This window comes from Anabrus simplex, chromosome 7 (genome assembly GCF_040414725.1).
Source record: "Anabrus simplex isolate iqAnaSimp1 chromosome 7, ASM4041472v1, whole genome shotgun sequence".
In the NCBI taxonomy this organism is placed as follows: Eukaryota; Metazoa; Arthropoda; class Insecta; order Orthoptera; family Tettigoniidae; genus Anabrus; species Anabrus simplex.
The window spans coordinates 195,702,609-195,774,697 of record NC_090271.1 but is presented as its reverse complement, the minus strand read 5'-3'; the positions used below and the strand labels follow the sequence as shown (position 1 = coordinate 195,774,697).

General features: G+C 40.5%; 1 non-coding gene across 1 annotated transcript; it reads right to left on the bottom strand.

Annotated features, from left to right (window-relative positions):
• Positions 1–41,143: 41,143 nt before the first annotated feature.
• Positions 41,144–41,215, bottom strand: TRNAC-GCA (transfer RNA cysteine (anticodon GCA)). Its single transcript has one exon. It is a non-coding gene; the product is annotated as a tRNA-Cys (tRNA).
• Positions 41,216–72,089: the final 30,874 nt, after the last annotated feature.

Sequence of the window (72,089 nt, the reverse complement as noted above, 5' to 3'; positions counted from 1 at the left end):
ATTAATCGATGTTAAGTCAATTTGGACTTTTCACATGCATAATTCATACTTTCAATTACTTATATCAAATACAGAATCATCAAACTCTTCACGAAAATTGGCCCACCCAGTAGCCATATATGAGCCAAATGCTATGTATGTAGCTGTCACATAATTATCCGAAAAGTAATGTAATGTGAGATAATCTTACAAACCCTTTATCCTGTTCCACGTTTCTAACTCAATCTGACCCAAGAATAAATGACATATCATAGGACCAGCCATTTAGGCCACTAAATCCGGCGTGTCTTATGGTATAATCCTTTGTCGATATGACGTACGTTTAGTAGCAGTGATCTGTAAATGAAGGTCTTCAATATTGTAAACACGCATATACTTTCGAATGCCGATCTATATATATTCACTGATGTCGATTTTTAGCGATCGAGAAAGGGTGGGTCTGCTATTGTAATCAGTACTCCCCACACCGACTTTGACTGGCAGTACGAAAGGGTTCCTTCTCCAACTCCTGTTTAACTGTCATTAGTAAGGAAGGCCTACAATTGTAATGAATAGTTCCCTTCTCGATTTGACTTGCAGAAGGCAAGTGAACATGCAGTTTTGTTTAAAACTCCCCTACCCGATTGTGTTTGGCAGTAGGCAAGGGTGCCCGCCATTATAAAGAAATGTCCTCATCTAAAATGTGACTGTCATTAGGCATAGTGGCCTGCTATTTTGATGGAAACTCACCAGTTTGGTGTGACTGGCAGTAAGCTGGCTGGCAGTAGGAAAATGGGCCTGGCATTATAATGATAACTGCACAACTCAATTTCGAGTGATAGTAGGGTAATTGCCTGCCATTATAATAGAAACTCCTCAACTGTAATCCATCTGGAAGTAGGAAAGGGGGGCTGCCATTTTAACGAAAATCCACAAATCGATTCTGTCCGCGTAGTAGGCAATGGGGCCTGCAATTATTATGTAAACTTCCCAACTCGATTGTGAATGCCAGTAGGCAAGTGAGCCTGCCGTTATATCACAAATCCGTAACAAACACTTTACATTGGAAACAACGTACGGGGACCTCCCCATGCTCTTTCTCGGATAACGCTAAGAGACATGCAATTTTAAAACAATCTTATTTACTGCATGTACACTATTTACTTCGATATTCGAATACAATGTAGAATACCGTAGCGAAGCACGGGTACATTCGCTAGTATATTATATTTTTTTCAACATCCATTTTGTAGAATTCCCGGCAGGGTCGGGAATTTTAACAATCATTGGTTAATTTCTCTGGCACGGGGGCTGGGTGTAGGCCTATGTGCCGTCATCATCATTTCATCCTCATCACGACGGGCAGATCGCCTACGGGTGTCGTATCAAAAGATGTACACCTGGTGAGCCGAACATGTCCTCGGACACTCCCGGCATTAAAAGCCATGCGCCATTTCATTTCGTAGAATCTTCAAAATCCTATGGGTAGACAATCAATGAGGAAATCATGTGAAGTATTAACCAAACAAAACCCCATGACGATACAGCCCTGATGGACTATATGGGTTCGAGTAGACCGTAGGGTGTGCGACTCAACGCCGAATATTGGGCAAAGGTAAATAATCCACAATCAGAAGGGGTCAACAGATTCAGTGTGAGAAGTCTCTTTATTGGGTGACGATCCTCCAGGGTAGGAAATACCACTGAAATCCAGCAGGCAATGTGTGTTCTCCAGGATAGGCCCGGCTGCAAATGGCGTCACTTCTCTAGGTTAAGGGTGGACTCATTTAAACCTGACAGTTAGGCATAAAATGCCTTTGAGTTTGGAGAAAGTGCACCGCAATCTATATATATAAAACTAGCAAGATACCCGTGCTTCGCTACGGTATTATACTGAAATTTACAATTGAATGCTTATTGTTTTAGATATATAATCCGCCGCAATTCGCGATCTGACTCGTTTTCTAATAGATTGCGGTATGTTTCCTCCCATTTTTCAATCTTTGTTTCCAGCAATCGATTTCGTACTTCCCGGGCTAGGTCCAGATATTCCACCCGGTCAGGTGGGTCCCTAAATCTTTGCCATCTTTTCCTATAAGCTTTTTTAATATGGATCAAATCCTTCAGGAGATCCGGCGTGGTGTCGTCTTGGGTGCCTTGGCGGTACTGAACCCGCGGCCGGACTGCATTCTTAGTCATTACCCTTCCAGGACCCGTTTCCAGGGTGGTCCGCACATTTGACAACGGTCCAGAACATTATTATTATTATTATTATTATTATTATTATTATTATTATTATTATTATTATTATTATTATTATTATTATTATTATTATTATTATTAAAAGATGTTCTGGACCCCACAGCAAGATGCAAGACCGCTACTTGGCGGTAAATTACATTTTGCTGCCAGTGTCATTGTTACAATGTGACCAGCACCATCGTCGCGCGTAGGCAAGTGTGCGGGATTTCTGACGATACCATTGACATACTTCCGTGCATTATTGACCTTATTATAGAGGTGAACAATTTGACGGTCCATATCATTCCTATCGTTTATTTCAAATGTGTTTAAATTTTTATTTATATGCCAGGAGAATCTACTGTAATCTAAGAACGTTCTCCGAATAAAAAGATGGCTGTTGAAAACGAACCCAGGAATGATTAAAAATGATCGGTTAATGAACAGAATAAGTACATCGAAACTATATAGCCTGTTTCCAGTCATTCGACAGGGTCAGGCATGGAATGAATAAAGCTCACCTCCTTTTACACCCCACCGCCGGTAACTTTATTTACCCCCCTCCCCCCAAAAAATTAATAGATGGCGTGTTTCTTTACGTTTAAAGGAGATTCCAAACACCAATGTTCACTCTGTTACCTTCAGTTTTGAGATATAAGTATCCCCATAAAAATAAATAACTTTCACTTCATTCCCCCCCCCCCCGTAAGTGATTTTTCCGGCTAAAAATACTTGTTTCTTTAATAGTAAAGGATCTTCTAAATAGCAATTATCCCGACTCTAACTTCTTCAGTTTTTTATTTATGTGTCTTCATGAAGGGAATTCAACTCCTTTTCACTCCCGCTCCCCAAGATGGTTCCCCGCCAAACAAATTTAGATTTTATTAGATGTATGTATTCTCATGCAATTAAGTCAATTAATTTTTCAATTCTTCCCCCCCCCCTCATTCATTGGATTTTCCAAGAATACGTGTGTCTTTACTTTTAAAGCAGATTCCAAATGTCTAATTTCACGTCTGTAATATCTTCATTTTTGAGATATCAGTAGCCTAATTAAAAGAATCCAACACCATTTTCAGTCACTTTTACCCCCCCCCCCACTTCCATCCAAATGGTATTTCCGAAAGCTAAAAATACACGTTTCTTTATAATAGAGATAAAAAATACCCTTGTTCACTTTTGTAACGTGTTAAGTTTTTGAGATATACTGTAGAAATTCTGTTTTTAAAATTTCACCCCTTTTTAGTTCCCCTTAAGTGGAGTTTCCAAAAACAAATCACCTATGTTTCTTTACATTTACAGGAGATTCCAAATACCCACTTTTTACGTCTGTAACATTTTACGTTTCTCAGATATTCTGTCGATATAGTCTTTCAAAAAATTCACCCCAGTTTGTCACTCCTGTTTAACCGCTATTAATTGGATTTTCCAAAAACAATAAATACGTGTTTCTTTATTTCTAAAGGAGCTCCCATATACAAATTTTCAGTTCTATAATATCTTCAGTTTCTGAGATATATGTATCCTCATTAAAGGCCTTCAACCCATTATTCACCCTCTTACACCCCTCCTATTGGGATTTAAAGAAGGCAAAAAATACGTGTTCTTGTATTTTTAAAGGAGATTCTAAATACCAATTTTTTGCATCTGTAAACCTTTAAAATTTTAAGATGTAGACACACTCATTTTAAAAATTCACTCCCCTTTTCACCCCCTATTATTTGGATTTTCCAAAAACGAAAAAATACGTGTTTATTTTTAAAGTAGATCCGAAATACCAATTTTCAGGTCTGTAATATCTTCAGGTTCTAAAATATAAGTAGCCTCATTAAAGGCATTCAACCGCTTTTTCGCCCTTTTCCACCCTTCCTATAGGGATCTTCCGAAAACAAAAAATACGTGTTTCTTTGTTTTAATGAAGATTCTATGTACCAATTTTTACATCTGTAAACTTTAAAAGTATTGAGATATAGATGCACTCATTTTAAAAATTCACCCCATTTTCACCCTCTCATTAATTGGATTTACCAAAAACAAAAAATACGACGTGTTTCTTTATTTTTAAAAGAGATCAAAAGTACCAATTTTCATGTCTGTAATATCTTCAGTTTCTGAGATATAAGTACCGGTATCTGATTAAAGGCATTCAACCCCTTTTTCACACTTTTTCGCCCCTCCTATTGGGATTTTCTGAAAACAAAAAAAATACGTGTTTCTTTATTTTTAAAGAAGATTCTAAATACCAATTTTTACATTTGTAAACTTTAAAAGTTTTGAGTTATAGATAACTCATTTTAGAATTTCACCCCCCTTTTCAGCACCTTAGGGACGGAATATCCAAAAATCCTCTCTTAGCGAGCGCTTACATCTTAGTATGAATATATCCCCAAAATTTCATTTCTTTATGTCCAGTAGTTTTGGCTCTGCGATGATGAATCAGTCAGTCAGTCAGTCAGTCAGTCAGTCAGTCAGTCAGTCAGTCAGTCAGTCAGTCAGGACAAGTTATCTATATATATATAAAATAACTTGTCCTGACTGACTGACTGATTCATCATCGCCGAGCCAAAACTACTGGACATAAAGAAATGAAACTTTGGGGATACATTTATATTAAGAAATAGGTGCTCGCTAAGAGAGGATTTTTGGATATTCGGTCGCTAAGGGGGTGAAAAAGGGGGGTGAAATTGTAAAATGAGTGTATCTATATCTCAAAACTTTAAAAGTTTACAGATGTAAAAATTGGTATTTAGAATCTTCCTTAAAAATAAGGAAACACGTATTTTTTTGTTTTCGGAAAATACCAATAGGAGGGGTGAAAATGGGTGAAAAAGTGGTTGAATGCCTTTAATCAGGATACCGGTACGTATATCTCAGAAACTGAAGATATTACAGACCTGAAAATTGGTACTTTCGATCTCTCTTAAAAATAAAGAAACACGTATTTTTTGTTTTTGGAAAATCCAATTAATGGGAGGGTAAAAAGGGGGGTGAATTTTTAAAATGAGTTTATCTATATCTCAAAACTTTTAAAGTTTACAGATATAAAAATTGGTATTTAGAATCTTCATTAATAATAAAAAATCACGTATTTTTTATTTTCGGAAAATCCCAATAGGAGGGGTGAAAAGGGGTGAAAATGGGTTGAATGCCTTTAATGAGGATACTTATATCTCAGAAACTGAATATATTACAGACGTGAATTTTAGTGTTTGGGATCTCCTTCAAAAATAAGGAAACACGTATTTTTTGTTTTTGGAAAATCCAATTAATGGGGGGGGGATGAAAAGGGGGTGAATTTTTAAAATGAGTGTATCTATATCTCAAAACTTTTAAAGTTTATAGGTGTAAAATATGGTATTTAGAATCTCCTTTAAAAATAAAGAAACACGTATTTTTTATTTTCGGAAATCCCGATAGGAAGGGTGGAAAAAGGGTGAAAAAAGGGTTGAATGCCTTTAATGTGGCTACTTATATTTCAGAACCTGAAGATATTTCAGACCCGAGAATTGGTATTGGGGATCCACTTTAAAAATAAGGAAACAAGTATTTTTTCGTTTCTGGAAAATCCAAATAATGGGGGTGAAAAGTGGGGTGAATTTTTAAAATGAGTGTGTCTATATCTTAAGACTTTAAAAGTTTACAGATGTAAAAATTGGTATTTAGAATCTGCTTTAAAAAGAAAGGAACAGTTTATTTTTTGTTTTCGGAAAATCCCAATAGGAGGGGTGAAACAGGGGTTGAATGCCTTTAATGAGGATACTTAAATCTCAGAAACTGAATATATTACAGACCTGAAAATTGGTATTTGAGATCTCCTTTCAAAATAAACAAACTTTTTTTTTGCTTTTGGAAAATCCAATTAATGGGGGATGACAAGGGGGGGGGGTTAATTTTTATACAGTATATCTCAAAAACTTAACATGTTACAGAAGTGAAAATGGTATTTTTATCTCTGTTAAAAATAAAGAAACGTGTATTTTTAGTTTTCGGAAATACCACTTGGGTGTAGACTGAAAATGGTGTTGAATTATTTTAATTAGGCTACTGTTATCTCAAAAATGAAGTTGTTACAGACGTGAAATTTGATATTTGGAATCTGCTTTAAAAGTAAAGAAACAGCTATTGTCGTAAAATCAATTAATGCGGGGGGGAGGGGAGATGAAAGAATTTAAAATTAATTGACTTAATTGTATGAGAATACTTACATCTAATAAAAACTAAAGTTGTTAGGGCCTACAGACGTGAAAATTGGTATTTGGTTCTCCTTTAAAAACGAAGAAAAACCCGTTTAGGGGGGGGGAATCATCTTGGGGAGCGGGAGTGAAAAGGAATTGAATTCCTTTCATGAGGACACATAAATCAAAAACTGAAGAAGTTAGAGTCGTGATAATTGGTATTTAGACGATCCTTTTCTATTAGAGAAACAAGTAATTTTGCCGGAAAATTCGCTTGGGGGGAGGGAGGAGTGTGTAAGTGAAAAAAGTGAATTATTTTTATCTCAAAACTAAAGGTAATAGACGTGAACATTGGTGTTTGGAATCTTCTTTAAACACAAAGAAACACGCCTTCTTTTAGTTTTTTTTGGGGGGGGGGGGGTGTGTAAATCAACTTAACGGCGGTGGGGTTTAAACTGAGGTGAGACCAATTGATTTTACTGTTCATAATGTATTTATAAGGAGCCTCCGTTGCTCAGGCGGCATCGCGCCGGCCTCTCACAGCTGGGTTCCGTGGTTGAAATCCTGGTCTCTACATGTGACATTCGTGCTGGACAAAACGGAGGCAGGACAGGTTTCTCCTGTCACCATTCATTCCAGCAACACTGTCCCATATCATTTCATTTTATTTGTCATTCATTAATCATTGCCCCAGAGGAGTGCGACAGGTTTCGGCAGCCGGCACAATTCCTGTTGTCGCCGCTAGATGGGGGCTTTATTCATTCCATTCCTGACCCTGTGGAATGACTGGAAACAGGCTGTAGATTTTCGATGTACTTATTCTGATCATAAACCGATCATTTTTAATCTTTCCTGGGTTCGTTTTCAAGAGCCATCTTTTCCTTCGGAGAACGTTCTTAGATTACAGTAGATTCTCCTGGCATATAAATAAAAATTTTAACACATTTGAAATAACCGATAGGAATGCGATTGACCGTCCTATTGTTCACCTCTATAATAAGATCAATAATGCACGGAAGTATGCCATTCGTATCGCCAGAAATCCCGCACACTTGCCTACGCGCGACAATGGTGCTGCTCATATTCTCAACAATGACAATGGCAGCACATGTAATTTACCGCCAAGTAGCGGTCTTGCATCTTGCTGTGGGGTCCAGAACATAATAATAATAATGATGATAATAATAATAATAATAATAATAATAATAATAATAATAATAATAATAATAATAATAATAATAATAATAATAATAATAATAATAATAATAATAATAATAATAATAATAATGTTCTGGACCGTCGTCAAATGTGCGGACCGCGCTGGAAACGGGTCCTGGACGGGTAATGACTAAGAATGCAGTCCGACCGCGGGTTCAGTACCGCCAATGCACCCAAGACGACACCACGCCGGATCTCCTGAAGGATTTGATATATATCAAAAATGCTTTTAGGAAAAGATAGCAAAGATTTAGGGACCCAACTGGCCGGGTGGATTATCTGGACTTAGACCGAGAAGTACGAAATCGATTGCTGGAAAGAAAGATTGAAGGATGGGAGGAAACTTGCCGTAATCTATTAGAAAACGAGTCAGATCGCGAATTTTGGCGGATTCCCTCAGAGAACGAGTCAGATCGCGAATTTCAGCGGATTATATATAAAACAATAAGCATTCAATTATAAATTTCAGTATAATACCGTAGCGAAGCACGGGTATCTTGCTAGTTTTATATATATAGATAACTTATCCTGACTGACTGATTCATCATCGCCGAGCCAAAACTACTGGACATAATGAAATTAAAGTTTGGGAATACATTCATATCAAGATGTAGGTGCTCGCTAAGAGAGGATTTTTTGATATTCGATCGCTAAGGGGGTAAACAGGGGGGGGGGTGAAATTTTAAAATGATTGTATCTATATCTCAAAACTTTAATAGTTTACAGATGTAAAAATTAGTATTTAGAATCGTCTTTAAAAATAAGGAAACACGTATTTTTTGTTTTCATAAAATAGCAATAGGAGGGGTGAAAAAGGGTGATAAAGTGGTTGAATGCCTTTAATCAGGATACCGGTACTTATATCTCAGAAACTGAACATACTACAGACCTGAAAATTTGTACTTTTGATCCCTTCTAAAAATAAAGAAACACGTATTTTTTATTTTTGGAAAATCCAATTAATGGGAGGGTGAAAAGGGGGGTGAATTTTTGAAATGAGTGTATCTATATCTTAAAACTTTGAAAGTTTACAGATGTAAACATTGGTATTTAGAATCTTAATAAAAAATAAAGAAACACGTATTTTGTTGTTTTCGGAAAATCCCATTAACAGGGGTGAAAACGGGGGAAAAACGGGTTGAATGCCTTTCAAGAGGATACTCATATCTCAGAAACTTAAGATATTACAGACCTGAAAATTGGTGTTTGGGATCTCCTTTAAAAATAAAGAAACACGTATTTTTTGGTTATGGGAAAATACAATTAATGGGGGGGGGGTGAAAAGGGGGTAAATTTTTAAAATGAGTGTATCTATATCTCAAAACGTTTGAAGATTATAGATGTAAAAATTGGTATTTAGAATCTCCCTCAGAAATAAAGATGCACGTACTTTTTTGTTTTCGGAAAATCCTTATACAGTAATAAGAGCGGAAAAGGGTAAAAAATGGGTTGAATGCCATTAATGAGGATACATATTGAACCCTTTGGTCCATATTGAGGGATACCTACCTTTCTTACCTATCAGCAAAGTTCATGAGATCTGTCTCTTGGGTCGTATCGGGTTCTTCGTCACTTGCTGAGGTAAAGGTAGGGTTCAGTAATTCTAATTTATCTACTGGAATGAAAGGTCTGTTTAAAAGATTCCTATTTATTCAGGAAATTCTGAAGCAATCTGATATGTCAACGGTATCATAGAAGTCAATTGTGTCCACTGGACACCACAATCATTTTTACATAAAGGTCAGAACACTGGTGTGAGACTTTAACGTAACTGCCTGATGGGCATTCTTACTAGAAACCATTGTCTCAATTATGAATTATTTAAGAAAGGAAAGTCTGAAAATCCTTAAATTCGGCTTCCATGTGAGACCACATGTACCATCATAGTGATTCGTTATGGTCCAGCCCTCGTAACACGAACTCTGGACTCTGGGTATAATTAAGGCCGTCCAATCGGTGTGTGCCACACAGTGGTTCTACGGCATGGACCCTTAATTGAATCGATGTGACCTGCGTCTATGTCATGGACCGGCATCTACTCTTCTAAGTTACTTTAAAGTCATTGTGGATGATGACCGCAAGGAAATGGAGCTACAATGGCATATGGCCCTAATCTAAGTCACTGAGGTTGATGACCCCCTGACCATCCAAGTTTCTAGGCTGAAGGCTAAACACAATTAAGTTACATTGGTTAATGACCAAAGTTTCCACTTTACTATCCCCAGCACATTCACTGCTTAATCAATCAAAGTTCAATAATTACAACAATAGCAATGCTCACAAACTGTGTGGCAGTAAAATCCATTTTTTTCGGATATGTCCCCTTAATCGTTACTTTACATTTAAATATTCCCCAGAAAACAAACTAAAATTTCCAGAATGCATCTCCAAGTTATTCGCTTGATTAAAGTTATTTCAAAATGCGGTTTCACTGAATTTAATAATTAAATAAATTTAAATGATTTAACGAAATGTTAAAGAACAGTAAATTTTATCTCCGCGGACTCTGGTTTCTTTACAAATTCCTACGCAGCTGTGATGTGAATTCAATCTTGTGATATTTATCTGGCTGGAAAAGAATTGTTACATAATTCATGTCCAGTTATATATCTTGTCTCATGATCTCACACTTTAAAACCTAATCTAGTCCTAACCGTTATTAACACTTGGATATCCTAATAATCTAAGTACAAACCAAACAACTCGCCATATAATTACGATATCATATCTCGTCATACCATTTATGAATTTTGCACACCCCTCACAGACAAACCAATCATCACAACCATCGCTCTATATTTTGGACAACCCTGAATTTGGTTACTCTGTTCCTTCCTTATACTCGAAGTTCATGGTTTCAAATGTTCATTACGTCCCCAATTAAACAAATTTTACAGTATTCCACTTTGCTCAGATTATTACCGGCTATGAATTTCAACTAAATCCAGCATTTTAACGTTCTCCCCGGAATTGAGAATACAATCTCAATTCCACGCCTGTCCCGTTATCACATGGTGTTCTCAACTGAGGCCTCTCGTCCCCAAGTTCGCTTGGCAGTAACATGAAACACCTGGTTTGTTCCAGTTGACTGGCTTCTCAAAATGCTCACCTTTAAACTCTGCCGACATAATTAAACAAATACGATACTCTAACCAGCAAAAATGCACAGATTATGCTTCAAGATGCCCACACTAATTATACGCGTCGCCAATTAATACCGCTATGGATTTCTATGTATTTCTTTCCATTCTTAACATTATAAAATATTCCTCGGGCTCTCATGTCCCGGCTTCAATGGCTGATTCACACATCTCATCTCAACAAAACTAACCTCTGCTTCCCAGCTTCACAATTATCATCGACAAAGAACTGGAATAAAATCCTTACTAGAAATCTCGACGTCTAATATCGCACAATGCATTAATCATGAATAACTTCGCATGAAGGATATCGTATTTAATAACTTGATTTTTACGAAAAATGACTGAAACATTCTACTAGATCTTTTTATTGTCAGTCAGACACAGTTTAAAATGGGCCTAGAAAAACGTTTCTCTCCGTGGCCAAATTCATCACCCTAGATTCTCACCCTACAGCGCGCTTCCACTCGATTGAAAATGAGTAACCATGGATTCCTACATTATTAACGTCAAATTGCAGACAGAAAAATTTTACGTCGAATGAACATCTTAATTTGACATCACAAAATATAGGCAGTACACTCACACGGATGACGATCTATATTGGACGTGATATCACTTCGAAACCCTATTCAATAACTTTTACAACATTATACGGCACTCGCAAGACTTCAAAATTTTTATCCAAGTGGAAAATAGAACAAATGACTCTTTTAGTCGTATTCTCACATTTACAAAACTTAGTAGGGGTGACCACTGCGTCGTATATCCCCATTCAAATACACTTTTACAGATCATGAAACAAGATATAATAGGTAGTAAGATGGAAAGTCACATTACCTTATGTAGTCACCCCATTGTTCGTCATAGGGCTCACCTGCGACCCTGGCATTTTATTTAGCCATTTTTACATTCATGGCTTTCCATATTATTATATTTCTTCAGGTTTCCTGGAATAAAGCATTACAAAAAGAAAATACCCTTCACTTGTTTGCTGAGCGCACACGATGGACTATAATTATTTCCGCACACGAATTACTTAATCAGATTAGAATTTATTCAGTACTTTGACCGTCCTATCTGGTACAATTATTTCACTCCTCATGGAGTCAAGACCTAGCCACAATGGCTAAAATCTGCAGTTGAACTCAGTCTACTTTTGTTGTTTGATTTCGCAGAGCAGCTCAACCATTTTTCGTCCGCTTTGTATCACAAATGCCGGAGAAGGAGACTTCGTCATGGCGTCCCTTCATATTTATAGCAGTTACCCCCTCTCTTCGGATATCTCCCTTTGCCGCCAAGAAAATTTCTATAAATTTTCTGACTTAACTAAACTGTAATTTCAAGAGTTTTGAAAGTGACTACATGCTTGCTACATTTCTGGTGGTAGTGTTCATGGACATTTAAAATTTTTACGGGTTCGATTTGTGAGATGATTGACCCCCTTTGATAGGCACTATATTTTTTTGACTTGGCTTGGGTCACGCCATGTACACGCGCTTTGAAATAGTTCACAAAAATGACTTGACATTCTTCCGCCGTCGACACGTGTGGCTGACGTCATGTACCCAGAGCGTGGGACCGAAGGTAATCACCCCTTCGTCACGTGTCAAATCCATGCTATCAAGAATCGAACTTCTAAGATTTGTCAATTTATGCATAATGTTCTTAGGGCACAAAGGTCATGGGTTCAATATATCTCAGAAACTGAAGATATTACAGAACTGAATATTTGTACATGGGATCTCCTTTAAAAATAAAGTAACACGTATTTTTTTGTTTTTGGAAAATTCAATTACTGGCGGTTAAACAGGAGTGACAAATTGGGGGTAAATTTTTGAAAGACTATATCTACAGAATACCTGAGAAACGTAAAATGTTACAGACGTAAAAAGTGGTATTTGGAATCTCCTGTAAATGTAAAGAAACATAGGCGATTTGTTTTTGGAAACTCCATTTAAGGGGAACTAAAAACGGGGTGAAATTTTAAAATGAGAATTTCTACAGTATATCTCAAAAACTTAACATGTTACAAGTCATGAAACGTGTATTTTTAGTTTTCCGAAATACCACTTGGCTGGAGGGGGGGGGTAAATTGACTGAAAATGGTGTTGAATTATTTTAATTAAGCTACTGATATCTCAAAAATGAAGATGTTACAGACGTGAAATTTGATATGTGGATTCTGCTTTAAAGTGAAGAAACACGTATTCTCGAAAAATCCAATGAAAAAGGGGGGGGGTGAAAGAAATGAAAAATTAATTGACTTAATTGTATAAGAATACTTACGTCTAATAAAAGGTAAAGTTGTTACAGACGTGAAAATTGGTATTTGGATCTCCTTTAGAAACAAAGAAAAACGCGTTTTTTTGGGGGGGGGGAATCATCAGGGGGGGCGGAATTGAAAAGGAGTTGAATTCCTTTCATAAGGTCACACAAATCAAAAACTGAGGAAGTTAGAGTCGTGATAATTGGTATTTGGAAGATCCTTTACTATTAAAGAAACAAGTTTTTTGTCAGAAAAATGGGGGGGCGGAGAGGATTGTGAAAGGAAGTGAAAAAAAGTGAATTATTTTTATGGGGATACTTATATCTCAAAACTGAAGGTAACAGACGTGAACATTGATGTTTGGAATCTCCTTTAAACAGAAAGAAATATGGCTTTCTGTTATTTTTTGTGAGGGTGGGTAAATAAACTTGGGGGTACGGAATGCCCTATGCCCCCAATGATAAAATCGGCTGTTTATATTGTACCTTTTCTCTGAAACCACTGGAGGTAGACACTTCATTTTTTGCAGCTTATAGTTGAATATCTTGGTCTTCTACGGAAATAAGCATAATTTTTATAACGACCTACTTAAGGAAGATATTATTTTTTATTTTGAAACTAGATATTTTTGGTATTTTTGCTAATAAAATTTCTAATATTCAGACAAATTAAAAACTGTTGTTTCAGCAATTGAAAGAGGTATTTGCAAGTATGTCCTACAAATTTCAAGTTCATATATTCAAAACTGGCTGAGAAAATGCACCTTAAATATTAAAAAAGTAAACTTGCGGGAAGCGGGCTTCAAAGTTAACACATCAATGCATGCCAGGTCCATAGCTTGGATTATCTTTATCTTCTTCTAATTCCACTTGTAGTCTCTTCTTGGCACCTCTCCTGTCCTTTTTGTCTTGAAAAGCTTTTCTTTTAAAGGACATTTTCATCAGACCTTAGCCTTACCAGGTCTTTATGCAACATTGCATCAACAGTACGACACCCAACATTCAACCCTAACACTTTCAGAACTTTGCAACTTGTGATGTTTCCCTGGTTAAAACTTGAAACAGCATCATATACACCAAAATGAAGAGTGCTGATACCCACAAACACTGTTTTGGGTAGGCGGTTCCAGATGACACTATTGACACATTCCTTTGGCTTTTGTGTCCTGCCGTGCAGGCATTATTTCAGGAGAATTTTTGTCAAAAAGATCCCTGAAAATTGGTTTGATTTCATCCATAATGGCTGGTGGCAAACTATGAGGATGGTTATATTTCTCCTCTGTTACTTTGCTCCTGTTATATTTGCACCAGCTGTCTGTCCCTGATAGACACAAGCCATGTACAGGATTTTCATTACTGGAATAAATGTTGAAATATGATGCCCAGACAGCTTTCCTCATTGCTTCCACATTATCAGTATGTTTCCTGATGGTCAGACCACAGTAATTATGGAGAGTATCAATGACTGAATTAGTCAATCTGTTCTTACCCTCTAATATTCTACCATCACTAAGTTTCTTTCCCTTTATGCTTGATTTTAGTCTTCTCAATCTTGTCCCCATACGTTTCCGAACGTGACCAACACATTCCAGTTTGGTTATATTTACATCATTTCCATAGGGCTTAGAATGCTGAACAACTTTGAAAGCCTTAGAGTCATCATCCCGTAAGTAATACAAATACCTAGCATTGTACCACTGAATAGAATGTTGGCCAAGTGACTTGCAAGAGACCGTCCTGTCTACTCACAGCAGAAATCTAGCGTGCATCATCATATAAATTATTTTAAAAAGCACACTTGTAGTTATCATATAATCATAATTCATACACCATTTTAAAGAGGGCATTTGACATATTAAGAAATAACAATAATATAAAAATGACAAATTTTTGGCAAAATACCCATTCCGTATCCCCGTAACGGCGGTGGGGTGTAACAGGAGGTGAGAATAGTTGATTTTACTGTTCATAATGTACTTATAAGGAGCCTCCGTTGCTCAGGTGGCAGCGCGCCTGCCTCTCACAGCTGGGTTATGTGGTTCAAATCCCGGTCACTCCATGAGACATTCGTGCTGGACAAAACGGAGGCGGGACAGGGTTTTCTCCGGGTACTCCGGTTTTCCCTGTCATCATTCATTCCAGCAACACTGTCCAATATCATATCATTTCATTTGTCATTCATTATCCATTGCCCCAGAGGAGTGCGACAGGCTTCGGCACCCGGCACAATTCCTATGGCCGCCGCCAGATGGGAGCTTTATTCATTCCATTCCTGACCCTGTCGAATGACTGGAAACAGGCTGTAGATTTCCGATGTACTTATTCTGATCATAAACCGATCATTTTTTTATCTTTCCTGGATTCAAGAGCCATCCTCTTCTTCGGAGAACGTTCTTAGATTACAGTACATTCTCAGGCATATAAATAAAAATTTAAACACCTTTGAAATAAGAGATAGGAATGAGAGTGACCGTCCAATTGTTCACCTCTATAATAAGGTCAACAATGCACGGCGCGCGTAGAGGCGCGCGGCTGTGAGCTTGCATCCGGGAGATAGTAGGTTCGAATCCCACTATCGGCAGCCCTGAAGATGGTTTTCCGTGGTTTCCCATTTTCACACCAGGCAAATGCTGGGGTTGTACCTTAATTAAGGCCACGGCCGCTTCCTTCCAACTCCTAGGCCTTTCCTATCCTATCGTCGCCATAAGACCTATCTGTGTCGGTGCGATGTAAAGCCCCAAGCAAAAAAAAAATGCACGGAATATGTCATTCGTATCACCAGAAATCCCGTACACTTGGCTACGCGCGACAATGGTGCTGGTCACATTGTTAGCAATGACAGTGGCAGCAGATGTAATTTACCGCCAAGTAGCGGTCTTGCATCTTGCTATGGGGTCCAGAACATCTATAATAATAATAATAATAATAATAATAATAATAATAATAATAATAATAATAATAATAATAATAATAATAATAATAATCTAAATCCAACTGATATCACCCACCCTAATAATAATAATAATAATAATAATAATAATAATAATAATAATAATAATAATAATAATAATAATAATAATAATAATGTTCCGGACCGTCGTCAAATGTGCAGACCGCGCTGGAATCTGGCCCTGGACGGGTAATGACTAAGAATGCAGTCCAGCCGCGGGTTCAGTACCGCCAAGGCACCCAAGAGGACACCACGTCGGATCTCCTCAAGGATATGATCCATATTAAAAATTCTTATAGGAAGAATGGCAAAGATTTAGGGACCCAACTGACCGGGTGGAATACCTGGACCTAGCCCTGGAAGTACGAAATCGATTGCTGGAAAGAAAGATTGAAAAATGGGAGGAAACTTGCCGTAATCTATTAGAAAACGAGTCAGATCGCGAATTTTGGCGGTTTCTCTCAGGTAACCAGTCAGATTGCGAATTTCGGCGGATTATATATAAAACAATAAGCATTAAATTATAAATTTCAGTACAATACCGTAGCGAAGCACGGGTATCTTGCTAGTAATAGCATATATGAAGCGCCGAAGTGAATCAGGACAAAGAGCAAAGGATTACTCCACAAGCGACGCGCATGACTTGTGTCTGCAGAGAGGTGCGAGAAGCAAATGGAGTTCAAGGTCCCACTACTCGAACCAGGAGCTTCCTGGATAAGTGTGGCGGAAGGAGAGGAAGACACATAATACTAACGGAGAGTTCTGGCATTTCCTGTTTTGAGCCTCTTAATATCGCTTCAGTGCAATGTACATACTACGCCCTTCCTGCGTCCAGGTTGGTCAACGTAAAAGATTCCCAGCTGGTTTCACAGGACTTACCGCATATTCATCTTTTAGTTTAACTTGGGATCCGAAAAAGATTACGGAGCATCGATACGTTGTTACACATTTTCAACCTTCCTGATGGACGTATCCATCCGACGCATCAATAAAGTGACATTCCAACTTAAAAGAAATGCAGTAACTTATCTGATATTCCTTACTCTACTATTAAATCCATAAGTAAGTTCTCAAGTAATTCTTTTGAACTACAATTATTTATTGATAGAATAAAAGTAATGTAGAAAAAAAGAAGAAATGGAAGAGAAAAATAATAATATTTGCACAATGACTATCAAATTGATTTTTTGCTGCCGAACAGCTGAACTCTTACATTCCTATGATATCATCCTGTTTCGCTGTCATTTTTGATCATTATCAATTGAAATAGGCTAACCTTTATCTCCATACATTTTCACAAAATGAAAATCTTTAACTGCGACCTACATTTGAAAAGACATTTTTAACTGAAAATGGACTTAAAATGAATTAAAACATTCAAAATTTCAATCTCGTTCTCTTAAGTGAATTACTTTCTTCAATTGACCTAATTTTTTAAATGTTCTTTCGTTGATCTGTGTTTCATCATGGGTTTCGATATCTGCTTAAGCTTTAGAATACTAAATACGTTTCTTTTATTAGGCACCTAATATTCGCTGTCATTAACCTACTGTTCATGTCTAAAATTCACATGTCCAATTCATATAATACACTAGCAAAGTCAAACATGGCATGCATAGCTCATATTTTACGTGTGTGCCAGTAAACATAGTGAAAACGTCTATTGCCTGAAAATATACTACTACATAAAATCAATTATTCTCTCGATTGCCATTGTAATGACTTGTTTTATAGCTTCAATCCTGACTTGATTTGGTATGAAGACTGTAGCTCTGTATGTGCCGATTAACCTTGTAATAGATTTATTTATTTATTTATTTATTTATTTATTTATTTATTTATTTATTTATTTATTTATTTATTTATTTATTTATTTATTTATTTATTTATTTATTTATTGAACATTGAACATTACAGGCTGTTCGCCCCGATACATGTTCACAGTGCTATAATACAAGAAACAGAAAGAACCATAAAATAAACTAAACTAAACAATTAAAACAGTTCTATAAGCACACTAACTAATCTACTGAGCTGCAATCCTGTCAACTAACTTGGTGGTCCCTCACACGAGCGGTATACCAGTCTCCATGTAAGGCACCACCCTAGACTAATTCTACTAATTTGCCCCTACTAATAACAAAAGGAACAAATAAAATAAACAAAAAAGAAAAAACAGTATAAGCATAACTATACCAACTAAATCTACTGACGGCCTCTTACATGGGCGGATGACCATACCACATGAAAGTGCCAACCTTGTAACCATAAAAACTAATCTAAAGTAAAACAAGAGCCAAAATTAAGCATCTACCCCTACTGCCCGGCCGTGTCATCACCCCTGGTGAGAAGAAGCCGCCCTCCCTATGATGACACGACCGGCCCTATCTACTAGGCCCTAATAAGGGCCCCCACAACTTACCAGATGACCGTGTGTCCCTCTCACCATTCCATTACGGCCTGCCGCGTAAAGCTGAAGCCGCTCTCTTTCCTACCAACTAAACTACTGGGTGGACCCCCACATTGGCGGATGACCAGTCCACATGTGAGGGCCCACCCTACTTCCCTATACTCTTACAACATACTTGGTGGCCCCCCGCACGAGCGGGATACCAGTCTCCGTGCAGGGTACCACGCCCAGTCTAACTCTACTAAGTTGGCACTTACATCCTTCAGGTGGGCCCGTTCCACTCCTTTTTAACGGTTATATCCTGAGTCCCCTTTCCCCTCATTCCTATCTTAGTACCTCTAATTATTAACTAATACCATTCTTCCTACTATCTCCTGCTCAATATGATTCCTGGTTTAAATATAATCCAATATACATAGGAATGTATATTAAGAATAAAACCTAACTACACTCTATAGGGGTACATATCTTCCCTCATAATTAGTGTCAGCAACACTTGTCCATGATCTATTTTGTTGCACACACATGGCAGATCGTTAAGTCTTATACTAACTACTTCTAACTCTAATACTCCTAAACCCTAAGAGCAGCATTGACCCGATCCTTCTTCTGTTTTACTCACACATAATTTTTTTGCCGCACATAAGAATTTATTTAAATTACCAGCTCTTAACCATTCTTTCACTACCCAATTAATAATTTTATGATCATCCCCCTGCTTAAATATGGTTTGCTCTTCTTGATTCAACAGTTTATTTCTCACTTTATCTAGAGCAGGGATGGCGAACCTTTTCCAACAAGTGTGCCATTTTAAGTCTGGTTTATTATTCTCAACTGTTGACTGTGTCACTTGCTATTTTCCTAAGAGTGGCTACAGTCTACAACACCCCCTCGCCCCCCCCCGACTTCCTTCCCAAATTCCCAATTAAGTTTCATAATATATTATTTATGTAATTTATTTACTGATTTATTTATTTATAAGATATATATCTTGTAAATTCATTTGGTTGTATGTTCCGTGGTTGTATTTTGTAAGTACTGCAAAAAATACATTTTTAAATATGTAAGTTTTGAGAATACATATTATTATTTGTAACACACTTCGTCATCGAATATTATTACCGGGTGAGTTGGCTACGCGGTCAGGGGCGCGCTGCTGTGAGCTTGCATCCGGGAGATAGTGGGTTTGAGCCCCACAATCGGCAGCCCCGAAGATGGTTTTCCGTGGTTTCCCATTATCACACCAGGCAAATGCTTGGACTGTATCTCAATTAAGGCCACGGCGGTTTCCTTCCCACTCGTAAGCCTTTCCTCTCACATCGTCGCCATGGGACCTATACCTGTGTCGGTGGGACGTAAAAGAAATTGTAAAATTATAAATATTATTAGATATAAAATCAGGAGTACTAATATTGCCAATGGACTTCACTTCCTCCATTTCCTTCATTATCTTCACATGTTGTCGTAGTTCGCATGCTCAACAATTTAACTCATTTCTACCTCATCACATTTCCGCAAGGAAATTAAAAAATACAGCTATCCTTGCTTGTAAGGTCACATCCATGCTTTCATTAAAACATACTGCATACATCTGGGAGTTATCCAAATTAGTTTTCAATTGCTCCGAAACTTCTTCACTCATTCTTATTATTCTATCCTTGACAGCATTCCTTTCATTCTTTTAATTATTTGTTGTTTGTTAGGGAAGTTTCCAAATAATGTGTCGGGCATCAATAAGGAAGTTTATTTCAAGAACTCGCCGTCAGAAAGCGGTTTCAGATGCATGCTGTACTATGCAGTGAGGCAGGTGGAAACAGCCGCACTGATATTATTCCTTGGCCGGAAAGATGATAAAAAGAAATACTGTAGGTTGCTTTGTGTAATGTTCGATATTTTGTGACACGAATTCCCTTCTTTCTTCATTGGGCATAGAACAAACATTTGAATGATCAGTATCGAAATGGCGCTTTACATTAAATGTGAGGGATACAATTGTTTTTGAACACACGCAACACATCTTTCTATCAGTCCGAATTCCCTTGTCCACTGTTCTTGAAAATTCCTGTCACTACCTTTGTTAAGTTTCTGTTCTCTTCGGCACCGAAAACAACTTTGTGATGTCCGAATACAAAACTTCCAGAAAACGACACTGTTATCTCACTTGACGTTCCGACCTATCAGTGTACTAGTGTTGTCATATTGCACGTCCGAATGGACCTAGTATTTAGATTTTCGATATTTATTACTTACACGTGAAATACTATGTGTATTGTCTGTGGTACAAGACATACATTAAAGCGTTATTATGTTCATGTGGCGTGCCACCGAAATCGTCTTTGCGTGTCACCTAGTGACACGCGTGGCATAGGTTCGCCATCCCTGATCTAGAGCAACACATTCTTTCACCAAGTGCAGATCATTTTCCACTTTTTCACATAATATACACCGTGACTTGTCCCGCTCTTCTTATCCATCCCCTATTTTTATGCAGCCCCAATAATCACCATACCATTCCTCTTCTCTCTGCTCTGTTTACCTTGGTGATGCTTATTCTTGTTACTTCGGCGATTTCATAATACAAGCTAAGGGAACACTTCTCCCTACCTTCCTCTATCAAGCGCTGTCTTTAACTCTCTCTACTATCTCACTCAGTCTACAGCTCTCTTTCCCGTGCCAGACTGTCCTCCAGATATACCCCATACCAATCCTATTCATATACTCTTTAACTCTCGTCAACCAACACTCCTTATATATATGTTTCAACTGTTGGATATATCCTGATTGTAGGACTGCACCCCCTTCTCCTAGTTTAAGTCTCATCCAATATTTTAGTACTCTTTTCACACAATCAGCTACAATACACTCCCCACACATAAGTAGTGCCCCGGCATTAGCCGTGCATTGTGGTAATTGCATTATTATTTTACTGAACCTGGATATAATCTGTTTCAACATGTCTTTTTTGTCCTCTAAACCCCATAGCTCCACCCCGTACAGAGCTCTGCCCAGCACCAGCGTTTTCAAAACCATTCTCTGTAGACTGTAATTTACACCAGGGAATGTGCCGATTAACCAAATCATAACCTAGTGGTTATCCGGTGACTATAATCCATTATCATGGGTCTTACTTCAGATTGAGTACACTGCAATTACGGTGGTATACATATTATTGAAGACAAAAACATTGCTATCGAATAACTGACAAGAATGTTCCTACCTTGTATCAATTATTATATAAAATAGTCCATTTTTTCTTATACTCGATGACGGATACACTTCCATATATTTCATATTTAATCTTACTCTGAAATGAACTATCTATATCACAATCACTGCACTTCACTGTTCATATCTTCTCAATATCTACAATTCAGCATCAGACTAACTTTTCTCGATGTAACATTGCTTCTATTCTTGCATCTAATTAACATAGGGTCCTTTTCTTCTTTCATACTTTCATAGCCTTCGTCCTGTCTAATAACGTTGCTCTTCCATAACCAAGCTTAATAATACACAGCGTACAACCTCTTCAATATTCTTTGAATGACATCTACATTAACCCTAATTACGATTTAGGACCTATACATATTCTCGTAACACTCTCATGTATAGCATAAAATCCGTTGGAAGAGTGAGATTCATTCATACCTAGGCCACTTCCTACTCCAAAAGCAGTAGATAGGCACATTATTTATTCGCGAGATCTTGCCGTATAAAAGAAGTTAATTTCTACGATTATATCGGGTACAACGTTTATATTTCACTTGCAGGTAACCTACAAAATTATTTTCTATCAAACTATCTAAACATTTTAAAAGAAACGAGAAACTTATCTCGATTCCTCCGCCTTTTGGGATGGTTTGGTCTGCTCAGCTACTGCCTGCGAATCTTGTGGCTAGCAGGGGATTCTGCTGTCGTCAGCTTTAATCTCGGTTGATCATTTTGGGCTGGATCGGGTCGTTCTGGGTAGTCCGTTCCCTCATCTTCTTAGAAGTATTTCATGGCGTCCAGCTAGTTCATGCAAGGATAACATATCATTTGTGTTTTGTTCTACAATTATTTCCTCAAATATATCTGCAGTTCAATGAAATTGATGTAGATTAGTTTTATTTTATGGGCTATTGTGAAGTTAATGCGTGGATCGTTTCTTCCTCTTCTTTGAGTGGGTTGATTGCATCTGCGTATAACGCCCTAGTTTTCTACCAATCTTAATTTGCAATTTTCATGAAGTGAACGTGTAATTTCTCTTCTCATTTTTCACCAGATATCGTTAACTTGACAGACTACTATTATTGATATCCTCCTGGATCAATTTTCTTCTTCTCTTGCGAAGTTTTATCAGAGTATTTTATCCTCTTGGCTCAAGTACGTCTGTATATTGGAATTGCCGATCAAACAGCCATTCATTTTTCTCTAGTGTTGTCTTGTTACAATAATCCAGATCCCATCTCTTTGTCTTTTTACACGGCCATCGTGATTCTGCGTATTATTATACACTGACTGACAGAGCAAATGCAACACCAAGAAGGAGTGGTCAGAACTTTATGCCAATTGCAGGGTAGACTGACGTCACTGAGGTATGCTCATGATGTGAAATGCGCCGCTGTGCTGCGCACGTAGCGAACGATAAATGGGACACGGCGTTGGCGAATGGCCCACTTCGCACCGTGATTTCTCAGCCGACAGTCATTGTAGAACGTGTTGTCGTGTGCCACAGGACACGTGTATAGCTAAGAATGCCAGGCCGCCGTCAACGGAGGCATTTCCAGCAGAGAGACGACTTTACGAGGGGTATGGTGATCGGGCTGAGAAGGGCAGGTTGGTCGCTTCGTCAAATCGCAGCCGATACCCATAGGGATGTGTCCACGGTGCAGCGCCTGTGGCGAAGATGGTTGGCGCAGGGACATGTGGCACGTGCGAGGGGTCCAGGCGCAGCCCGAGGGACGTCAGCACGCGAGGATCGGCGCACCCGCCGCCAAGCGGTGGCAGCCCCGCACGCCACGTTAACCGCTATTCTTCAGCATGTGCAAGACATCCTGGCTGTTCCAATATCGACCAGAACAATTTCCTGTCGATTGGTTGAAGGAGGCCTGCACTCCCGGCGTCCGCTCAGAAGACTACCATTGACTCCACAGCATAGACGTGCACGCCTGGCATGGTGCCGGGCTAGAGCGACTTGGATGAGGGAATGGCGGAACGTCGTGTTCTCCGATGAGTCACGCTTCTGTTCTGTCAGTGATAGTCACCGCAGACGAGTGTGGCGTCGGCGTGGAGAAAGGTCAAATCCGGCCGTAACTGTGGAGCGCCCTACCGCTAGACAACGCGGCATCATGGTTTGGGGCGCTATTGCGTATGATTCCACGTTACCTCTAGTGCGTATTCAAGGCACGTTAAATGCCCACCGCTACGTGCAGCATGTGCTGCGGCCGGTTGCACTCCGGTACCTCCAGGGGCTTCCCAATGCTCTGTTTCAGCAGGATAATGCCCGCCCACACACTGCTCGCATCTCCCAACAGGCTCTACGAGGTGTACAGATGCTTCCGTGGCCAGCGTACTCTCCGGATCTCTCACCAATCGAACACGTGTGGGATCTCATTGGACGCCGTTTGCAAACTCTGCCCCAGCCTCGTACGGACGACCAAGTGTGGCAAATGGTTGACAGAGAATGGAGAACCATCCCTCAGGACACCATCCGCACTCTTATTGACTCTGTACCTCGACGTGTTTCTGCGTGCATCGCCGCTCGCGGTGGTCCTACATCCTACTGAGTCGATGCCGTGCGCAGTGTGTAACCTGCATATCGGTTTGAAATAAACATCAATTATTCGTCCGTGCCGTCTCTGTTTTTTCCCCAACTTTCATCCCTTTCGAACCACTCCTTCTTGGTGTTGCATTTGCTCTGTCAGTCGGTGTATTATTACATGTTATAATTCTCATGTTTTGGTCCGTATTGAAAAATGAAGTCAAATAAATAATAAAATGTATTTATTCCACCTATTCAATACATAAATAGAGATATTAACTAAGAAATTAAATCGTGAATAAAATTAAGGGACATGTTTCGCCCTTTAATTAAAGGCATCTTCAACCTTCATCTCAATCTGAAAGGTAATTAATCAGGTACCTGATTATATTAAATTTACATACGAAAGTGAGCATGATGTTGGAAATGTGCTTCAAATGGTGAGCAAATGGTTAACAATAGTTGTGATATTCTTAAAATGAAGCCTTAATAAAGTCTTAAAAAACAAATAGTCGTAAATTTATACACTTTCTTGAATGTCCTTGTTTAAAAATTGGTAACTTTCATATGTAACTTTGATACAATCAGGTACCTGATTAATTACCTTTCAGATTGAGATTAAGGCTGAAGATGCCCTTAATTAAAGGGCGAAACATGTCCCTATAATTTTATTCAAGATTTAATTTCTTAATTAAAATCTCTATTTATGTATTGAATAGGTGGAATAAATAAATTTTAATATTTATTTGACTTCTTCTATTATGTCAATCTTGATTTCTGTGACAAATTATAAGTTCATTTATTCTGTTCAACGTCGCTGCTGGTAATCGCATTTCTCTCTTTCTTAGCATTAATCCCTACTTGCAGGGTCTGCTGCTTTGCTACATCTCCTCCATTTCTGTCTGTCGTTGACATCTTCTGGTGTTAAGCCAACACTGTGCATGTCTGCCCTGATGTTGTCAGTCCATCTCTTTGCCGGATAGTGTAATGGTACAATACTAGCCTTATGTAAATAAAACAACAACGCCTGTCTCTCCTTTTGATTTTTGCGTCAATTTCGGTTGTTTACACCTTTCAGACCTTTTTTAAATTGATCGGTGAAATAAATTGCTGTCTAAATGTACGTCTGTCTATTTGTTCAAACATAGAGCCAGAACCTCTGATCTTGGTATTTAGACTAAGGTAGGCCAGGATTAAAGTTTAGGGAACCTTTTGTTCTGAAACTCAAATTAGAATATTAATTATCAGGAAACGCGAAATACAAACTTCGAATTATTTCCCTTAATATTGGATTTATGAAGAAATATTGAAGGAGAAGAACGCTTTAGAAATTAATTTGCAGTAACTTTGTCAAATGAAAATTTCGATAGGGTGAAATTTTTCGAAATCCCCGTCACCTACCTCCGATTGTCTGGCAGTGATAACAGCTTAGATGCAATCACCCCACGGGGACCAACTCGCCAGAACACATTTACATTACGGCTTACGAAGTTTCCGCAGATGAACTTACTGTGCCTATGAGTGTTGCAAGAGCTCAAACTTCATTGTCTACTCCGAAGGTAGCCGAGACCGTAGTGGAGACAAGGCAATAAACAGATCCTACCGGTCTATATGCCTCCACGCCTGTTCACCTGTGATCAACCCAGATGCATTCACCCTTTCCAGTTTAAAAACCTGCAATTTCGAGTAAGCGTCCAATTCCCATTGACTATCAACAAATTACAACTACAGATTCTTCTGGTTACAGGCAATGATCTGCTCTCGAGCTGTTTCTCTCATGGGCAGTTCTATGTCGTCTGTTGCTGGGTCACCTCTCATTTGCGCACCACAGTGTACGACAAAATATTTTCTACCCGCAAATCTATTGATTGTGTTTAGCGTCGACGATTGTTCTGTCCCATCGGTGCGGCGAATTGTGTGTTCAAGTGAGGGTTCGGTTCGAACCCAAGATGTTTGATCCTTTTACAGATTGTATAGATTTATGTTCAGTTATTCCGATGGAAAACAATTTTTGTTCTAGAGTAGGCATCACTCAGACTTGTCGCATTGAGTGTAGAATTTATTTGCCCAGTAATATGGGATAGCTTCAGTGTTTATGATAAATGTTTTTCCGTACATGTTAAGTCATGGCATATTGCATCACGATGGGTTACTACTCGGTCCTATCCCTCAACACCAGATTCTTTTAAATAATTCACAACAAATGTAGAATCGGTTATGTACCATCAGGATTTAGTAAACCCATTTGATTTAATTTAAACTTTAAAGGAATATGTTCTCATTCTAGTTTGGTTATGCCGCCCGTCTTCTCCTACCCCGTATGCCACTAAGTTATTTTATGTTATACGCCCACTTAATTTTAACCCGATAGCGACCCTGTAGACCTATCGCCGGAGCCCATAGGGTAGGGGCGGGTGCAGTACATCGCTGTCCCATCTTTTCCAAGATAGTAGGTTCAAATCGAGTTAAACCGAGCTCGATAGCTGCAGTCGCTTAAGTGCGGCCAGTATCCAGTAATCGGGAGATCGTGGGTTCGAGCCCCACTGTCGGCAGCCCTGAAGATGGTTTTCCGTGGTTTCCCATTTTCACACCAGGCAAATGCCGGGGCTGTACCTTAATGAAAGCCACGGCCGCTTCCTTCCAATTCCTAGACATTTCCTATCCCATCGTCGTTGTAAGACATATCTGTGTCGGTGCGACGTAAAGCAAATAGCAAAAAAAAAAAAAAAAAAAAAAAAAATCGAGTCAAGGCCGTATGTTCAAAATTTTAAAAAAATCATTAGATTCCCTCACGTTAAAACTAATCTGCAGACAAAAAGTCGACACTTTGCTGTCACTTAAAATATTAGTATTAATTGGAGGGACGTCAAACATATATCATTTTCTTCATATTATTAATATTATTATTGGGAGGGATTTAGTTTGATGGAAATGTAGTAGATATTGATAGTGCACTGTTCAAGAAGTGACTTTTTTTAATAGTAACTGCGAGCTCACTCCATTAGCCTTGTTACAGGTAAGGTAAGGGTTGTTCTGCCCGAAGGCAGGTCCGAACCTCCGCAGAGGTGTTCGTGAGCCGGAGTTTACGTGCGGTAGGGTGGCCAGTTCCTTTCCGCTCCTCCATTCCCTTACCTCCCACCAACAGCGCGTGGCAACCCATCCAACTCCTGACCACGCCCAACGTTGCTTAACTTCGGAGATCTCACGGGATCCGGTGTTTCAACACGGCTACGGCCGTTGGCAGCCTTGTTACACCATGATTTAATTTTACATATTATAGGCTACCATCTTGGAAGCATTCACATCCTAAATACTTGAAATATTTCACCTGTTTCAGCCCCGTATCCATTCAATCATTTAAATCACCAGTTCGGATGACAGAGGTTAGGAGTTCTTTTACCTCTTGAAGTATAAAACCTGTTATATTTCCCTTTTTATACTTGCTTGGAAACGTTTCTTCAAGTTGGTACACTCAACAAAGGCATCGTTAGTGGGCTTGTTTTACTCGAGCGCCTACCTGAAACAATATCCGGGCAGCGACTCCACAGTGCATGCGGAAATAAACTAGCGAAACAGTGTATCTATGTATAGCAGCGTGTACCTCAAACGGAACAATAACAAGCCAATTACAGGAAATGAGCTTCCACTCTGCAGAATGCTGCTGCTGCTGCTGCAAATGTGACTGATTCGTGAGTGCTGAAACAGTCAAGAGAATACAACACTAATGTACACGCACTGCCCTTCGATAACTAAGCAATTTTCTTTCGGAAACGACTTTATTATAATTTTATTATCTGAATCGTGCTTTGAGAGGTTATCTCTCATTAAAAAATGTTAAATAAAAGATAAGGTCCGCGGTCTATGTATTTATTGTTTCAGCAAAACTTCCTGATGATTATCCGTTTCATCTGAATGTCTTTTACCATTGGTGACCATCTGTAGTTTGTGTTTCCAAAACTGGAAATTTGCCTCACATATATCAATCAAACACCTTATTTAGAATGTACTCATTCGAATAATAATGTTATAGGATTTCATGTCCTACTAACTGCGGTTTTCGGAGTCATCAAGATGCCGAAATTTAGTCCCGCTGGTGTAATAAATCTACCGACATGAGGCTGACATATTTGAGCACCTACAAATACCACCGGACATTATCAGGTGCATATGACGTCAAGATTACCGCCTAGAGAAGGGATTTACAAAAATATCGTAAAGCTTATTCTTTATCTCCGATAACATAAAAGTCTATATGACAAAAACGTAGAAAGTTCAATTTTCGATCTTTCATCTCATATACATATTAATACGACGGTTCATAACAGGGATATTTGCGATATTTGATGATTGTTGTTGTTTAAAGGGGACTAACATCTAGGACATCGGCCCAAAAACCAAAGATATTTACAGATTTTCATTTTATATCAGCGTTCTGTAGGATACTCGGTTCAGGTCACTTAGGGACATTTCAAGGTGGGTTCAGAGGAAGAAAAAGTAATTATTTGTAACTTTTTTGATAGAGCTGATAATAAGAGAGAAGTTATCATCAATGGGTACCGTGAGATTTTACTCCCAGTGCCATTTCAGCTATCAAAAGAGCTACAGTACAAGAATGAAAAGCAGGAGCATTTTCGCATAACCTTGGATCAGGAACTGTACCGTACTATACATTTGGAAATCTTCCTCATTCTGTCTTAATGTTATTCAGCTTTATCGCACTTTACTTTACTGCCAACGAGCAGTGACTGCGCGGTTTGGCTCAGGTAGCTGTCAGCTTGCATTCGGGAGTTACGGGGTTCGAACCCAACTGTCAGCAACCCTGAAAACGATTTTCCGTAGTTTTCCATTTTCACGCCAGATATATGCTATTGATGTATCTTAACTAAGAACACGGTTGTGTTCTTCCCACTTCTTACCCTCTCCTATCCCATCGTCACCATAAGACCTTTGTTGGTGCGACGTAATAAGACTAACAAAAAAAAAAAAGAAACCACTACCGACAGATGCCTCCAGAGAAAATGTCAGTTTAACATGCCGTATGAATATGCGTATAATTTGGCATGAATTCATGGATGAGAAAGATTGTTAGTTATAACATAGTACCGACTGGCTTTTGTTGTTAGCTGAGGTGTGCTTTGTGGGGCTACTTTTCTCCGCTAGGCAGTAATACAGTTGCACAAAACTAATCCGTCAACACAGAAGCTAGATTTTAATTTTAAATGTTAACGAAGAAGAAAATTAGATCCCTATAAATTATTTCATCATAATTTGTTTTAGTGAGTTTTATACAATGGCGAACGCAAATTTACAAATACTCACTCAATATATGCTACTACAGTATATAAAGGATTTTCCTGGAATATGGCTGGTATGTAATTACATTATTACTGAGAGTTGTTTATAATAATACAACAACAACTACTACTACTACTGCTAATAATAATAATAATAATAATAATAATAATAATATTTTACGTCTCACTAACTATTTTCTACGGTTTTAGGAGACGCCGAGGTGCCAGAAGTTTGGCCCACAGGAGTTTTATTACGTTCTATTGACACGAGGCTGACGTATTTGAACACCTTCAAATACCATCGGACTGAGACAGGATCAAACCTGCCAAGTTTGAGCTTTTCGTACGGCACAAAAAAACGGATTTTGTGTCATAAAATTTGTTGTAAGGGGCTTTTCAAACTTCGTTCACATTTAACACGATACGCCGAAAATTGAAGCAAACAGACACATTTTTCACTCCTCTTGAAATCTGAAGCTTTCCTTTAGAAAACATGTACATTTATTTGGATTTGAAAAATGAAATTTTAATTTATGAAAATACAGATTTTTTAACCCTTTCAGTTTTTGAATTAATTGCGACAATTTTGGTTCTTTCTCGAGAACGTATGAATCTGAAAAATTCTGAAAATTTTGAACTGAATCACCGAATAAAAGTATATAACTTGAGGTCAAAGAGTAACTAGATTCTTTGTTTATTCACTGACCAAGGTAGTGAATAAATCAACTATAATAGACATATCAGTGTTGTGCACATAGCCCCCGCTAACTATTCTGACTGGAGTATGCACTTCTTCATTAAAATGCAAATATCTGATACAAACTACTGCAAGAAAATTGGTACAGAGACGTCGGTGAGGTTCGAACTCATTATTTCGCTGAACAAAATTATATATTTTTCTGACCTATCGTAAGAAATTAAAATGTGCATTTTGTGTGTGTGTATGAACTCTTTAGAGTTTAGGTTATTTTTTTGCTACTTGAAGCAAGTCATGAGTAGGGTCTTGTCACGTGATAAGAAAGAAAAGTATATCCTTTGTTGTAGGTATGAATTCAGTTAGTAACTATTTGTTTTACAGTGCATTGACAAGGACAAGTATTATGGTGATAATGGGATAGGAAATAGCTAGGTCTACGAATAAGCGACCGTGGCCTCAGTTAACGTACAGCCCCTGCATTTGCTTGGTGTGAAAAAACTGGAAAGCTTGGAAGACCATCTTCAGAACTGCGAATAATGGGATTTGAACTCATCACCTTCCGATGAAAGCTGATAGCTACCTGTCCCCCTCTGCCCATCCAACTCACACGTTTGATGTGGTTTAACTTGACACTAACGCAGACAGGTTTCCGGCTATTCTCTGATTTGAAGGATGTGAAGGAAGCTGTCTTGGCTTTAAGGTACCGTTACGAATGTACTTGATAGAAAAGACCTCTGTTGGAAACCAATTTCAGGTCTTTTGATGGTGATTCAAACTTACTAACTCTTGAACACAAAAATTGTATTTTTCTTAACATACTGTATGTATGTGCTTGCAGGACATTCATCTTTTTACATTAAGAATATTTATATCCACGAACAATTTCTGTACATTACCCCCAATATGACGAACTGAACTACTTGTCTTCTTTTAAAAATATTTACCTACAGCACGAGTGTCAAATACTGCCCGCCGTAAGCGCAGTTCCCAAGGTAGGAACATCTGCTCACGAGGGCGCTAGTCTCTTCCTCTCAGTCGGCTTGTACTTCCCCACGTTGCTGATTCAGGGCTGTGCACACCTACTAATGACAGGCTCCAGTTACCTGTTTTGGTCTACAAGTTATGGTTGAAGGATACAGCTACATAGGCTGTAGCATAAGGATTGATACAGTAATTTGTTAGTGTTTGTATCTGTGTTCTGTTGTATCAACACAATTGCTTGAAGAGATGCTACTTTCATTGTGGCCTCTTTTATTTTGTTTTAAGTTTATAAAATCATGACGTTTTGCTACAGAAGCGATAAAGTAGCGGTATAATGTTCGATATTATTCTGCTTATTCGTAGGAGAGTGAACCCGTGAGGGGTCGCGTCCGGTCGTTTCAACCATTTCTGTTTATTTTGATCCATCCTTCCCCGAACCCTGTTTATTATACTTCCTACCCATCAGTACCTTCCAATGGACACATCCACACTTCTGTCACACCACTGTTATCCCTCTCCATTCCTTCAGTGAGTGACAAGCTGGCTATCCGGTCGTTTCGTTCGCACGCGACTCCTCACGTCACCTGTCTTCGTTCTATTCAACCATACGCGATTCATTGCGTAGACTTAATTATAATGCGGAAAGTGCGTTGTTATCATTCATTATTGAGTAGAGGGAGAAGGTGCATTGTCTAGATGTGTGTTAAATGAAATTAAACATAATTTTAAAGGTATTTTCCATAAACAGAATTTGAATTTTTATTTTCAATTTCATCAGCAAAAGGCAATCTAATTATTATAATTATGCTAGAAAGTGTTTGCCTGCATTTAAATAGTATTATCTTATATTAGTGTAACAATAAATAGCGTATTAAGTAAGCGTTTGGTGTTTTATTGCTTTCCGGTCGAAACGACCGTACGCGACTCCTTACGTTACACTCGGCACGCGACCCCTCGCGGGTTAAGCGTGTTAAGCCCCTAAAAATGTAAATTTCAATTATTTTGTAATTTTTTGTTTGTGGCAAGCTTTAAAGTAATTATTTATTTTCTTTGTAGACGATGATTTGATTGATTCTTACATTTTATGCAAACGCCGTGTTGAACACATTTAATTGTAGATGTCCTTATATGAAAGAATATATTACATGTATTGTACGAAATACCGTACCGTAGTTATTAACGTGTAATGTGCAACCCTCGAGGCTTGCCGCTATCTGGTAACGTCCCGGGCTAGCGCTCGGAACAGCTGTTTCTCATGCACATACAACTGTCAGTCGTCTCGTGACCTTGACGTGCCTGAACAACAGTAAGTTCCTTCGGATAACAAAATCCATTAAGTAAGTCAGTGAGTCAGTTAGATAAACTAATATTTATCAATAATCACAAATCCAAGTTCCCATACACACTGTACACATTAAATAAACACATCAACAAAGGTAAAAAATGAAATGAAATGAAATGAAATGAAATGAAACGGTGTACGGCTTTTACTGCCGAGAGTGTCCGAGGACAAGTTCGGCTCGTCAGATGCAGGTCCTTTGATTTGACCCCCGTAGGCGACCTGCGCGTCGTGGTGAGGATGAACTGTTGATGAAGACGCATACACCCAGCCCCCGTGCCAGCGAAATTATCCAATTATGGTTAAAATTCCCGACCCTGCCGGGCATCGAACCCGGGACCCCTGTGGCCAAAGGCCAGCAAGCTAACCATTTAGCCATGGAGTCGAACAACAAACGTAAAGAAGCCACAAAGTATAAAACAACAAATACACCCCCGCCTGCAACCTGTCGGTAAGTAAGTACAGAATTAACTAATGTGTAATAAATTCTCGTAATAGTTTATTTTTACTTATTGTGTTATCGTGAGTTATCGGTGTCATGATGTCGTCCATAAATAATTTATGAATGTTGTGACAAATACAGTAAACTTTCCATTAGTTGCTATACGCAATCAGTTCTGCAAAAATCACCTCCTCTTCAATTATCTTTCTTTCTTTCTTACCCTCCAGGGTTGGTTTATTCCTCGATCTCAGCGAGGGATCCCACCTCTACCGCCTCAAGGGTGGTGTCCTGGAGCTTCAGTCTCTTGGTCGGGGGATACAACTGGGGAGGATGACCAGTACCTCGCCCAGGCGGCCTCACGTGCTATGCTGAACAGGGGCCTTAGCGGGGGATGGGAAGATTGGAGGGGATAGACAAGGAAGAGGGAATGAAGCGGCCGTGGTCTTAAGTTAGGTACCATCCCGGCATTTGCCTGGAGGAGAAGTGGAAACCACGGAAAACCACTTCCAGGATGGCTGAGGTGGGAATCGAACCCACCTCTACTCAGTTGACTTCCTGAGGCTAAGTGAACCCCGTTCCAGCCCTCGTACCACTTTTCAAATTTCGTGGCAGAGCCGGGAATCGAACCCGGGCGTCTGGGGGTGGCAGCTAATCACACTAACCACTACACCACAGAGGTGAACCTCTTCGATTATAAACTTATAAATGTAGTTTTATTGATGTTCAGAATTAATTCTTTCTTTTTCCAAAACGAGCTTCTAATGTAACGTATTAAACATTACATCCAATGGAAACTCTGAATACTCAAACTATCTGATATTTATATTTTTAGATGTGTTTACTTTTGCCTTCCTAATGAGCTGTAAAATAATAGCAATGTGTGGGCGGAGATATTGCATAATGTTTGTTATGATGGGGAGAACAGCTATTATGTGTCTGCTTTTTAAGATGCGCTGCCTATGCTCAGATATAGGTCAACGGTTTACTATTATATTTTCAACAACGCTTCAAAATATTTGTTCAAGAAATATTTATTATGCATGTGAATGTGAATATATTAAAGTATGTACTCTGTAAACAAATCGTGCAAGCTAATACTTAGTTTGATTACAAATAGTACAAATTGGTAGTTTGTTATGACATGATTAGAAAAGTTACAAAAGGACTTCAGTGGATACAGAACATGCTACTCGAGGAAGTCTTAATATCATCTTCAAAAATTCCAAAGGAGACTTCCACGAAACTGTGCTATTGTCACTCTCAATATTTTTTAAATGTATTATCATGCCATCAGATACCCTGGGCTCATACTAGACAGTTTAAATTATAAGGTAGTGTAGCCTACTTTTACGTAATGTTGTTTGTCGTATAAACTGTAGATTAAGTATTCTATTCACTTGTATTGCTCAGTTACCAATTTACGTATGAGGCACTCAGAATACAAGTGGTGTAAGTCCAAAAATGATTGTTTTTCAGAACAGATGGCTGTTACACTATCCAGTATGGTGTTTTATCAGAGGACTATTGAATGATGTCCAGAGTTGAGCTGTTTGTCTCTATGCGGCAGCACTTTACATGATCACTGAAGCAGCTTTTTATTATTTCAGAATACAAGTGAAGCAAGTCCACACTGCACGTTGTGTTTTGATATTTTGTTGCTATAACACCAGCTAATCATTACTATGGAAGAGAATAGTGTTCGGAAGAAAATGAAGGTAAGTTTTAAAACTTACAGTATGTTATTAATCATATGAAACCATTTCCTGCTTATCAAAGTCATTACACCAGAAACAAAAATCCTGAAAGAAAATAAAACAGATTTGTCTACATGCAAAATGTATAATATGTACGTGCAGGAATGTAAAGAAGAATAGAAAACACCAGTGAAAGAGAAGTATTCTATTTCAATCTTTTCATGGCCAAATTTAATCTCCATTAATATAAAGATTTCAGTGGAATAGAATGAAGCTCAACAGATTTCGCAGAAGCAGGAAAGAGATGTGCACCTAATAAGAGCTTCTCAGGCTATGGTGTCTAATTAGATCCAACTAATTTTTCAGATGAATGTTATGCTTGCTTAAAAAGACGTAAACGCTGAAGAAAATGAAGGATTTTTCTATGTGTGAATATGTAAAGAAACGTGATCACTACAAGAACTGCGAGTGAAAATATTGAAATGACGTAGTTTTACGATTCAATTTTTCAATTAAAAACTACAGATGAAAAGTTATATTGTATATTGAATATTTTGTTATAATTTTCAGTAGACAACTGAAGCAATTACCACAGCAGACCATTCACCATATTAGGGAAGACAGCGGAAATAGAGATTACGGAGTAAAGTATAAGGAGTTCCTAACGCCAACCCCAAATTCCATCAGATGCATCCGAGAATTAGCTATTTGTTTATAATATGGTGATGAACGTAATAATGTTTCTGGAATGTATCCAAAAAGCCATACCTTAAATAAATACATATAATTTCAAATGGTTATTCTGTGCGCTGAAATCCACATGGAACGGGTGAAGTACTATTTTCTCTTTCAAAATAAACCAAAATAAGATTTGTAAAATATAGGCTGAGTTCTTTATTTCCATATATCTTTTACTCACAATGTCACAAAAAATAGTTAGCCTATCTGGACTTACACCACTGGTATTCTGAACGCCTCAAATCCTGAAACCAAGTGTTCAAGGGGGAGTGGGTAACTTAAGACCTACCTTTGGATTCGAATTTCCGAATCATCGGATACGATTTAAAATCTATGAGTTTAAATTTTGGCGTATTTTATTTTATTTTATGGAAAGCTTTCCTTCCAGGCGTCCAACAGTTATTTGTATTTTGTACGCTCGTACGATATCACGAGCCCTGTATGTGAAGCAAAAACAATGACATACTTCAAATGCATTTAGGTTACTAGTTACGTGTATACGTGTAAATTGGAACGTATTCAATCAAGGGGAATGTTCCAATGCCCTACTTTAATGACACCAATCATTAGCCTCACCCGCGATCTAGAATACTTGATGAATGCAGGAAGGTTTTGAGCCGTCAGGGCAGATCATGTCCAATGCAGTCTTATTGAAGTGCAATAGGTCAATAGGATGTTCCAAAACGACCTTGCCCTACAAGCCTTCCGCATGCATCATTACACTCTGGGGGTAAACATGGCTGCGCTTTCCGCCGCAGAATATGGGCCACGTTGACTTCCCTCTATTACTCGCCGACACGAAAGTGATTAATTCACTGCTTCCTTGTTGCCTACCGGATGACCCACTCAAGAAAACAGGTGTGGCGCTATTATGAGAGACGTGGCACACGACGTCATCAAGGAGTATCAGTGTACTGAGAGATACATCCAGCCAGGCCATCCTACCTAATAAAATTAATGGCATTTTTAGATCTAAAAGCTGCACCTCTTTTAAGTTGATTGTAACTAGTTCTTTAATATTCTAAAGGTGATAAGAATCAACTTCTGACACAAAAGGGTTTTCTAAAAGTAAGTCCGGGGCTCAAAACAATGCGTCAGAATCGTGGGATATTAAAGAGAAACAGGCAAAATAGCCTCTAAGACCTCCATATTCTTATCGACGAATCAGGTAGTAAGGGAAATCAACGAAAAGTTTAAGAATGGAATGCCAGTTCAGATGAGAAAATTGGAATGATGTCATTTACAGGCGATATTGTCTTTTCATTTTAGTCTATGAAGGACGTGGAGAAGGTGAAGAAGGTAGGACAAGATCCTGGAGAGGGCATACAATGAAATAAAACATATGAAATGATGAAGGACATTATCTCTTAGGTGAATTCTAAGAGAATTGATGAATAGGGCGAATAAAGTGCGTAGGTATTGATAAATAGTGTGAATAACGAAAGAATTGTAATATAAACGATAGGTTTTTCACTATGGCTGGTATTAAATTCAAAATTCAATCATACAAAAACACAAGTGATGGTGGTGAATAATGTTTTAAGGGCAAGTACGACTAGGCAACCATATTTTATTAACATTAATCAGAGGGAAGAAATGGAAGGCGTCCGACACTTCGAAAAATAAAGGTATCGATCAAAGAAAGACAAGGTCCACGAAGGGCGTGAAAATAAAAGACTCCCTAGGCCTCGTAATCCTAATAACGTTGGGGTCGGAAGAAACAAAAGTTGAACCAAGGGAGTTCAGGTAGGATAAATGAAAGTGAGGAGCCTAACACAAGTAAGTGGGAACAATGCCAGAACTCAGATAAGGGCAGCGTGGTTTCCACTCCAAGCTCCCAAGATAACAGACCCTCTCAAGACGGGAAGGATATACCATGGGTGATATTCTACCACCCACACCCACAAGGGCGGTAAGAAACCACAAGTGCCATCACCCTCATGAAGACACCAAACTAAAGAGAAAATTTTACAATGTAACGTTAAACTGCTAACAAAATTATAGAAACCAACCAGATAATTCGATGTCGAACCTACGGTGGACTCGATACGATCATTTATTGATCCTGATAGGAAGAAATAACATACCATGAAGTCGAGGTACTTTGGTACCCGGCTCCAATTAGTCCAATCCACCACTAGCACATATCCGTTTTCAGATATACACAAAATATAACAATAGGACGGATTTCCAATCAGATGGAAGACAATAGTGTCGGCAGTTTGTGTATTTGGTGCAACATGTCCACGTAGTAATATTCAGGCATAAAAACGTCAGAAAAGAAAGAACGCCATCAAAGTTTTTGGCGCGAAACTGCACGAAAGACAATGTCCTTCGACGATCCACGCTTATAATCGGTAAGTTCGTCCGAATACCTCAAATGCGACAGTTGTGTTTCATTTTGTGGCAACTCTCGCTTCACCGCTTAAAATTAAACGGTCCGTGAACTCTCTATTTTCTTCTGCTTGAAGGCTGCTGATAAAAAACTGAAAGCGTATCTCAGTAATAGTTTCCATTGCCTTTTAGCTATAGTTGAAATTTGAATGACTTCATTGTCAGTTTACTTTACAACATTCTGATAACTAGAATTCGTAGGTCACACGACTCTCCAATCAGTGATTTCTCAGAATTTCTTACGAATATTCCCTTCTTCTCAAGTTTACTATTCTGCTGAGGACATACAAAAACCGTACTTTCAAATTGCTCACTTTGTTCTACTTAGCCCAAAATTCCCGATGAAAATTCGCAGCACAAATTCTAACACATAAAAAGCTTTTTCAGCATCAGACGTTGCAGTCTCTGGAATTAACACAAGTCTTTGGCGAATTTTACTTTCGCAGAACACTTTCGTCTCTTGACTTACCCTGTGCAGGGTTGGAACGAAGTCCAGTAATAGTTCGAAAATTCTATTATTCAAAGGTCACAAGTAATGTTACTGTCATAGGCATTATACAATTATTTGATGAGCTTCTCTTCAGAAAGTGCTCTGAGGAAGTGCAATTCACTCACTTGTATTATACTGTAGATGTATCTATTAGAAAGACGTTCACTTATAACATAGTGTTATTGCGAAATGACACATGAACAGTAACTAGAACACAGAGGAAGAGTAGCCTTTCCGAAGTGGGGCTATAGAGGAATTTTGGATCACTAATGAACACAAGAAGAGATAGGATACACACACTAGAAATCCAGAAATCCTTCAAATGATTTTAGAGGGAGGTGGTTGGATTAGGAATTGTAGAGATATTTTAAGATGTAGATGACTAAAGTTTTGCACAAGATAGGTCGGTATCAAAACAAACTATGGAATAGAACCAACCACAGAAACGATTTTCCTTACAAAAAAGGGACATCGATATCATTAATTCCCAGTACTTATAATGTATAACTGGCTTATTATGTAAAGCCCGGATTTTTATGCAGTAACAGGATAGACTGCAAACTAATTTTGTTTGTAGGAAGTGTCGGCTACGCGGTCTTCCGCAATGTAACAAAAGTAACATAAATTATAGGGGTTCTGAAGGGCCGTACGCCTAATGCTTATGCAAACCCCATAGTAAAGGCGTTGTGAAGGTAGGCTATACTTGCTACTCGCTTCAGTAAATTTGCATTCTAACCGATTAATGCACAAACATCCGGGCTCTACATTAACAACTTACCTGTCTATTACTAGTCACTCATGAAGACATGATCACTCCATTTTGAATATTACAACTTCGCTTCACTTTGCGTACAATACATTATGTACAATAAAGTGTATTGTTAGTAATATTTATTTGGAAATGTATGTAGAAAAATATTGTCCACATAGATCAGGCTTGGAATGTCTCGATTTTCAAGAAGTGAAGGATCTTGTTACTTTGAGTAACATGGGCGGAGTAGAAAATCCTTCCTCATAGTGCTTCTTTTATTGTTCCATCAGAGGAGAACTCCTTTACCACGATACTGATCACCGAGCGAGTTGACCGTGTGGTTAGGGGCACACAGATGCGAGCTTGTATTCGGAAGATAGTGGAACCCCAGTGTCGGCAGCCCTGAAAATGGGTTTCCATAGTTTCTCATTTTCAAACCTTAATTAAGGCCACATCTGCTTCCTTCCCTCCCCTTGCCCTTTCCTATCCCGTCATCGCCATAAGACCTATCAGTGTCGGTGCGACGTAAAACAAGTTATAAAAAAGAAAAAGAAAAACAGTCCTGATCATAATGTACGTAGTGTGTTCATAAAGAGGTAAAAAGACAACTCACAACACTGATACACCCCCCCTCTGCACGTGTCGTTCTCAGATCCCACAAAATGTCACTTTTAAGTTTTCTGTTTTCCTTCGCGTTATATTAACTCACTTCTCTTCTATATTGATTACCTTCTCGTTGGCCTTTTAATTCAATTTATATTTTACTGGCAAAACTTTGTAAGTCTTTATATCGTAAGGGTTCCCAAATGGATTCAATGAAAAAAGTTCAATCAGTCCTCATTCTGAGGCTGCTGCAATGCGCCCACTTCGTATAAGATATTTCGTAGTATATGATACTCGCAATTGGTCGTTTGCACAATTTACTTGGTTGAATAACAGTGCTTTATGGTATGAAATCACTCACAATAAGTTTACACTCGCTTGGACAAAAAATATACGCACCGTAGAGGAACCACTGCAGGGGCACGTAAGTGAGTTGATGATAGTGGTGAATATTATTTTAAGAGGAAATACGACTAGAAAACCTAGAGTGTCAATAATGTAAGGGTGTATTCTGCCCGAACGCAGGTCCGAATCTCCGCAGAGGTGTACCTGAGCCGGAGTTTACGTACGGTAGGGTGGCCAGTTCCTTTCCGCTCCACCATTCCCTTACCCTCCCCCCCACCAACAGCGCGTGGCAACCCATCCAAATCATGACCATGCCCAATGTTGCTTAACTTCGGAGATCTCACGGGATCCGGTGTTTCAACTGTCAATATAACCATAAATTTGTAGGTGGTGGTGATGCTGGGGGTGATTACCGCTTTAAGTGGAACTACATTAATCAAAAAGGAAAATATGGAAGGGCGTGAAAATGAAAGACTCTCTAGACATCGGAACCTAATACCGTCGGGATCGGCAATGAACAAGAGTAGATGAAAGTGAGCAGCCTGGCACAAGTAAGTGGAAGCAATGCGAGGACTCAGCTAAGGGCCTCGTTGCCGCCAACCCACGTTCCCAAGTTATGAGTCCCTGGGCTCCTTTTAGTTACCTATTACGACAGATTATCAAGCAGAACGTTAGATACTGGAGCTGTTGACTAAGATATAAACACTTACACACAAGACAGTAATGCATATTTTTAATTCATATGTATTTATATTTTACTTTCTTAATCTGCTTACCTTTCAGAGTTGGCTTTTCCCTCGAATTCAGCGAGGGATCTCACCTCTACAGCCTTAAGGGCAGTGTCCTGGAGCTTCTGATTCTGGTTCGGGGGATACAACTGGGGAGGATGACCAGTACATCGCCCAGGCGGCCTCACCTGCTATGCTGAAGAGGGGCCTTGCGGGGGATGGGAAGATTGGAAAGGATAGACAAGGAAGAGGGAAGGAAGTGTCCGTGGCCTTAAGTTAGGTACCATCCCGGCATTTGCCTGGAGGAGAAGTGGGAAACCACGGAAAACCACTTCCAGAATGGCTGAGGTGGGAATCGAACCCACCTCTACTGAGTTGACCTTCCGAGGCTGAGTGGACCCCGTTCCAGCCCTCGTACCACTTTTGAAATTTCGTGGCAGAGCCGGGAATCGAACCCGGGTTTCCATGGGGTGGCAGCTAATCACACTAACCACTACACCACAGAGGCGGTAAAAAATGTACTAGGGGGCACCCGGGTTTGAACCGGAGACCTCTCGATCTGCAGTCGAATGCTCTACAACTGAGCTATACCCCCTTTATATTTTACTTCCTGGCCTTTTCCGAGTTACTTGTGGTCAGCACTTAAGAAGGATTCAGCCTAGTTTTACGGCCAGATGGCCTTCCTGACACATTTACCGGACTATGTGGCTCAGATGGTTGAGGAGCTGGCCTTCTGGTCCCAACTTGGCAGGTTCGATCCTGGCTCAGTTCGATGGTATTTGAAAGTGCTAAAGTACGTCAGCCTTGTGTCGGTAGATTTAGTAGCACGTAAAAGAACTCCTGCGGAACTAAATTCCGGCCCATCGGTGGCACCGAAAACCGTAAGAGTGGTTAGTGGGACGTAAAGCAAATAACATTATTTTATTTGCTGACACAAACCCAATGTGTGGGATGTACTCGTTATGGAATATTTCAGTGGTGGTTTTGTAATGCGATTGTTGTGTATTGTGACAAACACAAACATCCAGTCCTCGAATCACAGTAATGAACAATACGTACTTAAAATCCTTGACCCGGCCGAAAATCGAATCTGGTGACCTCTAAACCGAAGGCCAGTACGCTAACCATTCATCCAAGATGCCCATACGTATATCTGAAAAAATGTTTTTCTGCTATTTCATGAGCCCCTTGAAGTAGCTACAGCATATTCCCTTCTCTCGCTCCTGACTCAGTTCCATCAAAATCTGAGTGGATCAGTAAACATTCATCCCACTTTCTCTCCAATTCCCTGGAAATAGATGAACTTCGTATAATGAAAAGAACTGCAATTTGTCTGCGGTGCGAGTAAGGGAAGGTTGAGATGTCAATTAGAGCTGGAATTCACCGAAAAGTGAAATGTTGTGACGTATGTAAGTGACGTCGAATGTAGTTCATTAGCGCAGTTTTCTTCTAGCCCTTGGGCCACACCGTGTGGGAATAGGTGTGTAGAAATTCTTAAATTACTTTAGGCTATTATCATCTGGTGATTCAGAACAATATGAATTGACTCTAATAATAATTAATGATAATAGTAATTATAATTCTTGTTATTATTTTGTGTGGCTATACAATAGCTAGCCCGCTGCAGCCCTTGTAAGGCAGATCCTCCGTCGAGGGTAGGCAGCATCTGCCGTGGGTAGGATACTACGAGTTATTGTTGTATAGGATAGTGCTGTGTGTGGTTTGTGAATTGAAAGGGTGTTGGGCATTGTACAAAAATTGCGTCTCCGAGCCAGGGGAATTAACCACTTAAGGTTAAAAATCTCCGACCTGACCGGAAATCGAATCCGGGACCCACTGAACCGAAGACAAATACGCTGACCATTCAGCCATGGAGCCGGACACACTATTAAAATAATTTAAGGTGAAAAAATTGTATAGATTTCCTTCTTCTTCTTCTTCTTCTTCTTTATCTGTTTACCCTCCAGGGTCGGTTTTTCCGTCGGACTCAGCGAGCGATCCCACCTTTACCGCCTCAAGGGCAGTGTCCTGGAGCTTCAGACTCTGGGTCGGGGAATACAACTAGGGAGGACTACCAGAACGTCGCCCAGGCGGCCTCACCTGCTATGCTGAACAGGGGTCTCTCGGGGGGATGGGAAGATTGGAAGGGATAGACAAGGAAGAGGGAAGGAAGCGGCCGTGGCCTTAAATTAGGTACCATCCTAGCATTTGCCTGGAGGAGAAGTGGGGAAAGCACGGAAAACCACTTCCAGAGTGGCTGAGGTGGAAATAGAACCCACTTCTACTCAGTTGACCTCCCGAGGCTGAGTGGACCCCGTTCCAGCCCTCGTACCACTTTTGAAATTTCGTGGCAGAGCCGGAAATCGAATCCGGGCCTCCGGGGTGGCAGCTAATCACACTAACCACTACACCACAAAGGCATGTAACCGTTTTACTAACAAAATAAATCACTGCGGATTTCAGCAGGACGAAATAACAACCAAATAAAAAGACTCTCTGCCAATGATTAATTTGTAGTAGACAGCACAGGTGCTCTGGGTCATTTGGAATAAATGAAAACAGAAAGTCAGTAAGTGTTGCCAAACTGCTGTTGGATAGAGTAGCAATTTACTATGCAATATGACTATTTTCTCACTGAATTAAATTCTTCAAACCGCAGCTGCGTTCAGAATACGAAAGTTCATATTTTACTCCATTATCTGAAGGTCACCTGGATGGACGTCAATCGTCATAGAAATCCAAAGCGTTTAATGAGTTGTGGTGGTGGTGATTATTCTTTAAAGAAAAAGTACAACCAGGCAACCATCTTCTATAAACACTAATCAGAGGAAAAATGGAATGGGTATGATACTTCGGAAAATGAAGGTATCGGCCAAAGAAAGACAAGGTACACGAAGAGCGTAAAATGAAAGACGCTCTATGCGTCCATACGTAATACCGTCGGGGTCGGAAAAGAACAAGAGTTGACCAAGTGCGGTCGGATAGGATAGATGAAAGTGAGGAGCCTGACACAAGTAAGTGTAAGGAATGCCAGGATTCAGCTAAGCCCCCCTAGGTCGCCAACCTACGCTCACAAATTAAGAGCCTTTTCGTAACCTCTTACGACAGGCAGGGAATACCGCAGGTGTTGTTCTACCATCCCCACCTGCAGGGGGTATGTATAACGGGCAAAATGAACGTTGAAAGGGTGAATTAGTGCAATTTTAATATTGTTTCGATATCTCTTACACTCCATTGATAAGCTATACACCCTGCTTTTAAAGTGAGACGTAATCATCACTGAGAAAGTGAAAGTATTCCACATCTGAAATGTATTGGACGGTCAGCCGACCAAAGAATTAGTACGGTGTTTTTCAATATTGCTCTAACTAAAGCTTCCTCGATATTGTCGTCATAAAAATATACTTGCTTTTCATCGGGAAAATGAATAGGTAAGCGAATTACCATATGGGACTCGTTGTGACCTGGATAAGATAATATTCTGTATGCAGCTCCAGCAAGACTCAGATACCGCGAGTTTTAGAAATAAGACCTTTCATCATGATGAACCACGTTCAGCAGTTTTGTACGTTGCGCAATATTGTACTTTATGGACATATTTATGAATAAACTTTACACTGTGAACACTTGACGATATTTCGATATTGATGTGGGTCTGAAAATAATGTAATACAAAGGAACTATGTAACTCTTTTCAGTTTATACGTATAGTCTTATATATGGAGGATAATAGCTCTACCATTATTTCTTCTCCGATAGAAGTGTTGACGTTGTACACAATTAGAAAAATGAATGGTTTCATGTAAATGCCAGAAAATTATCCCGAATTTCAAGTTTCCTGATCAGTGCCACTGCGTCTTGAAAATTCTGCATGATATTTCGAGCACTACCAGTGAACGAAGAAGGTAAAACCACAATAAGATCTGGTCTCAATTTTTCCCGTTAATTTACCGAGCTCGATAGCTGCAGTCGCTTAAGTGCGTCCAGTATCCAGTATTCGGGAGATAGTAGGTTCGAACCCCACTGTCGGCAGCCCTGAAAATGGTTTTCCGTGGTTTCCCATTTTCACAACTGGCAAATGTTGGGGGTGTACCTTAATTAAGGTCACGGCCGCTTCCTTCCAACTCCTAGCCCTTCTCGGTCCCATCGTCGCCATAAGACCTATATGTGTCGGTGCAACGTAAAGCCACTAGCAAAAAAAAAAAAATCCCGTTAATCTCTTAATGTAAAGAATCTGCTAGGGCAGCACATGAATAGACTCGCATTTTTTTCCTGTACATTGCGGATAAATTTCATTCTGTCACCTTCTATGTGCCAACGGCCGTAGCCGTGTTGAAACACCAGATCCCGTGAGATCTCCGGATTTAAGCAACATTGGGCCTGGTCAGGAGTTGGATGGGTTGCCACGCGCTGTTGTTGGGGGGTAAGGGAATGGAGGAGCGGAAAGGAACTGGCCACTCTACCGCACGTAAACTCCGGCTCAGGAAGGTTCGGACCCGCCTTCGGGCGGTATAACCCTTAGCTTACCTTCTATATGACAATCGACGACATTCAGTTGCTGGGTCAGTTTATCTGCGTTTATAACAGGGTTGAAATCTCCTTTAGGAAGAAAAACTCGAACCATGAGCCTATATGAAATATATTCTTACATAGAAATAGTAGGCCTATTGAGAATTTTAGTTTTTCGTTCTCCTCCAGTTGGTATTGCAATATACCAGCTAGGTTCTCCAAATGGCCAGATGAATACGTACGCCATATGATCGCAGTGCATACAATAGTTATCGATGATTTTTAAGCCAACCACTTTTGCACAGACGGTAATGTGTCGATTGGATGGAGGAACACCGTCAACTGACACTAAATTAGTGGCAACCTCAGGTTTTTATACTTGATTGTGAAAGTTTACGTTTGTTAATTAGTCTGTTGGTAGTACAAGTGAAATTTATTCAATGTAGCTGTGTCTTGTGCTTCGTATATATAGATATAATAAATAAATAAGTAAACATTGCACCGCCGAGGATCTTCGCGGTTGCATCCGAGAGATAGTGGGTTCGAACCCTACTGTCGGCAGCCCTGAAGTAGTTTTCCATTTTCACACAAGACAAATTCTGGGGCTGTGCCTTAATTAAGGCCACGGCCACTCCCTTTCCACTCCTAGCCCTTTCCTATCCCGTCGTCGTCATAAGACCTATCTGTGTCGGTGTGACCTAAAATTGTAAAAAAAATCTTCTAGGGTTTCCTGACACAGTATAAGCGCTTCACCTGGAGGTTGATAGGCTCATGATTTTCAATTAACTTTTGATGAATAGTTTTGTACGTCTGTACGTAAGGATTAGACTGAATTTAAACGTCGTTTATCACCTTCAGGACATATTTTCTCAAGGAACAGATCGCAGAATTTTAAAATCTAAATTTATTTGCTTCATTGAAATCCAAAATATAGAGTTATCCATAAAAAGAAAAACATGAATTGTGAAGTTGTGTAGGAGATAAACTGTGATTTAATTTACCGGTAATTGTGAAAGAATAGGGACCATGTCCATGAGGTAATTTTATATTTGCACCAAAGGACACGAACGGCACCGCATAATTTTACTGAAGAATGTTTATTATTATTATTATTATTATTATTATTATTATTATTATTATTATTATTATTATTATTATTATTATTATTATTATTATTATTATTATTATACAAGTTGCTTTACGTCACACCGACACAGATAGATCTTATGACGACGATGGGAGAGGAATGGGGTAGGAATGGGAAAGAAACGGCCGTGACTTTAATTAAGGTACAGCAGTAACATTTGCCTGGTCTGAAAATGGGAAACCACAGAAAACCATCTTCAGGGTTCCAGACTGTGGGATCCGAACCCACTATATCTCGAGTGCAAGCTCATAGCTGCACGCTCCTAACCACACGGCCAACTCGCTAGGTATAATTTTTTTATAATAATGTTATTTGTTTTACGTCCCACTAACTACTCTTTTACGGTTTTCGTAGACGCCGACGTGCCTGAATTTAGTCCCGCAGGAGTTCTTTTACGTGCCAGTAAATCTACCGATACGAGGCTGACGTATTTGATCACATTCAAATACCACCGCACTGAGCTAGGATCGAACCTGCCAAGTTAGGGTCAGAAGGCCAGCGCCTTAACCGGCCGAGCCACTCAGCCCGGCGTATAACTTTTTTTGGATCTCACGTTATTCCCTGTGAATATTTTTTTTGGATCTCACGCTATTCCCTGTGAATATTTTTTTCATATCATCAGGAATATAAAATTTGGGTTATAAGAACGTTTTATTGCAACATCATAGGCCAAAGTAATCGACCAATTTTTCTCTGAAGGAAAGAATAGTACATAGCAATAACCACATGCGTTGTTTAAATAACCGAAGTTCATAATTACGTTTCTGATAATTTCAGAAACGGCACATCTCTATTGGATAGGAAAATGTTTTTGTTTATCGTTTTGTTTGGTCATTAAACATTCACCTGTTAATTTTATTTTCCTCCTGTCTTCTTTAGGGCCTTTACTTTGCCAGTGGGAGTAAGTAAGTGAAATCTTAGGAGAACTGGATACCGCCTGATATAGGATAATGTCTGACATAAGCATAGCCATGAAGCTGATATTTCCAGTCTCAAAGTAAATACTTTCGTGGCCATCCATATAAACTTTGAATGAATAGTCAGGATATACGTTACCATGACCTACGTACTCCCCACCCTTGGTATTAAATTTATGTAATCGGACTCATTACAAATATAGTACGCATTCGGTATGAACTATGACCTATAATAACGCCTTCATAAAGTTCCCACCCGGCTTCAATTTTTCGCCGACTCGCTAATGGATCACACAATTATTATTATTATACAAAATGTGAGAATTGCCATCACCCAGTGGGCATAACGTGGTGTTTCATAATGTACCAGTGTGTATTTTAAAATGTCTATGGACCTGAACACTATTATTTACAAACAAAATACGAAGCGGTAAAAATAATTAGCATCACAGCAGTTCGATTGCGTTAATTAGAAGAAATTCATACACTCATTGAACTTCGTCCACCTCTGTGGTGTAGTGGTTAGTGTGATTAGATGGCACCCCCGGACGGCCGGGTTCGATTTCCGGCTCCGCCACGAGATCTGAAAAGTGGTACGAGGTCTGGAACGGGGTCCACTCAGCATCGAAAAGTCAACTAAGTAGAGACGGGTTCGATTCCCACCTCAGCCATCCTTGAAGTGTTTTTCCTTGGGTTCTCAATTTTCCTAGAGGAAAATGCGGGGATGGTACCTAACTTAAGGCCACGGCCGATTCCTTCCGTCTTCTTTGTCTATCCGCTCCAATCTTATCACCCCCCCTCCCCACCACACACACACACACAAGGCCCATGTTCAGCGGGACAAGGTTTGGATATACATACCATTCCTTTCGAGCGTGATATGTAAATGTGTTCAATTCGACATTGTCTGTGATGCACTAATTAAATGAAATTTAAATCAAGTATTTTATTGTAACGTGAGTGTTACATATCAGAAGCCGGTAAGTATAGTGATGTCTATTGTGGAACACTTAGGGAAGTTTGGGACTTGCTGAATGTCAGCTTACCGGGCGAGTTGGCCGTGCGGTTAGGAGCGCGCAGCTGTGAGCCCCACTGTCGACAGCCCTGAAGATGGTTTTCCGTGGTTTCCCATTTTTACACCATGCAAATGCTGGGGCTGTACCTTAATTAAGGCCACGGCCGCATCCTTCCCATTCCTAGCTGTCCCATCGTCGCCATAAGACCTATCTGTGTCGGTGCGACGTAAAACAACTAGCAAAGAAAGAATGTCAGCTTAGTGACATAGTGTAACTTCCATGCCAATCGGTGAACTAAGAAAACACGCATAATTAAAAACGGCAGTTTATCATATATAAAATAAATAATTAATCAAAAGTGTTATAATGCATCAGTAGACAAAAGCCTTTAATATAAATAAATACGTAAATTGGTTCATAGAAATCGCAGGTGGACATTCCCAAGGAATAGTCTTATGTTTTATGTACCTATAAATAAAAAAATATTGTCATTTAAATGGCAAAAAGCAAGTTTGTTATTGTTGTTGTTGTTTTTTGTTACTGTTGATATCATAATCCGATCTACGGTCCTCAGTTTTACGTGGAATCCGAACCACAGGGCCGGGAGACTTGATTTCAAAATTAACACATATATTTGCAGGAATTCGAATTGCGGGCACCTTAGTTGGAAGTCAGTGTCGTTACCCTTCGGTTATCATTTCATTCTTCTCCTTCCTTTTTTTCTTCTTAGAAGTAATAGCAGTAATAGTAGTAGTAGTATTCACCGTGTATTGAATTTGAGAGGGAGAGATAGGGAGAGAACTGCTTTTTATTAGACCTATGCAATTAACAGATAGCTTACTAAATATATTTACTAGGTGAGTTATTCTTCTCTAAATTTAAATGATAAATAAGTGAGTTAATGAGGTCACCTAATGGAACAATAGAACCAAGGAATTGGAGAACCCCTCCAGGACTTTACTACGTTGCATGTTGCTGCAAAACAATGTCAGTTCGACCGGCTGCCAAGCTTGTATTCTAGTCTCCGAGTGGTGTTTCCACGGAGTGATTCATTCCCAGCGGGCATCTCCGAGCGCCGATTCTCTTCACACTCAATCCATTTCCCCCACTCCACCGTCTCACTCCTCTGACTGTAGGTCGTTCACATTCCGAAAAATATACAGGCTGAGCTGAGCTGGACTGGCGATATCATCATGTTGGAGCTTTTACTTTTTGGGCTGGTGAGGGTGGCAAATTGCCAGCTAGCCGTGGCCTACAAAGTCTCTCTGCCAGACCATCTCTGCATGACTTCCAGCTGGGAAATGTCTCCCTCTTACATGAACCATTTGCTCAGACGGGTATCTTCATCACCCGTGGTGACCCTTGTTAAAGGCGATCCTCAAGAACAAGTCCACTGCAAGTTTGTTTTTATGGACCATGTGCAGCATGTCTTATGAAAGTTTTGGCTCATGTATTTTGAAATGAATATTGCCAACATTAGTTAACATTTTTATAAATTATAAACACAATTATACAAGGGGTAGTTTCATAACTTACGGCGTCTGTGTTGTATCTTCCGATAAAACAGCAGCAATATAGTTCATTTTATGCATTTCAGGGCCACTGAAATGTGTTTCTAATGCTAAAGTTGGAATTCAAGAGGATAAATTGGGGAAAATATTTGTTTATAAGGAAGAGGAGTTAGGGATTGGAATAATTTACCAAGGGGTAAGGTAAGGGTGTATTCTGCCCGAAGGCAGGTCCGAACCTCCGCAGAGGTGTGCCTGAGCCGGAGTTTACGTGCGGTAAGGTGGCCAGTTCCTTTCCGCTCCTCCATACCCTTACTCACCCCCCACCAACAGCGCGTGGCAACCCATTCAAATCTTGACCACGCCCAATGTTGCTTAACTTCCGAGATCCTTCGGGATCCGGTGTTTCATCACGGCTACGGCCGTTGGCATTTACCGAAATCTTTGCAATTATTTAAGAAAAGACCGGGTGAACAACAGAGAGGAAATCTGCCACTTTGGCGACTGCCCTAAATACAAATGATTGATTGATTGATTGATTGATTGATTGATTGATTGATTGATTGATTGATTGAGCAACAAATTGGATCCTGGTATGGATGCAAACGATAATCGAAAGATACTTAATATGTTTATCTGTTTATCCTCCAGGGTTGGTTTTCCCTCGGCCTCAGTGAGGGATCCCACCTGTATCGCCTCAAGGGCAGTGTCCTGGAGCTTCAGACTCTGGGTCGGAGGGTACAACTGGGGAGAATGACCAGTACCTCGCCCAGACGGCCTCACCTGCTATGCTGAACAGGGGCCTGGTTGGGGAGGGGATGGGAAGATTGGAAGGGACAGGCAAGGAAGAGGGAAGGAGGCGGCCGTGACCTTAAGTTAGGTACCATCCCGGCATTTGCCTGGAGGAGAAGTGGGAAACCACGGAAAACCACTTCCAGGATGGCTGAGGTGGGAATCGAACCCACCTCTACTCAGTTGACCTCCCGTGGCTGAGTGGACCCCGTTCCAGCCCTCGTACCACTTTTCAAATTTCGTGGCAGAGCCGGGAATCGAACCCGGGCCTCCGGGGATGGCAGCTAATCACGCTAACCACTACACCACAGAGGCGGACTAATCGAAAGATAAGTAAATATAAATCATTATTTTATTACGAGCAAAATGAGTGTAAATCTTACGTTTCTTCAAAGCATGTTGTAAAATTCGAAACACTGTCGAGATCATCCGTTAACATTTTTCAATAACTATCCGTGACATCTCTGTATGAGCCCGACTTGGGACTTCCACTCGGTCGAAGATTGCGAAGGAGGCTTCGGCCTTCAAATGGCTACGGCTGATTCGTGGTCCGACAGCTCTTCACTCCGAGCATAGGAGGGGTGGCCACGGCCCTATCGTGGCACTGCGCCTCTGTATTCGGGAGACGGACAGGCGGTGGTCTCCACCATCGGATATCCTGAAAATGATTATCCGTGGTTTTCCATTCTTATACACAGCCACCAACCTCCTTACCTTCCCCAAGCATCTCCTTCGCCGTAACAAACTCCTGGCCTGAGAGACGGAGTCACCGTCTAAGAGGCCCGCCACCCCCTTCAGGAAAGGAATGAAAACAATTTAGTAATAGTAGTAACCAGTAATCGGGAGATAGCGGGTTCGAGTCCCAGTGTCGGCAGCCTATTTTAACACTAGTCAAATGCTGGGGATGTACCTTAATTAAGGCCACGGACGCTTCTTTCCCACTCCTAGGTCTTTCCTATCCCATCGTCGCCATAAGACCTATCTGTGTCGTTGTGACGTGAAGCTGCTTGCAAAAGTAAATTATCTAAAATTACCAGGAATAGTGTTGAATCCATTGTTTTTGAGGTCACAAGGCCGATTGGTGACAGTCTGAAGGGCAGTTGAAATCGTGTACATCATATCTATAGTAAGACTGTAAATGCATATACTTATTATTTGTTTGAAAGAATCAAATAATTCCCAGTCCATTCGAACTTCCACAAGGACGAAGTTCTACTCGAAAATTAAATCATATAAGACTTGAAATCAAACACATCAAACTCTAAAACTCTACGTAATAGATGGTAAAGTATCAATCAACATCTCGAAAAGGAATTCTATCAAAATTCACTTTACATATAACTAACTGGTAATACGAATATTCATGGTAAACATTCAGAAACTTTTTTTGCTAGGGGCTTTACGTCGCTCCGACACAGATAGGTCTTATGGCGACGATGGGATAGGAAAGGCCTAGGAGTTTGAAGGAAGCGGCCGTGGCCTTAATTAAGTTACAGCCCCAGCATTTGCCTGGTGTGAAAATGGGAAACCACGGAAAACCATCTTCAGGGCTGCCGATAGTGGGATTCGAACCTACTATCTCCCGGATGGAAGCTCACAGCCGCGTGCCTCAACGCGCACGGCCAACTCGCCCGGTCATTCAGAAACTACAACGCCGGGTAGTACAACTAGTATCGTAAAAGAGCCAACTGAAAACTCTTTTGAATCAATACATCTACATGTCTCTAATTTGGGGATCGAGTTGTTTTCAGTATTTGTACCTAAATGTGGAACCTGAATTTGGTAAAAATAGAATCAAAACTGACTGAGTTTCTAAATTCATTCATTCATTAAAGAAAGATCTTTTGCGTCTACTTGCATCATATATGTGGAAAATGCGTGTATTTTGTAAATGGCGGAAATGTTAAGTGTTGTTGAAAGGAAGGAAAGGAATGTTAAGGACGACACAAACACGCAGTCCTCAGGCCAGGGATATTAACCGTTTACCATTAAAAACCCTGACCCGGCCGGGATTCGAACCCGGGGCCACCGGGTAACAGGCGGACGCGTTGCCTCCTATACCACGGAGCCGGACGAAATTTCAGTCATAATACCCCTTAACATTTTTCGCAAGATTGAATTCGAATTTATTTCTTTTTTTTTTTTGCTAGGGGCTTTACGTCGCACCGACACAGATAGGTCTTATGGCGACGATGGGATAGGAAAGGCCTAGGAGTTGGAAGGAAGCGGCCGTGGCCTTAATTAAGGTACAGCCCCAGCATTTGCCTGGTGTGAAAATGGGAAACCACGGAAAACCATTTTCAGGGCTGCCGATAGTGGGATTCGAACCTACTATCTCCCGGATGCAAGCTCACAGCCGCGCGCCTCTACACGCACGGCCAACTCGCCCGGTCGAATTTATTTCGAGAAAGTGTGAAATCTAGAATCAGCCATAGGAACATGCAATAGTGATTACATCTCTCTGCATCGTGTTGGCGTAAGGAAGGGGATCCGGTAGTAACACAGGGCCAAATCCACATATGGGACTCAGTCACACCCGTGATCCCAAAGATGTCGGCAAAGTAGAAGAAGAAGAAGAAGTGGAATCTGGATTCAGTACATAATTAATTATCGGATTAATGGATTTAACCTTGTAATAAAAAGGGAAATGCCGCCTCTGTGGTGTAGTGGTTTGCGTGATTAGCTGTCACCCCCGGAGGTCCGGGTTCGATTCCCGGCTCTGCCACGAAATTTGAAAAGTGGTACGAGGGCTGTAACGGGGTCCATTCAGCCTCTGGAGGTCAAGTGAGTAGAGGTGGGTTCGATTCCCACCTCCGCCATCCTGGAAGTGGTTTTCCGTGGTTTCCCACATCTCCTCCAGGTAAATGCCGGGATGGTAACTAACTGAAGGCCACGGCCGCTTCCTTCCCTCTTCCTTGCCTGTCCCATCCAATCTTCCCATCCCACCGCAAGGCCCCTGTTCAGCATAGCAGGTGAGGCCGCCTGGGCGAGGTACTGGTCATTCTCCCCAGTTGTATCCCCCGACCCAGAGTCTGAAGCTCCAGGACACTGCCCTTGAGGCGGTAGAGGTGGGATCCCACGCTGAGTCCGTGGGAAAAACCGACCCCGGAGGATAAACAGATTAAGAAGAAGAAGAAGAAGAAGAAGAAGAAGAAGAAACAGGGAAAACAGGAATTTATGAGACGTTATTAATGTCTGCTTTAATAATGACTTACACCACTGTCATTCTCAAGGGGTCATTTATGAATGAATGAAATATTTCTGGTATTATTTCACGATGTCCGCCTCTGTGGTGTAGTGGTTAGTGTGATTAGCTGCCACCCCCGGAGGCCCGGATTCGATTCCCGGCTCTGCCACGAAATTTGAAAAGTGGTACTAGGGCTGTAACGGGGTCTACTCAGCCTCTGGAGGTCAAGTGAGTAGAGGTGGGTTCGATTCTCACCTCCGCCAGCCTGGAAGTGGTTTTCCGTGGTTTCCCACTTCTCCTCCATTTAAATGCCGGGGTGGTACATAACTTAAGGCCACGGCAGCTTCCTTCCCTCTTCCCTGCCTATCCCTTCCAATCTTCCCATCCCCCACCAAGGCCCCTGTTCAGCATAGCAGGTGAGGCCGCCTGGGCGATGTACTGGTCATCCACCCCAGTTGTATCCCCGACCCAGAGTCTGAAGCTCCAGGACACTGCCCTTGAGGTGGTAGAGGTGGAATCCCTCGCTGAGTCCGAGGGAAAAGCCAACCCTAGAGGGTAAACTAATTAAGAAAGTATTATTTCACGATTATTTGATTTGGTTCACTGCCAATATCCATTTTTGTCACTTTGTATTTTTCCTATTCGTTCCATGGGAACGCACACTACTATCGTGGACAACGTATTGATACCCGAGTTTATACGTTAACAAAACGTTTAACCATTGTCCCACATAGAAGCAAGCTACACCAAAATTTAAGTAATTTTATGTTACTTTTAATTATGTGTAGTAAACCTTTTTATCGTACCCAGTTAAAATTTTAACGTAGGTTGAACAAAAAAATGTGCCGGTATATTTTCCATTTCCAGCGGAACGCTAATTTTGAAAATTCATAACCTTAAAAGTATTGATCGGATCGTTACCAAGCTTTAACACTTCTTAAAGCAACTTATTATTAAACTGTCAGGCTAAAATTATAACTGCTGGCCAGCAATCGAACCCGGGACCCTTGTATCCGAAAACCGAAACTTGAGAGAAAACTCGGTTTTCGACCTTTACCGTACTGAATTAAACGCGCGCTGCGAGATGTCGCTGTGGAGTGAATGCTACTTTGTTCCGCGCGCTCAGCTGACCGGAGTTGTTAGCGACAGCGTAATCTGTACCCTCTTACTAAAATTCACGTAGAAATGAGGCATTTTGGAGAAACAATGACTTCTTCTCTAATTCTAAGGAAACTAAGTTTCCAAATAATTCTGCGAAGTGCACTAATGCATTAATCCCTAACGAAACGAAGAGGTCCTTCTCATAAGACGGAACTTACGGCGAAATTCAAGATATACTACGTAATTCTATCGTTGATATATCGAACGCTGGTCCAATAAAGGTTTTAAACAACTGACGAAACAACAAACATCCACTTATTGTACAGCAGGGAACGCCAAGTATGTTTAACCCGCCAACGTCGCAAGGGATTCCAAGGCCAAGTGCGTTGTTCTCGCCGGCCGGTACGCTGCTTTCTTCTCACACAACCACCGAATTAAATGTAAATCAATATAAAATCAACAATTGCATGCAGACAAAAAGCAGTTATAATTTTAGTCTGACATTCTCATGAGCTTCATAACAAGCCGTATGATCACCCTGTAATGATAAAATATTTCACAAAATTTACAACAACGTTTTTCAGAAATATCAGATGAAATGGAAACTTGGCATACAGATCAACAATAAGTTGCTTTAAGAGCTGTTAAAGTTTGGTTACGATCGGATCATTACTTTGAAAATTAAGAATTTTCAAAATGAGCGCTCTGTGGAAATGGAAAAAATGCCGGCATTTTTTCGTTCAATTTCTAAATTTTGGTGTAGCTTGGTTCTACAGTATGTGGGACAAAGGATAAACGTTTTATTAACGTATTTACTCGGCTGTCTGTACATTTTTCCACGACAGTAGTAAATGTTCTGACATAACGTACTGCATAGCACGACGAAGACATTCCATATTGTCCCTATATATCAATAACCTGTTACAATATACTATTATGCAAATAACAAATAAATATTTCCATCAATCAAAACACCATAGTTGTAAGTTAGTTAAACTAGCATGGGCTGCACGCTACTTTACTTTTTCGCCACCTTTAGCGCTAGTAGTCTCTTGCACGTTCCCCATTATACCAACGAGATAGTCAACTCCAATTCATCGTACTTAAAAATGTATAGACCTAATAAATAATTAATTACTAATAGGATTTATATAACTTTCTGATGTTGGTGGTTCTACCAATATAATCCTTAATATTGTATCTACTCTGTATCGCTGAACCTGTTTGCCGTTTCTCTCTCTATCAGTTGGAAATAGCTCACTCCAGCACCTCGTCGCGAAGCGTTGCAAAACGACGTTTTGTGAAGAACTTTGCTGTGGAGAAGGCTATAATAATAGCCACTTCCGGCGTATTGGTGCTAGGCTTCGGAAATTTCCATTCGTCTCAAAAGTTAGAAGATTACGAAAACTAAATACTCTTATGTTAACGATGTCTTGAGTGTCTGCCTATAAATATCAAGAAGAAACATCGACTTATGTTTTACTTTTATATTATCTCGTCGAGAAGGAATATTTATATTATAGTTGGTGATCAAAGTACCTAACATTAACTCGAAAGACTTAAGATATATCACAAGTAACTGTAAATCTAACATTTATACAACTTTTAGTGTTAACTGGTTATTATTATTATTATTATTATTATTATTATTATTATTATTATTATTATTATTATTATTATTATTATTATTATTATTATTATATATAATTCGCTGGGGCCATCAAGGAGCGCGTTAAGTCTTGTTGCATTTGACACTGAACTTGGCCTTCTTTAGAGCCCAAATTTCCCTCATGTCTTCTCTTCGGTTGCTCGTCTCGGTTTAGCCCGTTCGTCAATACCTTCTTGTATTATTATTATTATTATTATTATTATTATTATTATTATTAGGGGCGTGAATGGTTCATTGAATGGCTTCTCACCCGGAAAGCTGAGGTTCTATTCCTGGTCGATACAGGGTTGAGATTATCATCTCATAAAATTCACGTGGCGTCCCACAAAATCTATAGCAATTGAAAAAACGTTAAGCGTACCGGTATAGCATTATTACTACATATTTATTTATCAATACAGGAGGCTGTGGTTCGAATAGCTGCCAATATAGAATTTAAAAAAATCACGTTCCTATGATATGGATTCCACGTAGAATTCGGGGTCCCGTAAGCTAGTTTATTGTATCTATCGTCAAGTAAAACAGCAAAATTCCTTGCTTAGTTTTCGTCATTCGTATGTTAATTAGAAGTCATAGCTATTCAGGTGCCACTTAGCAGAGGTAATAACATTTATAAGTGCTTGGATCCAAATTATCGTAACTTTCAGGTATTATCAAATATCAAATGTTATATATTCCATAATGCGACCATTACTTAATTTCACTTTTTCGAAAGTTGACGGCCCAAATGCAATAATTATATTGCTCTTAATATTTTTATATGATTGTGTTTATATGTTGTTTCTTTAGTCAAATCAAGCGCTACGTTAACGTTTGAACTCTGTAAATAATTGCAATTATTTCTGACTTCCCCATGGATTGAAAAGGACACTCGGTTTTCTCCTCCATAATTAACGTACGTGTGCTCTCAAAACTGAAATGTAACCGTGGTGCTATAATGCATGTTTCAATTGCAAATGCTAAGTTCCCTTTTATTTCTTTATCGCCAGTGGAATGGTCTAGTGGCTTTAATGCTGAAACTGGGAGGGAACAGTCGTATTTAATGTGCTTGACGGTCTCTATGAAATTGTCAAGAACTTCAAAACCAACAATGTGATGAATTTTCTTCATGCCCCGAAGAAGTTTGTAAATTTCCTGACAAGACAGCGACGTATATAGGATATTTGTTCAGTTCACAGTCCTGTGTTATATGACAAAGTAGAACAGCTAAGAAATCAGTTATTGTGAAGGAGATACAGAGTTCATGTAAGAGAGCCTATATTGAGTCCTGTGACAATCCTCTTCACCGCAGCTGCTCTGAATGTTACGTGTGCAACTGAGCAACCGTCTTCGCTTAACAGCAATTGTAAAGCAAGAAGAAAGATGTTTGACCCTTCGAAGAAAGAAGGTGTCGGAAAAAAGGGAAGAGGCAACGAAATTCATGAGAATAAAATACATTCTAAACTTCCTAAATATAACAACGTCGGGGTCGGAAGAGAACAAGGGTTGGCCAAGGTAGGTTCGACCTGGCGAGTTGGCGTGTGCTCAGGGGTGCGCGGCTGTGAGCTTACATCCCGGAGATAGTGGGTTCGAATCCCATTGAGGCAGCCCTGAAGATGGATTTGCGTGGTTTCCCATTTTCACACCAGGCAAATGCTGGGAGCTGTACCTAATTAAGACCAAGGCCACTTCCTTCCAACTCCTAGGCCTCTCCTATCCTATCGTCGCCATAAGACCTATCTGTGTCGGTGCGACGTAAGGCCACTAGCAATAAGAAGGTAGGTCCGATAGAAAAGGATAAGGTGAGGAGCTTGACACAAGTAAGTGGACGCAATGCCAGACTCAGCTAGTGGAACCGGTGGAACCAACCCACGCTACTTGTTTATCGTCGCACTAAAACATCGAAGGTTTTCGGCGATAGAATTATGGGAAAGGGAAGGTAGCATCCAGGCACTTAAATAAGGTAATGCCCCAGCATTTTCCTGATGCGAATATTGGAAACTATGGAAAACCATCTTCAGGGCTGCCGACGTTGGGATTCGAACCCACCATCTCCCGAATGCAAGCTCACAGTTACGCGACCCTAACCGCAACGCCAACATGCACGGTGCTCCCAAACTGAGAACCGCTGGTTCCCTCTTTCGTCGCCGCTTACGATAGGCAGGGAAAATGTGGATGTATTCTAGCTTCCCCAGGGAGAAATGGCGTTCCAACGCCGCCGAGGAAAATTGATTACGTTGTTAGTGATTAATTTTTTGCTAGTTGTTTTACGTCGCACCGACATAGATAGATCTTACGGCGACGATAGGACAGGAAAGGGCTAGGGGTGGGAAGGAAGCGGCCGTGGCCTTAATTAAGGTATAGCCCCAGCATTTGCCTGGTGTGAGAATGGGAAACCACGGAAAACCATTTTCAGGGCTGCCGACAGTGGGGTTCGAACCTACTATCTCCCGAATACTGGATACTGGCCGCACTTAGGCGACTGCAGCTATCGAGCTCGGTGCTTTAGAAATTACACTCCCTACTTGGGTGTCCCATTTTAGATCTCTCTTTACGTGGATTCCTAGAACTTGAGTAACTCTCTACATGAGCGACCGATCCAAGACAATATTGAAAGTCTCCTTGCCTATGTTTCTTTCCCATTCTTATGAGACTGCATTTTTCGAGAATTTATTTTCATTTTGTTATTTTATCATGTGGTACTACATCAGACATCAAATGTTTTAGCAAATCAATTACAGTAGCATCGACTTGCACACCTTTGTCTAATGAATCGTTAATATCTTGAAAGAGCGACAACATCTGGCTCTCGCAGGAGAAAAAAATACTAAAACCATGTTGACGGTCATTAATCCACGAACTCTTCTGCCATTGTTCCCTGAGATATTCTGAAGTGAGGTTTTCAATTTCTTTGCATACAATGGACGTAAGGTTAGTGGGTCTATAGTTGTCCATTAGCAGCCTGTTGCCACCTTAAAAAATCAGGGCTACAGTTGCTTTCTTCCAGTCATCTAAATAGTATAGAATAGCTCTACCTCCCAGTTTCAGAACTTCTCCAGCAATATTATCAGGCCCTGTCGGCTTATTTTCCTTATGTTATTGATTATACGTATTTTCTGAAATTATCTACGACTAATTTGTATGAGAGAACAATCAGTGTTATGGATAATGTCTATTGCCAGGCTATTCTGCTCATTAAAAACGTTCCCATACCACTGATTTAATTTATTAACTTATCTACCCATTCCAGTGTGCACGTTTGAAATATCTGACAATGAACTTTCTTGGTGACATTGAGTTCTGTTAAAGAAATTATCGGATTACCTACTGACGCCCCAGATGCAATTAATTTACCCACCACGCTACCTTAGAGGACTTGGAATTTTCAAAGCTCAATGGGAGACTTTCAATCAGCATATAAATATTTTCAAAAGGCTGATGCATGTGAGAAGCCCATACACAGAAGACATTAGAGAGCTCCGTACTGAAATCGCCCATTGCTTTCATCGCCTGCCGCTTAGCAAAGAACGAGTTGAACATCTCGAAAACACTCTTCCCAAGCTCATCCGAAAGGTAATCCACGAAGATTCCTTTAGAAGGTTAAGGTAGTGATATCCTTGTCCTACTAGAAGAAATGAAACGCTTGGACCAGTAATAAGAGAGGTATGTCATGCGGACAATGAACAGAAGCAATTAAAATGAACTGTAATATAATCCCAGTTCTATCTCTCCGTGGAAGGAGCCTTAAATCATCCCGTTGCAGAAGATGTGAGGAGTTCGAAACCTTATCTCATGTATTAGGAATTTGTCATAAGGGAGAGCTGATGAGGATACATCGGCACAATACAGTTCGCCAATTGATTGCTGTAAGTCTCCGTAAACAACAAAATTTGGAGATCCATGAAGAAGTAGGATGTCTTTCCACAAATGGATCCACACGTCGAGCTGATATTGTTGTCATCGACAGGGCGAAAGCTACGGGTATGGTGATTGATTGCACTATAAGATTCGAGGAAAATGAATGGCAGCCTCGATTAGTGTGTGAGAAGAAAAATGCCATATATGAACCATGCCTTGAGGACCTCAGAAAGAAGTACGAAATTACAAAATGGAAAGTGATTGGTGATTGGTGCTAGAGGGACAATTCCTAAGGAGACGCTGAACTTCTCAAAATAAACTAAATCCCGAACACTATTATCCAGACCATAGCGGACTCAGCGTAAAAAAAAAAATTAATTAGCGATTGTAAGACACCACTTATATTCCCTAACCTGAAAAAGCATGTATTGGATTTTCTTTCTCAAATAAAATCTGAAAGAGACAATCTGTCTGATGGTGGCAATAGTAATCTTGAGTCATGACTCAAGCCCTGCTTAATCCAAACATCATATAAAGTAAATATTCTTCATATGAGTTGATTAGGAGGCCGATCTTTCGATTCCTTGATTGGGGCGGATATCAGGTGGATTATCTCTCTAGATCACGGCTTCTCAAACGCCCAAACTCTCCCGCGTGCAGAGCGAGGTGCACTGTGCATCTGTCCGCCTCGGCTCAACTCGGTTTGACTCGGATGGAGCAACCTGTTTCGAAGAAAGCAAAGACTTCCGAAAGTCCATTTCAATCGAACTGGGAATTTTCGTAATTTGTTTTTGTCTGCCATGACGATAACGCCAAATGCTTAATCTGTGGGACGATAATTACGTGCGTAAGAAAATCGTCTATTGAAAGAGAGTACAACAGACTACATTCGAAAAATTATTGTGAAATCATAGGAGACGCCAGAGAGAAAGAATTAAGCAAGTTGAAACATCTTGAAAAAGAGCATTCTATATCCACAAAAGAGGTTTGTTCCAGTACTGTAGAATTTTCATTTTGGTTACGGGTTCTGCATGTTTTTTCAATTATGTTTACATTCCTCTCAAACATGTATGTGTATTTCTAATTCACTTTTTTTAATATATCTAATTTAGGGCGAAGAAGATGAAGGGTGTAGTGACGCTGCACTTAGAGCTAGTTATAAAGTTGCTTTGCGGCTAGCAAGAGCTGGGAAGCCGTTTATGGAAGGGCCACTAATAAATAGTATTTTGTTGGACGTAGTAGAGACAATGAATCCTACATTAGCTCCAACATACAGCAGAATACCACTGTCCGGTATGACAATAACTCGACGAACCAGCGACATTGCAGGGAATTTGCGTGAACAATTGGCAGCCAAAACTCAAGACTTCTTAGCGTATTCCATTGCACTCGATGAGTCAACGGATATTAGCGACACATCCCATTTAGCCATTTTTTTTTTTTTTTTTTTTTGCGTGGCGTAGACGACGACCTGCATGTAACGGAAGAGCTCCTAGATATGATTTCAATGAAGGACAGTACTACAGGTGCGGATATTTTAGAAGCGGTCGAAATGGCAGCTGAAGGAATAGGACTCACTTGGGAAAAGCTATTTTCCGTGACAACAGACGGGGCGCCAGCAATGCGCGGTAAAGTAAAAGGAAAAAGCTTAATATGCCGAATTTGCCATCCATTCATTGTTTTACTCACCAAGAGGCACTTTGTGTAAAAGTGATCGGTCTTCAAGACGTGATGAACGTAGTTGTGCGTATCGTGAACTATATTCGTTCTCACGGGCTCACTCATCGCCAATTCAAAGAAATTTTGGTTTCACTTGAGGAAGAGTGTCCCGATATCCCCTACCATACAGAGATACGGTGGTTAAGCAAGGGAAAGGAGATTTTACTATTTTTCGAATACGCCACGCCGTTGCTGAGATTTTGGTGGAAGAAGGACGTCCAGAGCCACTTTTACATGACCCTGAATGGGAAGCTGACTTAGGATTTTTAGCAGATAATATGGCTCTTCTAAATGATCTAAGTCTGCTCCAAAAAGAAAACCATCTAATCAACGACATGGTCGGCAAGATTAAGGCTTTCTAACAGAAACTTCAACTCCTCAAACACCACCTTTCGGTAAAAAAAAAAAAAACCCGGAACACTTCCCTGAGCTAGGTAAGCGATATATATACATATAATAATAATAAATACTCTAGGTTTTACAAAGTGGTTTACCGGGCGAGATGGCCATGCGCGTAGAGGCGCGCGGCTGTGAGCTTACATCCGGGAGATCGTGGGTTCGAGCCCCATTGTCGACAGCCCTGAAGATGGTTTTCCGTGGTTTCCAATTTTCACACCAGACAAATGCTGGGACTGTACCTTAATTAAGACCACGGCCGCTTCCTTCCAACTCCTAGACCTTTCGAATCCCATCGTCGCCATAAGACCTATCTGTGTCGGTGCGACGTAAAGCAACTAGCAAAAAAAAAAAAAAAAAAATTGGCTTACTCAAAACGTTACTATGGTTTTGTTTGACAGCATCTGTGCGGGAAGGAGCACGCTTTGAACAGTACGTCGAGGTGCTACAATCCCTTCAAACGAGTTTAGCGACCGATTCCCCTAAAGTAACGGTATATCGTCAACTGTAATAAAAAAGTGTATGATTTTAAGTGTACAAGCGTAACATGCAATTAGAAAACATTCGTCCACAATACCTCTTTATGTAAATATGTCCCTTTTGGTACTACTTACTCGTTACAGGATATTACTGACCTGCAGCCAATGCTTGATGTCTTTGTAAAGCCCTTTTCGATAATAGTTGAAAGTGTATCTCCTGATTTGCAGTTTGAATTAATAGATTTGCAAAACAATAATCGTCAGAAAGATCTGTTTTTCCATACAAAAACTTTGCCCGAATTCTACAGGAATTTGTTGAAGGAAGATTTTCCTAAGCTACATCGAGAAGCACCTAAGATTATTTCTATGTTTGCTTCGACATGTATATGTGAAAGGTTTTTTCTGTTTTGACTTGTACTAAAACTAGATTGCGTGCTAGTGTTTCTGATTGTAATTTAAAAAACGCTCTCAGAATTGCTGTTAGCCGATCCCTTATTCCAGACATTACTGGTATAATTGCAAGAAAAAAGGAAAAGAAGAGCTAGAGAAGGACACTACTCAAACCAAACGTAATCTACGGTATATGCTGACAAATATCCAGCATGCCGTGCACCACCTGTAAAGTTGTTTAGTACCCTGTTCGGGCGCCTTTCGTAAATGGGACCCTCAAACTAAACTGAAAGAGGAGTTTTTTTTAATAACACTGATAACCTTGACCCATACAACTGAGCGTCTCCGCTCACCACACGTAAACATTTCGCAGTGGGGGAGAAACAGCGGTGAAGATGAGGAAAGCGGAGACAGGCCGACCGGGTGAGACAGTTGTAGGGAAAGAGGAGTGGGGGGTGTGCACTCTGGTCAACCAAGCCAAGTCGTCTTTTGCACCGTGCACAGTTCATGCACACCACGGGCATACACCCTGAGAGGCCCTGCTCTAGATTATCAGTTATTACCTCATCTTGGCCTCCGTGTCTCGGGCGGCTGCGCGCCGGCCTCTCACCGCTGGGTTCCATGGTTCAAATCCCGGTCAATCCATGTGAGATTTATGCTGGGCAAAGCGGAAGCGGGGCAAGTTTTTCCCCGGGTACTCCGGTTTACCCTGTCATATTTCATTCCAGCAACACTCTCCAGTATCATTTCATTTCATCTTTCATTCATTAATCATTGCCCCAGAGGAGTGCGACAGGCTTCGGCAGCCGGCACACTTTCTTTCCGCGCCGCTAGATGGGGCTTCATTCATTCCATTCCCGACCTGGTCGAATGACTGGAAACAGGCTGTGGATTTTCATACCTCGCCTTCTCTGGACATTATCACTGACACAAAATGGCTGGCTCCTTTCCTGTTCCTAACATACTTATGGAGATTTTTCCACCATTTACCCTAGAAGAATATACACTGACTGAGCAAATGTCTTGGGATAGCGGAGCACTGATGCGCAGGTGTGTTGTGTGCGCGCCACACGCCCCCTGTGCCAGCGGCATTTGTATTGGAGACCTTGAGAGCAGTGGCTGTGCATGTGACAGGTGTAACATGGAACGTCGTCGTGAGCTGACACCGTTCGAACGGGGTATGGTGGTCGGCGCCCGACGGATGGGGTGTGCGATTTCGGAAGTGGTGCGGGAATTCGGCTTCAAACGATCAACCGTGTCGAGGGTGTATCGTGAATGGTTGAATGCGGGTGTCACCGTCCACAACAGACGAACGACCGGCAGTCCAGCCACCCTCGATGACCGTGACCGGCGACATCTGAGACGGATTGTCAATAGTGACAGACGGGCAACCGTGCAACAAATCACGGCTCAATTCAACACAGACCATGGTAGACACGTCTCCTAGTGGACAATCCGTAGGAACATGGGTTCTATGGGTTATGGGAGCCGGCGCCACACAAGGGTACCACTGTTAACCCAACGTCATCGGGCACAAAATCGCGCATTTGTCGCCAGTCACCAGGGATGGACACTGGAACAATGGCATAACGTGATATGGTCGGACAATCACAATTTCAACTGCACCATGCCGATGGGAGGCACCGTGTATGGCGCAGACCACATGAAGCACGTGAAGCGATGGATCCCGCCTGCCTCGAAGGTGTGGTCCAGGGTGGTGGTGTCTCTGTTATGGTCTGGGGTGCATTTTCCTGGTATGGAATGGGCCCCCTAGTTGTTCTGGAAAAGACTTTGAATGGTATGCGGTATTTTGAGCTGCTCGGAGACCATCTCCACTCATTTTTGGCCTTCCAGCGCCCAGACGGTTCTGCGGTGTTTCAAGATGATAACGCGCCACCACATCGCTCCCACGTCGCCCGGGAATGGTTCCAGGAACATGCAGCGGAGGTCCAACGACTGCCATGGCCACCCAGGAGCCCCGATATGAACACTATCGAGCATATCTGGGATGTCCTGGAACGCAGGCTCCGTGCCACGGATCCTGCACCCACGAACAGACCAGCATTGGCGGCAGCTCTGCAAACGATTTGGTGTCAGCTGCGTCCAGAGGACTACCAGGCAGTCGACTCACTTCCATGTCGTCTCACTGCAATTCGCAGGGCCAGACGAGGCCCCACACGCTATTAGGTGACTATCCCATGACATTTGCTAAGTCAGTGTATATACCTTTGATATATTTTTTCATTGGCAGCGTTCTTTTCAGAAGCGAGTTCTTTGGGCAACTTTTATGACATATTCATATGCTCAGAACTAAATTGCCTTTTTTGTACGCTTTCCTTACTTTCCTTATAAGGCTCCTAATTTTCTTATTGTAGTGTTCCGGTCCTGGGGTCCGTTTTAGTAATTTAAGGGGCACAAATTGCTCAACGAAATTATTCCATATTACGTTTATGTGCTCGCCTTTTGATGCCCAGCTGGGGAATATTTGCATTAGAAACTCTTGGAATTTAAAGGGGTCAACTTTACTATACTGGTATACTTTTGTCTTCTCCTCATTACCTAGTTTAGTGTTTAAGGGATACCTAATATTTAATTCTGCAGCAGAGTGATCGCTAATTCCTGATAATTCCATACAGTTAATGTGTATCTTAAGTCTTCGGGTCTAACAAGATAAACAACTAAAGCGTTGTTTCCTCCAGTAGGAAAGTCTACGATTAACACTTGGGTAAATCCACCATTCCTAATTGGCCGGTTTACCGCTAATGAGGAGCTTGCCACAAGTGAGTGGAATTAATGTCAGTCTCAGCTGGTGGCTATGCAGTACTAACCTCCTCTCCTAAACTGAGAGTCCGTGGGAAGTCATCCCAACTACTCACCTCGAGGGATATAGTCTATGTTTCCACTCATACAGGTGGAGCTTAGTGTTATGGTAAAGTAATATGAAACCTTCCCACAACAACTTCCGCCACTTCTCATTATTGATATGTCCTTTACAGATGGATCACACAACGCACCGTAATATTTCACTTTTCCATTTTGCTCACCCCGCCATCCTACAATTGAACAATTGATGCTGAAAATAACTGATATGGGTTGTGATCTTGAGGGAAAGCAGTGAGGTATCCGTTCTGTTTTGGTAGGAAACTGAAATGAAGAATGCCGATATAAGAGGTATTGTTCCCTAAACTTATTGATAGCCACATATATAATTATATATACTAAGAAATGGATGTCGAGGGGTCGTGTTAAATAACGGTGCGCATAAAAATGAAAATAGAAATGAATTAATGAGGCACTTCCAGATAAGCTAGATACTTAAAATCTTAATAGAAGCAGATAATACCAAGATCCCTGAAATTAGGTGACCGAACTGGGAGCGTGGGGTCGAAATTGTGGCTCAAAAGCAAAACAGCCTAACATTTCTCCTTCTGTAGTTTTCGTGAAATTAAAGTTTTCCTCAAGTCCAAATTCATTCTGACATCAAACTGCGAGAATATGTTGAAGGTAAGTTTTCGGGAGTCTGCCTGTATGGTGTAGTGGTTAGTGTGATTAGCTGCCGGATTCGATTCCCGGCTCTGCCACAAAATTCGAAAAGTGGTATGACAGCTGGGACGGGGACCACTCAGCCTCGGGAGGTCAACTGAGTCCATTATTACCTCAGATATCCTCGAAGTGGTGTTCCGTGGTTTCCCACTTCTCCAGGCAATTGCCGGCATGGTACCTAACTTAAGGCCACGGCAGCTTCCTTCCCTCTTCCTTGTCAATTCCTTCCAATCTTCCCATCACCCCCACAACGCCTGTGTTCAACATAGAAGGTGAGGCCACCTAGGCGAGGTACAGGTTCTACTTCCTAATTGTATCCCCAGACCCAAAGTCTCACGCACCAGGACACTGCCATTGAGGCGGTAGAGGTCCAAGGGAGACTTTGGGTCGGGGATACAACTGGGAAGGACGACCAGTACCTCGCCCAGACGGTCCCACCTGCTATGCTGAACAGGGGCCTTGTGGGAGATGTAAAGATTGGAAGGGACGGACAAGGAAGCGGCTGTGGCCATAAGTTAGGTACCGTCCTGGCATTTGCCTGGGGGAAGTGGGAAACCACGGAAAACCACATCACGGATGGCTGAGGTGAGAATAGAGACCCCTCTACTCAGTTTTATTCCCGAGGCTGAGTGGACCCCGTTCCAGTCCTCGTACCACTTTACAAATTAAGTGGCAGAGCCTGGAATCGAGCCCGAGCCTCCGGGGGTGGCTGCTAATCACACTAACCACACACCACAGAGGCGAATAATATACATTTACCGTTAATATTTTTACTTAAATCTCATTGAGATTTATAAGTATAGTGAAACGCATGTTAGCCGAGAGTGAACATATAGGCTACTGTAAATGAAGGACAAAGTGGTTATAAAAGTCTAAGACTTTCAGTGTTTGATGTCCCCTTTAACTGCCGAATGCTGAAAAGGTAAACATTATTTCGCAATAGATGAGTGAGTTGTAAGGGCATGGCCGTCAGGAGTATTCCAGTATGTTAAGCATGTGGTGGTGTTGTTAAGAGTTCCATGGTTAGTACGATATCGACAGTGATGTGTTAACAGTAGCTCACGGACAAGGCCAGAACTTAGGTAGTATAATCCTCCAATCTCTCGCAACAGCCTCGCATTTAGGCTTTATGCCAGGGCGCCTGTTTAGAGTCAAGTTTATGCCGTACAGTCGCTGCCGAAATCATTCCAACGTCTCGTACTTCTTATTCTATGTAGAACATCGACCGCTAAATTTTTCGGGTTTCTTAGCAGTACTTTAATACATTTTGGTGCACCAAAGGAAAATTTCAACTACATTTTCCAAGTTATATTCGCATTTGAATGGAATCAAAATAGGGATTGTATAGTATTTCCTTACAAACCATATTGAGCGCACTTGTAGCTTGGAGTTCTTCTTTGAAGTCTATGAATCTATTGAAAAAAAACTGCGTACGACTGTCCAAAGTATTGGAGTAGGGAAATTCATCCCAACTTTAAATTTTGTCCTTATGGCTTATTCATTGTAACAAAAAAGGCTAATTTTAAAGGAAATTTGCTCCATTCACGAACGAACGGTATACCTGTATTCACGCCAGTGGAATTTGGAAGATGGGACCTCCGAACTTGACGGTCCTATGTCCCAAGTCAGTTGATTTTACATTCATGATTTCGACGTGGTTGTTTCCAATGTGTTGTGTGCTGCAATAATTCCAGTATTTGGGGAAAAATAGGAAAGCTTGCGGTGGTGTGGGATGTTGAAATATGGTTGTGGCAGTGAGTGAAATGTGGTGGTGGGGATTTATTTGACCATAGATTGGCGGACGAGGTGTTGTGACCATAATGGCGGGCAAGGGGTTGAAGGATACTGAAGTACTGGGAGGCACCTGTCATTTGCAGGCAGTTTGGTCTGGAGGGGATTTTCTGGGGATGCTTAATTGTGGTTGCAGCATACAGTGTTTCTTGGTTGCTGGGTTAGGGCTTGAGTTTGGGGATACTTGGCTTAAATTTGATATGTGAGGAGTGTGATGAGGCATTTGATTGTTTCTGTAGTGGGCAGGGATTGCAATAGTGTTGGATAGCTGTAATTTAAATTGTGGTTTAGGTGTGGGTGAGATGGGGTGTACCTGTGAGACTCTGAAGACTGAAATTTTAATTGCTTGTTACCAGAATAGTGATCCTCGACTGCCTTTTTGAAGTAATGACAGCTAGGATAGGAGGCTGCATGTCTGCCTGAGCAGTTGGCACACTTAGGTTTGTCACGTGGGACGGAGCAAACTGAGTGATGATGGTTGCCCCCACATCAGTTGCAACGAGTGTCATTGGGGCAACTAGCAGCTGGATGGTTGGGCTGTAGACAGTAGTAACACATGAAGATCATGGAAGGTGGGGAACTACTTTTGGTTGGGAGGGTTCGGTTTAGATTCACGATGTGTGTTGTTTTGGCATCTGAGGAAGAAGACATTTGTGGTTTATCTGCAAGAGACTGTTCGCCAGTTTGTATGCCTTCTAGAATCTTTGATTTGTTTATCTGGATGTTTTGCTTGAGGTTTAATTTGATTGGATCTGTTGGATTTTTTTTGAGGTTTTGGTCTGCGCGGATTGCGGTTTGGTGATGGGCGGATGTTGTTGGGGGCTTCAGGCAATGGGATATCAGTTTGAACACTCAGAGATGCAGTGGTTTGGTTTATATGGATATTTGTTTGAATTTCCTTGTGCTTGGATTTTACAAGTTTTTCTTTGGTTTGAGCAAATGCTGTGCGGGTGGGTGGGGGTGAGGTCTGACTAATTTTGTCCTAGGGAAACTGCATAGGAGTCGTTTGTTTACCACAGTCACATAGTTCCTGCGTAGTCGACTTGAGTTCTTCTTCTTCTGAATCTTCAGAATTGGTAAATTTCTCTAGTATTTTTCTCTAAATAGTTCAAGTACGATAGCCATCATTGCGTTGTTCTTGTAACCCATAAGTTATAAATTCGCTGAGAGTAACATATGTTTTTTAAAGTACAAAAGTCGTGAGAGGTTCATTGTATTTTTCTTGTAAAGAAGACTTAACGGTGTCATATGCCCTGACTCCATATGAACACTGCGAAAATTTTGGTATTTAATCCATATATTTGGCACGTAATCTACTGATTAGAAATTGTATAGCACCACCTCTGCTACCCTGTCGGCCAATACTCTAACGGTATCTTTTTTCGACCAACGGGACTCGAACTTCCTACTCACGCCGATGACTTTCACTGTACGCCTTAACGATTATGGCCAGCATATAGGCTGTGCTTATCAATGGAGATAATGTGTTTACATACCACAGAAAATAGTATATATTCATTTCATGGAAATATAGTAGTTTTTACTGAAATAGTAGTTTTTACTGAATAGTTGAAGTATGATTGACATCATTTGCTCTGTTCTTGTAACCCACATAACTTCGTTGATAGAAACGTAGTTTTCTTTTTAAAAGTACAAAAGTACAAAAGGTTCCTTGTATATTTCTTGTGGCTGATTAACCTGGTATGTATATTCATACAGAAGCAATTTTGAATTCATGATGATAGGCCTTCCTTGCAGGTGATATTATTTGTGTAGTCTCAATGTGTGTAGCTGAGTGCAATATTTTCACCAGGTCCTTGCGATTTTGGGATCCTGAGGCCAGCACATTATCACTGATCAGTGGAGGGGGTGTTAACACTTGTATTATTATGTTATAAGGAACTGAAATTATGTAATTTATGTTAGAATCCTGCATTTCATTTATTAGTAGGCCTACATAATATGATCCTGGACGAATGTTTGAGCATGTGGTTCGCATCGGCAACACATCACCGTAGATCCGAAATTGGCCAGGCTGTCACATCCCAAGTATCGAAATTTGCAGGTTAGAATGGAATATGGCGAGAAATACATAGTTGTCTGCTAAAGAATTGGCCTAACGTACGAATGATTAGCTGCAAGATTAGATAGGTGGGTCTCTCCATGACTTAACTGAGCAGTGTTTGTTTCTGTCACAGGTATAAGCGGGGCTTCGACTGAACGAATGTGCTGGGCGTCATTGAAGTATTGTACAAGCTGTAATGTTCGTAGGTTCATTTTCATTCAAATTTTCTTTTGTGCTCAGTTTTAGATATCTTGTCCGGCTCCTTGGATAAATGGTTAGCGTGCTGGCCTTTGATCACAGGGGTCTCTGGTTCGATTCCCAGCAGGGTCGGGAATTTTAACCATCATTGGTTAATTTCACTGGCACGCGGGCTGGGTATGTATTTGTGTCGTCTTCGTCATCATTTCATCCTCATCACGACGCGCAGGTCGCCTACGGGAGTCAAATCAAAAGACCTGCACCTGGCGAGCCGAACATGTCCTCGGACAATCCCGGCACTAAAAGCCATACGCCATGTCATGTTTTAGATACCTTCAACGTTCAAGATATCCTTGCCTACAGGCCATGCAGAGATTTGTCAGATTACGTGCTTGTTTATGCAAATAAAATTACATTTTTGTCTGTACATTTCAGATTTTTTCTCATACTTCAATTTATCTCGGATTGGAAGTGTGTTCAGTTCAATTTTTTCTGTCTGTCTGTCTGCTTGTTTATTTGTGTGAAGGTTACTGGAAAATGGCTTGACAGAATTTCTTGAAACTCCATATTTATATTTAGGGATATCAAGAGACTGTATATATTTTATCAGAATGCAGTGGCGTAGGAATATTAAGAGCACCAAAATAGAAAATATCAAATTTCTTCCTTTAATATTAGCTGTATCGAAAAACGTGGGTATGTTTTAAAAGTTGTGTACAATATCATTTCCTATCTTTAGTGGTACTTTCTCCTTACGGAAAATAAGCATGTAGATACTTACGATTATTACGTTTTCTTTTGCAAAATTCCAAATATTTGTTCCATCTAAAGAAAACCTGTACATGACAAAAGTTATATAAATTACAATTTCCTATTACGTATCTCCTATATATTTTTACTGCACACACACGTTGATAACGGAGATAAGCACGAATTTTAACGAAGTCCATCAGCGTCAAACTTTGAAATAAAGCTCAATCGTCCTAATTGGGGCGATGACGGTCGTTGTCGTCTTGATTGTTTTTATGAGGTACAAAATCTCAAACTATCAGCCCATATGGGTAAGGAAAATAGTTAAGATAACTGTAGGAAATGAATTCATGAAAGGAGGTGGAAATGAAAGACTACGTGTCCTACCTATACCTGCATACTAAAGACGGCGCACAGAACCCCGGGACATCGGAATTAACCATTGCTTTTTGAGA